This window comes from Uloborus diversus, chromosome 1 (genome assembly GCF_026930045.1).
Source record: "Uloborus diversus isolate 005 chromosome 1, Udiv.v.3.1, whole genome shotgun sequence".
NCBI classification, from domain to species: Eukaryota; Metazoa; Arthropoda; class Arachnida; order Araneae; family Uloboridae; genus Uloborus; species Uloborus diversus.
In genome coordinates this window covers 54,116,936-54,189,024 of record NC_072731.1, presented here as the reverse complement: position 1 = coordinate 54,189,024, position 72,089 = coordinate 54,116,936, and the positions used below count along the sequence as shown (strand labels likewise).

The following is a 72,089-nucleotide window of genomic DNA, read 5'->3' as shown; positions in this document are numbered from 1 at the left end:
GGTGTAAATTTTATCAATTTAAAAAGATAAATTATTCTTATTTTTACGATACATTTTTTTGCCAAAAATTATCTTAAGTGGACCATAAAAACGGTAAACTGCTATAATGAGAAAATTTTCCCATATTTGTAATAGAAAAAGATGCTTATTGGCCAGGTAGTTAATATCCCGGTTATCATCTTTAATAAACTGAATCTCTTCAGGAAAAGTAATGAGAAGCTATTAATGTTCATTAATTTTTCGACGATAGGCACAATTATGCGCCATTATTTTAAAAGCAGTATGCAGTTTTTATAATTTAAAAGCTTTCTTTTGAAAATTTTCTACCGGTAGAAAATGATATTTTAGATCATTAACTCATCTGACGGTTTTTATAGCATCAGATACTTTTTTCATGGTAACCGACTGCTAAAAATTGACATAATTGCATTTTATCTGCACGGTAGTAAAAATAATTGAAATCGTTAAAAATACAGTTATAAATGTAAAAATGCACTAAACCAAAACTATTTATGATAAAAAGAAATCGTTTCTTATGCTGAAAAAATCGAAAGAAAATATTTGCGTTTTCAATACTGAAATTGGATTATTTAGACTGCGAACAAAGTCTCTCCGCTTATCAATTAATCTGATTAGATTCGAATGCATTATTAAATAGAATTAAGGCCGAAAAAAATGTTCTATTATTGTTATATTTCGGAATGTGACTTAGCGCCAAGACTATCATTGAATTAATTACTTATGATCTTTAAGTATTAAACAATAAAAAAAATCTTGTAATGGTATTTCTCAGACTTAGTTATTTTTTACGCCTTTTCTATAGGAGGCAGTGAGGAGCGAAGTGATGTGAGTGAGAAAGTAAAAAATTTGGAGACAAGCAGTACAAATGGTAGGTGAACCTCTCCTCCCTTTTGGAGTAAGAGATGGTACCAGGTGCTGATATACAGCGTGATTTAGAAAAACGTTTTAATGAAAGTCTACCTAGAACCGCAACTTTAAACACGTTTTCATCAAAACTTGAAAATGTTCAGTTAATCCTTTTGCTTCTCTCTGCCTCATATTATGAAGACTATTGTTTTCTTTTAGTAAATAAACTCCAAATTCAAAACAACCATCTTATGTTCCGTCACATAGAATAAAGGTTTTAATTCATGATTCAAATTTTTTTGTTTGGAGAATGGGTTGTCATGACCAAATATTATTCCTCGCGCTGTTGCCATTACAAAGATGAAATTTAAAAATTTTTGTCTAAAATACAAAAGCTAAGGTCAAAAGTTAACATTTTTTTCGGATCAACAAACAAATTATATTTTTCTAATGATTCAGCAATAGTGTAATGTGTCATAATACAGGGTTAGTATAAAAGAATATCCCGATTTTAAAAATCTATGTTTCATAAACTATTACTTACCCTTATAAATGATGCATAAAAATAAAGACAAACTGTGAAAGTTTTTTTGCACGTACTTAACTACTTTACATGCACGTTCAACACTAGCGCAGTCAGAAATTCCTTCCCGAAAGGGTTTTTGGTCACAACAGTCCTTTCACCTGTACTACTGTATTGGTATTGGCAGCAATGTTAAAATCAATACCTCTGGGGTATTTTACTCCCCCCTCCCCCCGCCCATTTCGCTGCGCCACTGACGTTGCGCAACGCTGGATTGGCCATGCAGGTAGGTGGCGGGGATTTACCCTGAATGCGTTGGCCAGACAAATTCCCAAACCTAACCCCATGTGATTTTTTAATGAGGTTTCGTCAAAGACAGTGCTTACATACCACCATTGCTTTCAACATTGCAAGAATTGAAAGATTTTATATGTGTAGCATTACGAAAAATTGACAGTGGAACACTCCAAGATGTATGTTATAGATTTGTGTCGCTTCACAAAAGGTGCACACATCGAACATTTGTGAGTGAAAAAAAAACTTGGACATTTTATTTTTATGTATCATTTATAGTTCTAAGCATAATAGTTTATAAAATATAAATTTTTAAAGTCGGAATCTTCTTTTATGCTAAACCTGTATTTATTTCGCATAATCTAGTTAGAAATACACTGTGACATCAACGCCAAACAAACAAAACATTTCAAATCGACAAAACCGAAAGAAATGTCGTGTGAATGTCAACTTGCTCACAATCTTTTCCTTTCGTTTTCCTCTTTTCAATTGGGACAGCATCCAGATGACCCGAATCATCGCCATCTTTTGTACGTGATTCATCGCCCGATACACCGGATGACCATTTCTCCATCCTTGCGCATTTTCGTCCGGTCCGGCACGTCCGGCATCTCTTTCTTCCGGTTTATCTTTCGGCTCCATATATTTCTAGGGCTGCTTTAATCCTTAGTCGCGCGCTTGGTAAAATAAATACTTTTCAGGGACATCACACACAGACTCTTACGTGACTTGATTTTTGATATTCCAGACTAGGACAGTTTCTTCTTTTTTCTTGGTTAGCTTCGTGTCTTATCTTGTTTTAGTAAAGCCAAGCTTTATCACGCCAGGGACAAGATTTCTTTTTATTAAATAGTTTTTTTTTTTATCCAGCCATAGCAATAAAAGGTAACGAAATATGTTTCATATGGTAGAAAATGTCTTTATTTGTAACTAGTGGTACCCGCACGGCTTTGCCCATAATAGAAAAATTAAAAGGTCTTTTGGTTCGTCTGTATTTACAAAAAATGTATGGTGAATCTTCTCGTCAATTGGCTTGTACCCATGTTACGGTTACACACGTTATGATAATTTCGTATCTCGCCAATTGGCTTGTGCCCATGTTACGGTTCCACGTTATGATAATTTCGTAATTTACTCGTCCATCTTATGATATTTTTGTTCTTAAAATTGGAATAGAAAACGAACCACATCGAATTTTCGAAAAATCGCTTCGAGGTGCACACCCCCAGGCTACAAACGAACTTCGTGCCAAATTTCATGAAAATCGGCAAAACAGTCTAGGCGCTATGCGCGTCACAGATATCCTCCGGACAGACCTTCAGCTTTATTATTAGTAAAGATAAAGAAGTGATGTCAAAACATTTTTGTATATCGACTAAATCGCATTTTCTTTTCTTCATATTTCAATTGTATCTTGCTTTTTAGAATCTCACATGAATCTTATTTAATGTCTGTTATTATATTTATGACGAAACTGTTGTTTTTTATTTTCAACTGTATTTTTATTTTGCGTCATTTATTGCTCTAGTGATTGACTGATTGTTTGATGAACTTTGATTTTCTTCTACAGAATATCTTTTATTGCATTCCATAAAATTAAAATTGGTGTGCTGTTAAAAATTTAAACAAGAATATACATTAGGGTAAATTCAATTCAATAAATTTATCATTTGATACACTAAACATCCTACAAAAGATTCCAAAAATGTGAGATTCTTGTTTCGTTGCATGAACTTTATAAAGAATATGAACTTTTCTTTTATAAAATGGAATTAATTTTTAAATGTTACCGTAATTAATATTTAAATACGGTAGACCCTCGTTTTACGCGAGGGTTACGCTTCAAAGATTTAAAAAAAATTGCTTCATTTTAGTATTCGACAAATACATAATAAATTTAATGTGCACTTATTTGATACATGTTCAGAACGTGCATAAAAAAATAACATCAACTTAGTAATTGTCAAAAATAGCCGACTATGATAGTCTTTTGGCAGTCGTAAATTGTTTTCCCTTTAGTCTTTTCAGCGCATTAATGTATCCATGTTCACTCGCGACACTTCGATGATGAATTCTTCCTCAAGGAACAAATCAGAAAGATCATTTGCTGAACTATTGACTTGAACTTTTGAAAGACTGTCTAAGAATGGCTCAAAATTTTCAGTGTGAACAATTTTGGTCGTGTATCACGAATGTCTGTATCCTTGTTGGTTTCGTCCTCCTTTGTCACTTCTAAAAACTCTCCTTCCAGTTAGCTCTGAATTGTATGAGTTTAATAAATTCACCTCTGGAAGAAACTGATACCAATGCCAAAAAATATCTCCAGCTGCCAAAGCTCACTTATTAGCAAGCAAAATGCAGTTTTAATGCATGTTATCTGCAATCTGAGGATTTTGGATTTTGAATGAGGATGACATTTTATGTTTGCAATGCCACTTAAATGTTAAGTCAAAGCTTATCCGCGTAAAACAAAATAAGGATGTCAAATTTCTTAAACCGTGTATAATCAAAGCCGCATAAAATGATGGCCTACTGTATTTGTTTTGGTCCTAGTAACGGACGTATGTCCGTTATAGCAAAAACGAATAATTAAATACTGAAAATCTTCAAAATTTAACTGCATTTGATGGAATTAGAGTCTATGTTCTTCATAAAGTTTATGAAACAAGAATGTAACACATTTGGAGGTCATGTTTTGTGCATCATTTGATACGCTTTTTCCCAAGTTTTTGAAAACGAAGTAAATTAATTTTGTAACGTATTTTATCGAGTTTTTCAAGTTCCAGACAGTTTTAAACGCACATGGCACTATATCGAATTCTTTGATACACTGATAAGTGTCCTCAAACGAAACTTTCGTAATTGAATTACGTACTGAAATTGACGCACTATACAATTACAGCAGGGACAAATACAAAGGAATAGTCATGAGGATCATGACCCCTCCTCCTCCCCCAAACCGTCTACAATAGTATCCATCCACTTTATTTATAAAATGTAAACGATTTCAGTCTTTTCAGTTCGTTACATTGAAAGTAAATATTTGAAGTGTTACTACTCATAAATGCTTATTATGTAGTTTATTTGTAACGTTTATGCCCTACTAGAAATCTTATTCCCGGCCGATTTGGTGCTTTTATTGACACCCAAGCAGTTTTAGAATTTTGTTGTACTCGAAACTGTAGGTTCTTTCGAGGGCCGGGGGTCGCTCTTCAGCATCCCACCCCTAAAATCGTAACCTGTATCTGCCCCTGATTTCCAGTGCTGTAAAAACAAGTTACATATTAAAAAATTATATATTGTCCTCGACAATTTATGTAAACTGTTGGAATTTTAATGTGCTACGTCATTTCAAATAATAAGTAACCAACAGCCGCCTGCAGCAAATCAACTGGATCCCCTTTTAATTATTTATACATGTTTTATATCGGTCATTTTCTAACAATTTCATTTTCAACTGCCTTAAATTTAAAGGAAGTGACCTGTCTCAACCTTCCAGTGAAATTTAAAATCTTATCAAAACGAGCTGATGTGTGCATCACATGACTTCCTTTTACGCTAATTTAATGATAATGGCTTGGCAATTTTAATGTGATTTTTTGGTTAACTCTCTAAAATCATAAATAGTGGCCAAATTTAAACCAGAATTTTAAAAAAAAACCCCGCCAAATTCATCGCCAAGTTGGCGACAAAACTTGGTGTCCGAATGCTTGGCGATATATCGCCAAGTAATTATAACATCACTTAAGTTTGCATTGAAATTAACAATGGTTCCCCCCCCCATGAAGGGGGTAAAATACATCCTTTGGACCATCCGAATGCAACCAAAAGGGGAGGTGCACAACTAGACCCCCCACTAGGAGTCTACTTACCAATTTCAACATTGTAAGACATACTGTTCTTGAGTTATGCGACATACATACGTACATTAGGGTGGGGAGAAAAAAATCATTTTTTTATTTCGAAGTAATAGCGCGGAAATGTTGCGAATTATAAAGACAAACAAAGGAAAAAAGAATTATAGAAATCGATTGACATCTTCCGTTTACGCATGGGGTCTAAAGTTTGACAAAATATGAAAAACACATCATTTTTGAGATTTTTTTTTTAATTTTTTAATTAGATGTTTTCTTAATGTAATATTTTGCTACGTCTTTAGACAAAACCTCAAAACAATGTGTTTCAATTAGGTTTCGATCAACTAATATATTTTGGTCGCGCATGGGCCCCAAAATTTTCCAAAATAATGAAAAGTTACATTTTTATGGGTTTTCGGTATTTGATGAATAATCAGTATTTAAATATAATAGATAAAGTATTTTTTCGGTCAAACTGAAAATGAGATAGAAAAAAAAAAGTCAGTTTCAGTCAATGTTTTCCTGTAGCGCTAAGGCTTAGAAACTCTCCTGCGCAGACGTCAGACAGCAATCCATACAACGTCACTCTCCTGGCTTGGGGCGCTCCCCTCCACGCCATCCTAGAACCACGTTAGCTGTCTCCTAACATTGTTTTTTCAGTCTGCATCTGTTAGTAGTGATTTCAGTAAACATATATGTAATTCGATCTACCTGCTATAGTTCTGCAACTCTTGTAGTTTTCTGTCATGAATATGACTGTGCAATGAGCAGTTTGTCTCTTCCATTTCAATGAGTTGCCATTCCAACACATGTTTCTGCTCTTGAATGACAAGACAACGGGGTCTAGTACTTCTAATGGATCAATTGGGGAAAAGTTAGTTGACTGCCAGAATCTTCCGGTGATTAGCCTTCAGAGTATTGATTGCATAGTCCCAGAGATGGACCAAAAGGCGTTCAACAAAAATCAGCATCATTAGTTTGATATTTCAAAGCCAATTGAATCAGGAACTTCTAAAGAAGATCTGGCTGTACGAAATCCTCGGTGTTTATCACATTCCAGGTGGTTGACAAAGGCAAATAGAACTCTCAGATTGTGTATAAGTGAAGAAAGCCTCGCATCTGAACTTTAAGAATTAGTACAGTTTATATTGAAATCATTCATGATAATGTGGTTTTCTATCAAACCATCTTAAGACTTCCCAAAACTTGTTTACCAAGCAATACAAAATATCAGGTACTTGCCAAAACCTTTACTTTATGTTGTCAACCCTGCGATCGAACAGAATGGTTTTTTCGCTCACCCAGAAAACTTACTGTTTAGCCATGACTCAAGATGACAAAAATTACATAAACTCTCGGGGTCCGAAGAATTCTGAAGTCAAGACAGATAGATCCAAGAAGGAAAACAGTTAAAATATTCACGCAAAAGTCAACTTTTATGTGCAAGAATACTCAGAAATAGTCTACTGGATGTACTGTGAATTATCTTTTTCCCCATTGCTGGTACAAATCAGTGACGAGGACGACATTGAATCACACATCGACAGTGACTCAATCCCTGACTTTGAACACCTATTTGCTGGAGAAGTTAGGCATGGATGATCTGGACAGAAGAGTGGTTCTTATAAATCCATCTCGAGATTAAGCTCCACAAACTTTTCCTGAGACTACCGTGACGAGTTCAATAGTCTACGTGTGCACCTAGAAAGTAATGTTCCAGACTGACAACAAACTTTTCGCCAAGATCAATTATCCCTTTAGAGTTAATGGGCTCCGTTGTCTTGCCATCCAAGAGCTTAAATTTGTGGCGAAATGGCAACTTGTTGAAATGAAAGAAAAAAACTGCCCATCGCACAGGCGTATATCATGACAGAAACTTTAAGAGTTGCAGAACTAAAACAACTAGATCGCACTAAATTAATAGTTTACTGAGATGACTACTGACAAATGCAGACTGAAAAAACAATGTTGGGAGACAGCTAACGTGGTTCTAGGAAGACGGGGATGGCGTGGCGGAGAGCGCCCCCAGCCCGGCGACTGACATTGTCTGGATTGCTGTCCGACATTTGCGCACAAGAGTTGCAATGGCTTTGCACTACCGGAAAACATTGACTGAACCTGACAGTTTTTTTTTTCTTTCTGTCTCATTTTCAGTTTGACTGAAAAAATACTTCGTCTATCATATTTAAATACTACTTATTCATCAAATACCGAAAACCCATAAAAACGTAACTTTTTCATTATTTTGGAAAATTTTGGGGCTCATGCGCGACCAAAAGATATTAGCTGATCGAAACCGTACTCAAACACAGTGTTTTGGGGCTCTGTTTAAAGACGTTGCAAACTATTTCGTTAAGAAAACATCTAATTAAAAAATGTTTTAAAAAATCACAAAAATGATATTTTTTCATATTTTGTCAAATTTCAGGCCCCATGAGCAAACGGAAGATGTCAATCGATTTCCGTAATTCTTTTTTCCTTTGTTTGTCTTTATAATTCGCAACTTTTCCGCGCTATTACAACTTCGAAATAAAAAAAAAATAAGTTTTTTGGACCCACCCTAACGCATATACATACATAGTACATACAGACGATACGAGAAAACTCGCTGTAATTAACTGGAGGATCATCAAAATGGATATTTCGGGTATCTATACGTTCTTAGACACATATCCGCATGTGATCTAGTTGAAAAAAAAAAACTCAATATTCATTCGGGAGCGAGCAAAATGGAAATTAAGGTCGATTTTTGAGAGAAAATGTTTTTGCGAATGCAATACTTCCTATACTATGTAAAAGGAAGTTTAAAAAAAAAAGAAAATAATTCCAGTGATATTTAAATTTGTTTAAACAATGATAAGCAGACAGTTAGTTCAGTAATAATATCTTTATTAATTAAAAATTGCGTAGATTTCATATTACATCATTTATAAATTCGGTTATTATTTGTAGATTTTACTACAATTTCGTGATAACAAAATGAACGAACACCAATTCAATACTAAATGCTGGCTATCTATTTGATATCGCCGGAATAATCATTCAAAAAGGCAGTCTTTCGGGCATCATAACAAAAAAGTTATGAGTATATTTAAAATAATTCCCTTTCACGAAATTTCCTCATCAAAAAGAATGCAAAAGGGTAGATTTATTCTAAATATATTCATAATGATCAAGAGTAGTTTGAAGAATATTTCAAAAGTTACTATCAACTTAATGCATTTTGTGCAATACAAACTGAAAGTTTTGGATCTAATATCGGTTTTCAAATAATTCAAAAGAATATGTGCTATTAATATGTTGACTATTGAAAGCATTACTTTATGTACATATCCATTCAAAGGGTTATAATGGAAACCTTGATATTGCAATGGATTTTTAGAATTCATCGTGCTGTTAGCGTCAAGAAGACCCAAATGTTATTGAAATGTAACATATTCTGCTATATCTATTTTAAAAGAGTTAGTATTGATATAAGTGTACTAGAATTATTAATTCAGAATTTAAAATAAAATTAGAATTCGGAGAACCATGGTCAGCGTGTTTACCATAGTTTTTTTTTTTTTTTTTGTTAGCTAATATCATTCTGTTAGCTAATATCACACATTTTTTAAATTAAAAATTTAAAATAATTTAAAATAATGTAGTTTTCATAATAATATGAGTTGTTTTGCTTTCTATTATACGAAGTTTAATTTCTGAAAATGCAGAAAAACAAAATAATTTTCAATTTTCTTGCACTCTTATATTATTTTGACATCTTATTTCACAAAGATACTTATTTGAACAAAATGAACTTGCGTTGCTCAATATCTCTGTCTATGTGCACATAATGTACACAGCCACCTTCACCCATCTGTGTGTGTGTGTTTGTTTGCTGCCTTCTGAATGGTAAAATGAAGAGTTTAAGAAGGAGAAACAACGAATCACGATAATACATTAAGAAAAGCAGATGGTATAAAATTATGGAAGTAAAATTGTAAATTAAAGAAGCAGACTCGATAGTAGTGTGGGTATAATACACCAACTATACTTGAAGTCAAAACCAAACAAAAAAGAAAAAAAAGGAGGAAATTATTCTCAAAAAGCGGAAAATAAAATTATTTAATGGTGTTTATTACATACCGTCGGCAAGTAGTCGCATCAAAATTTAATATTTTTTAGTTTAGAATGAACTGTCGGAAGGCTGCATTCTTTTGTTTTGGTAAAGTTAAGATATTTATATATATATATATATATATATATATATATATATATATATATATATATATATATATATATATATATAATACTCACTTTTAATGAGTAGTTAACTTTTAGACCCAGAATTTCAGTCTTTTTTTCTCTCTTATAAATATAAAGATGACTGATAAATAAATTCCTATATTATAAAAGAAATACGAAAGGTCAAATATGCCTCAAATATCTGTGCCTACTGTGCCTACTATCCTTCCCGTCACCCAAATCGCAGTCATGTCCGGCCCATGGATTCATTGCCCAATGGGGCAGATGACCATTTCTTAGTCCGGCGCCTTTTTGACCAGTCCGGCACGTCCGGCCTAGCTGGAATGCTTCTTCTTCCTCCGTTTTATCTTTCGGACCTATATATTTAACCGCCTGCTTTAATCCTTGCCAGTTTTCCTCGTAAAAGTAAATACTTTTCGCGGACATCAGACATACGACCTACGTGACTGGATAGGAAATGTTCTCTCAGTTTTAGTTTTTCTTTCCATTCATTTGCTTTCTTAGCTGTTTGAAATGGATAAAACAGAGACGGGCCATATATTTTACACCTTGTGAAGGTAGTAAATGTGTCCAAGAGCTGGAACTGAGCCACAGTAGTGCAAGGGTAATACTGGAAAATACCTTAAAAATGGGTATTTTTTATGCTTTTATAAGAAATGATATGAAAAATCACTTATTGCATTTATACCAGACAGTTACTTTGGGTTTTTAGAATTTTTGCAAATGATTTAGTGTAATAAATTACTTTTACATAGAAAGAAGCCTAGATCATGTACTTTGTGTCATATAATAAGAGTTCAGTTGTGACAGTTGACAAATATTAAGGTAAAGTACCATCAAGCTGACCACCAAAAAAGTTTTCAAATGCTTAGTTAGTCGTTCTGAAAATTCCAATTTTCAGTTAGTCGCCATTTTCCACTGACTCTCCACTTGTGATGTCTGTATTCATGTGTGCCAGTTTTCAATACTGATTCAGCGAATGGAGATCCGTCCTTTTAAAAGGTGGTTCCAATTAAAGGTGGTGACCGAAAATGCCAGGTTTTTGCCAAATCTCGTAAAAGATGAAATTCTTTCTCCTTTACTGAAAAGTGGCACCCATGTTTATATTCTTGAAGGGTTAGTTATTTCTTGTGTCAACGGAACTTGAATATAGTAAATATGCCCCTCAGGCTAAAGAGCTTTGTCTAAATTCATTTCAAAAACTTTTTTTTAAAATCTATATCTTGTGCTATTTGTTTTTAAGGTCTATGAATATTAAATCAAAATATAAATGAATATAAATAATAGATGGACTTGGAAGCTGTGTTGTTCATGGAATACTACCCTAAACACATTAAGCAATCAAAATAATTCGCTTTTGAATCTCACAGAGGCGTTTCACTGAAAGTTCGTTGCATTTTCAGACTTGCAACATAAAAAAAACCCGTGTATGTGTTTAGTCGATGTTTGTAGTTTTTTACTATGTTTTCCTCCTCTTTTTTTTCAGAGCAAATAAATAATTGGATTGAATCTAGACGTTCAGCGAATAAATAGAGTGCAACTAAGACAACTTCTTATTCTTTTTCTGAATCACAAAAAGAACAAATAAATAAAAATCCACAACAAACGTATTTAATTCAATTTTCTAAATACTACCCTATGAATTTCGGAATTTTTCAGAAGATTTGAATAGACGTTTCAGCTAAATAAAAATCCACAGACGAAAAACAAAGAACTTTAAATTTATGCAGAAACACTGCAACAAGATTCCATGTCACACGCAAGAAAAAAAGAAAAAAAATCTTAATTAGTACTTTATGTTGCTTCCTCAGAAAACATTCCAAATCATTAGTTGAGAAGCTGTGATTTCTAATTAAGAGTGAGAGAGAAAGCTGTCTTGTATCTAGTTAGCGATACAGCAGTTTACTTACCGGCTATTTTTACACACATCATGCGGCAAGAAGCTTTAAATTAAAAAAAAAGAAAGAAATAAACTAAAAAGGGAACATGGTAAAGTAAGCTGTAACTTCATTATTAATTACTAATTATTTAGGAATTTAATTAATTGTTTTTGCAGAGCTAAAGTTAATTGCAATAGCTGGTTGAAAATAAATTTCTTTGTTGATGTAATTTTAATGATCAAATTAACAGTTACTTTGTTTGTGAGTGATACTTCTGTTTTGTGTGAGTATCTTGTAATGTAAATTTGTGTATAATCCACATATATCTTTACTAATAATAAAGTTGAAAGTCTCTCTGTCTGCATGTCCGGGGATGTCTGGATGTGCGAAGGATGTCTGGATCTCTGTGACGCGCATAGTGACTAGACCGTTTAGCCGATTTTCATGAAATTTGGCGCAAAGTTAGTTTGTGGCATGGGTGTGTTCACCTCGAAGCAATTTTTCGAAAATTCGATGTGGTTCTTTCTTTATTTCAATTTTAAGAACACAATTATCGTAAGATGAACGAATAAATTACGGAATTATTATAACGCGGAACCGTAACATGGGCACAAGTCAATTGGCGAGATACGAAATTATCATAACGTGGAACTGTAACATGGGTACAAGCCAATTGGCGAGAAAATTCACCATAGATTATTTGTAAATATACAGGCGAAACCTTTTGATTTTTCTATTACGGGCAAAGCCGTGCGGGTACCACTAATAAGAAATATAGCCCTAATTGAACGTAAGGATAAAGTAACTTCTTTTTAAAAGTTAGCATAAATTGTAACCGCTTGCCGAGTCAACTCCGGTACACATCATTTACTAAAAAACAATCCAACAAGAAATGGTAAGATACGATTACTTGTGTTGAAAAATATTGAGAAGTTTCGAAATAAAAAGGTAAAATATGGGAGCAAGCATTCGAAATAAGTATCGTTGCTTTAATGTTAACGAATTGATTGTTTTGTACAGTGAAATTTTTTTGATCGCTGTAAATGACTTGCTTGTTCCTTGTAAGTTTTTTTTTGGGAGTTATTGTGCATAATTGTTTGTGACTTATTTGTAAACTGTTGTGAAATGATTCTTTCGACGTTCTGTTGGTGATTTTGTTATTTTAATATCATCGAATACAAAAAAAATGAAAACATTTGTAACGTACTTGTTTATTGAAGGGATAACTTTTTCTTTGTCAACTTTATATGGAGTTATTCAACTTTCATATTCTATTTTGACGCGAAGTATTAAAATATTTTTTTTTTCAACGCTTCGTTTACTTTAATAGCATTTTATTTATTTACTTTTTCTTTGGTAATATGTCGATGGATACTTTTCTAGTTTCTTTGAAAATGTTTTTAAAAAATAAATACAAAATCCGTTTTTCGGAATTCTGCAGATATTTCTGTTTATAGCATTTTTCTCCTTGAAAAAAGAGCCTTTAGAAGTACTTTTTACAGAAGTTTTCGTCTTGTAAATTCCTTTTTTACTGATACTCTATTGTCAGAACTGAAAGATCCAATAAATTTTCAGCATGGAGAAATTTTCGTTTATTTTATACAATATTTGCTTAATTAATTGCTTATAAGGGACCCATTTCACAGTGTGAGTTGAATCAAAAAGTCAACAGCAATTGAAAAGTTTACAGAATCTGATAGAAGTTTATTCTACTTTACAGACACTCCTTTCCCGAGTTCAACTTATAACAGTCATACATTGCAATTTCAATACCACGATCACCTGTACGGTTCATCAAAACTTCTGTGGATGTTGAAGAGTTTAACAAATTATGATTCAAAAATTTCCCAAGTTTGCAGAAACTTCCTTTCATTTTTTCTGTTGATCTAACCTTTCTCGATAAAGAGAAATGTTAATAGAGTTTTAGTTTTATTCTGCTTCAAAATACTCACCATCATTCAGAAGCTGTACGTGTTTCAAATGTTTGTAAGAAACTAATTCTCGCGTTCATGCAATTTCCGTTTTTTTTTTTTTTTTTTGAGCAATCATGATTGCTTATTTCTAGAAACAGCTTTCATTTGACTGTCCTTGACGTTACGGTTCCTTTTTCAGCTTGGACCAGGGCTGCAGCACCACCGTCCACCGGCGGCGGCGCGGCTGGTCCTGAGCAAGGCACTCTAGTCCTGAGCACTGTCCACCGGAATCCACTTTTGCTGGGCGGTGGCGTCCATGTCCAACACACGCATGCTCATACACACTCCCCTACGCGCGCACGCCCTTACACACATACACACGCCTAGAAACAATAACTCTAATCAGTAGGGTCTTGTCGCAACTCGTGATTGCGAAAAACATAATTTGAATTCAAAGTTTCGGAATTCAAATTAGAATTAATTGGGGGAAGTAGGTCACATATTTTACTTTTTGTTTTTTCTTTTGAGCAATCACGATTGCTTATTGCTTTCATTTGACTGTCCTTGACGTTACGGTTCCTTTTTTAGCTTGGACCAGGGCTGCAGCACCACCGTCCACCGGCGGCGGCGGCGCGGCTGGTCCTGAGCACTGTCCACCGGAATCCACTTTTGCTGGGCGGTGGCGTCCATGTCCTACAGACGCATGGTCATATACAGTCCCCTACGTGCGCACGCCTTTACACACATACACACGCCTACGTGCACACACGTAAGCCTACACACACAACTATACACACGTAACCACCCAGGCGGAGGGACATGCTTGGGGGTGGGAGCCGTTTCTAGAAACAATAACTTTAATCAGTAGGGTCTTGTCGCAACTCGTGATTGCGAAAAACATAATTTGGATTCAAAGTTTCGGAATTCGAATTAGAATTAATTGGGGGAAGTAGGTCACAGATTTTACTTTTTTTTTTTTTTTTGAGCAATCACGATTGCTCATTGTCCTTACTTGACCGTCCTTGATGTCGTGGTTCCTTTTTCAGCTTGGACAAGGAACACCAGCACCACCGCCCACCGGCCTCTGCAGGCGTTCTTCGAGCACTGCCTCCTGAAATCCGTTTCTCCTGGTCGATGGCATCCATGTCCTACACACGCGCGCGCTCATACACATACACACGCTCATACACACAAGCCTTTACACACATACACACACACCTACGTGCATACACACAGGTCTACGCACACACAACCTACACATGCACGCACGCGTGCCTACACACACGCCTACACATACACACACACTTACACATGCACACGCTCATATACACAGGCCTTTACACACATACACACACACCTACGTGCATACACACAGGTCTACGAACACACAGCCTACACATGCACGCACGCGTGCCTACACATACGCCTGCACACACACACACACACACACACACACAACTATACACACGTAACCGTCTAGGAGGTGGGGTAGGCTTGGGGAGACAGGAGCTGTTTCTAGAAACAATAACCCCCAATGAGTAGGGCCCTGTCGCAACTCGTAAGTGCGAAAAACATAATTTGAATTCAAAATTTCAGAATTCAAATTAGTTTTGAAATTTCGAAAGGTTTTTTTTTCTGGAATATTGTCCCTTAATATTAAATGCGTAAAAAAAATGTTTTTACGCTTTTCTACTGTTTTGATAAAACAACTTTATCAAGATTGTGTATGGAAAAGTTCCTTTTTCTGTCACTTTTACTTGGTATGTTTAATGTTTCCACTATAAAAAAACGGCTAAATTTTTCAACCTTAGCGGTAAATAGGTTCAACGTTCTTGAATCATGTTCTTGAGAGTTCCATTCCTTCAATATCAAAAGCACTTTAATATATCTACATCTTTGAGAAGTCTTCTGCACTGAATTCTTCGAGAGGTGTTGCATATATGTATTTTTTTTGTGATTTATTCTACTCTCTCATTCTTAAAATTCGATAACTTAATTTTGAAAGATTTTTTGAGAGTTCTGTACTTTTATGCTTGTCTGTCCTTCCATATCGCTAATTTTGAAAGTTCTTCCACAACACTATTTTTGAAGATTCTGCAATAATTCCACATTCTTGAAGATTCTTCTATAATTCCATATTTTTGAAGATTCTTCTATAATTCCATATTTTTGAAGATTCTTCTATAATTCCATGTTCCTAAAGATTCTTCTATAATTTCATACTTTTGAAGATTATTCTATAATTCCATGCTCTGGAAGATTATTTTTATAATTCCATATTCTTTGAAAAGTCTTCTATAAGTCAATGTTATTGATCGCTGCTTCTGAAACATTTTGTTTCTGAATGCTATTCTCTACTTCCGTTCCAAAGAACTTTCCATACTTTCATTCCTGAAGACTCTTCTATACTTCCACATTCAAAGGTTCTTCTATATTCCATTATTTCAATAGACTATCTTTCACAAAATCTTATGTAATGGATTCATCATACCATCTGCGAAAATTGGGAAACTTGATTTAGTGCCTTATCCTTTCCATTGTTGACTCTGCCCACGCAATATGACTTTATCTGAATAGGGTTGAGGGGTAGAAAATAAATACACAAATGCCGAACGCAGAAAGGAGACGTTTTCAAGCATACAACAGCCGGCAATTAAGCGACAGGAGAAAGCATAATTTGCTCGGTATTAAAACTTTGTTAAAATATTATCACGAACTTTTAGTTCGCTCTTCCCTTGGTTAAGCATACACGCTTTTCCTAATTCAGGCGACCTGCTAGCCTGCGCTTGTTAAGTGGTTTGGATGAAATTTAAGCATTAAAGTTTGGGGCAGCCGCTGGTGTGATCCTTTGTCAAAAGAGTTCCAGTACTGTTGTACGCCATTTAAGGACCGTTCTACATGCTTGTAATTAGAAAAGGGTGACAGATAAAGAAAATTGCATTGATCTTTGTGTATAGCAAAATATAAGATAAACAAGTAGAGAACAATAAAAATAAAATTAATTTCTTAAAGCATTCAGGATTATAATCACTCAAATATTAAATTACTTCAAATGAAAAGAAAACTTACATGAAATACACCGCCAGCTCAGTCATTTCCAGCGGTGGACTGCAGTTTCGTGCTTATTAGCACTCATCAGCCCGGCATAGAAAACTGACTGAGCTGGAAATGGAAAACCTCTTAAGGAAGCCTGGAGTGCCAAACAAACTGGTAGCTGATATAGAATTAGCACAGGCCAGACGAGTGACCGAAACAACGGTTCGGTTCAACTCGAAGACTGAAGGCAAGGTATGGTATATTCAGTAAATTATCGCCCATTAGCCAGGGCTAAAGCAGAAATACATGAAATGCACCTCCAACTCAATCATTTCCAGCCGAGGACTGCAGCCTTGCTAATGGGCTAATGAGCGGTAATTTACTGAAGAAAAGAAAACTTTTTAATATTTTTTAAACTGATTGTTCTGAATGATGTTTTTTAGTTTCTTTATATATATATATATATATATATATATTCGAAAAAAAGAGCTTGAAATGAGATTGTATCGTATGGGTTCAAGGTCACTTAAAGAAGCATAAAATTTTCTTTTTAAAGTATCGTAGGCAGGGCCTGATTACTGAATACGTCGACTAGACCCTGGACTAGAGACAACACTATTTTTGGGGCCAACCCAAATGGCAAAAAATGTTTTTGTTTTCTTAGAAGTATCCCATGATGAAAACGAACTAATGGGAGCTAAAGCAATTCCTACTCCAAGATGAAGATATTTCTTTCATTCCGTTTGCAAGTATTTCTGAAGTTTTACCAAATTCAAATAAAAATAGCATGCGACTTAAGTCCAATTTTAATAGGGCTGTTAATGTGAATGAAGGACGATGGTGTTTTTTCCACAAAATGTAAGCTTGAATTTGATTTACACGTTCTACTTTTTTATTTATTTCCTTTTCGTGTAATTACAACTGTGATTGCTTGCTTATTGAAAAGTTAAGTAACTAAAGTGCTTATTGATAAATGTTTGAAAAGTTTTTTATCATTTCAAATGTCCTGTAAAATATTGAATTTACCTAATAATAGTTTCAAATAAATCACATTTTCCCTTATTTGTAAAAGTGGAAGAAAAAAAGCTTCAAACTTGCCCGAATTCAAACTACACGTGCCCCAAATTAAAGGGTAAATGTGATGACTTACAAACGTTAATAATAAAAAAAGATTTAAAATACTAAGCACTTTTCGTAATGCACTCAAATGGACAAAAAAACTTTTTTGGGGCAGAATGGACAATTAAAGTGGTCCTATAGTTTTCGATCATTCCAAGAAAATGACACCACAGAGGAAGAAAAATGCGGCTCAAGTCATTTGAAACCAAGCTTTCCAGAAAATGCATGTTTCAACACTTAAATTTATGATAAGATAATATAATGATGCGAAATTCTCTACTTGAATTGAGCCGCACTTTTCTTCGTTTGTTGTGTCATTGTCTTGGAATAATTGAAAACGACAGGAATACATAACTTATCCATTCTGCCCCAAAAAAATGTATTTTTTCCTTTTAAGTGCATTATGAAAAGTGCTTAGTATTCTTTAAAAAAAAATCTGTAATTTTATTCTTTTTAGTGTAAATGTATTTTAGAAATAGTATGGTGCTACCATCACGAAACTTCACTTTTTTTTTCGTAATGCTCCATATTAAAAAGCCTAAAAAGAGAAAAAAGCCTATATACGTGTCGAAAACTTTAAGCAATTGGGCACTAAAATTTAATCCTTGTTCCTCGCTAGGATTTATTTGTGTGCTAATTGTATTAAAACCATTTAAATATTAAAGGTTTCCCAAACTAATTTGTGTTTCACAACCTACAAGTTACTCATGATGAAGTTCATAATATGTCTCTATCGATTATTGGCAAAGATGAGGATAAAAACCGTACGAGAGCAATGGTAGTGAAAACATTTCATGTTTGCTCCAGAGAAGCCTTCATTCAAAATGTTCATTATGACTACTATTAATATTACTGTTGTAAGGCAAAACATTTTTGAAAACAATGGGCTTTATATTTAATCATTTAATGGGGAAATTATATGAAATATACTGTTTTCAATCGTAACCGAAAATAATAATTTCATTTTAAAACTTAATTTTTTAGCGTTATATTGTACCTTAAGATTAAGCAAATCATTTAGTGAAATTCTAAAATCTCTAAGTGCTCTAGTTGCTGAGATATAAGCAAAAGCTGACCTCAAATTTTTCTGTGACAGACATGAGAAGCATAATAAAAGTGCTTAAAAAGAAAGCAATGTTTTGGACTTTGATGTATTGTTTTTCAGGATAATTCAAAGATTATTTGTTAGCTATATTACGCACCAAATAGCGAAAAAATTTCGATTCTAACTCAATTTATTTGTTACTAAATTCATTTCAAGTTAAACTTTTTCATGCCACAATGGAATCACCAAAAAAGTTGAGAAAGACTGGTTTAAAGTACGATAACCGCCATAATTGTTGCGGGCTTTCACTACATATTTTTAAAATACTTTATTTTATTGATTCAGATGGCTCTGAACCCCAAGAACTGAGACTGAGATGATTGAAACTGATGAACTTGTAAATGATCATCAACAACGTTTTGACGCACAAAATTCGTAGATATACACGTGTTTCGAGGTTTCCTGGAACCTCTAATTTCAATGCAAATAGTGAGCTTTTGGATGAAGCATACACGTGTTTCGAGGTTTTAAGCAACATCTTTTTCAATGCAAATTGTGAACTTTTGGATGAAAAGACATTCAGTATCCTTTTACTGGATGTCTTTTTTCATCAGAAAACCTACAATTTGCATTGTAAAAGAGGTTCCCTGAAATCTCTGAACGCGTGTACGCAGTAATTTGCTAATTTTGTGCATCAAAACGTGTTGATCACCATTTACTTTTCCGCACAAAGGTATTTATTTATTTCTGATGAACTTGCTTTTAAGATTTACGTTTTCCCTTTTCATGTTTAAATTTTCGTCGTATTCCGTTGAATTTCAATAATTTCTTTCGAATTGATGTGTGACGAAGCATAACTGGAAATGCGAAGAATCAAGAATTTATCTTAATTTACTTTTATAAAGTTCTTTAGCTACTTATTCATTTTTGTTTTGAGACAGTTTTATCAGCATATTTATTTATTTATTTTCTTTTCCTTTTTCCTCTATTTTGGAGACACTAGAAAGTAGGACATTGTTTCTTTCAGTAACAGCTGGCTTATGATGTTTACATATCTCGCTTCTTAACTCCGGAATTACCAAGATCAATTTTTAATTAAAACCTCAGCAAAACCCATAAATATTTTGTTCTTACATGAAAATGTAATACGATTTTTATTAAATCAATTTTTATTTATGGTATGAGTTCCCTAATTACTAACGCAATATCATTATCTTCGGTGCTTGTTTGAATTCTCGTTAAAGTTTCATGCAAATATGCTTCACTGAAATGAGAAGACAGCGCCATTTTCCATTAAGTTCTCAGCAAATCTTCTCTAAGTTAGAAGACGGCGTTTGAAATGGCCTCTGCGATTCAACCTGATAACAAATGATTAGAAATTAAAATGTATGCATCATTAATAGATAAATGTTGCGAATTCTAGTTTATTTATCAGCAGAAATGGCATGGAATTAAATGCTATGAAATGAATCTTCCAGAATTCTCATTAATTCTAGAGCTGGTATATTTATTCCTCAGACTGGTTATTTCCTGTTTATGTGATTAATTATGCATGAAACTTGGTATAACGGAGATAAAAGCAGGTCCAAGTAAAGGATAGCATTTTTTGGATGAAAAGTGTACAAAGTTATGCTTCAGAAATTTCTGAAACTGTTATAAATAAATTAGAAAAACTAGCACATATTTATGAAACTTGCAAAAATATTTAATACTATCATAATAATCAGGTGAAGTACTACGATATAAGATCACTAGAAATTAGATGCTTACAACTGTTTATAGGTGGTTAGTATACTTTACAAAAATAATAAAGGTCAACCATTTTTTATGTGACCAACAGCATTCAACAGGTACATTAACTTATCCACTAGATAGTTATTCGTTAACATTGCTGCATGTTTATTTTCCGAAAGTTTTCTTTTAAACATAAAGACAATATGATAGAAGGCTTAACGTATCGTAAAAATATCCCAATCATCAAAATCAAGTAGAAAGTAAACTTTTAAATAAATACTGAAAAAAAAAGTGTAAAAGAAGGGCGTTGATGAGGGAACTCATATGAAATATCATCAATAGCACGATTGGGCATCACCAGTTGGAACACTATTGTTCAAAACCTGCAGGAAACCTTTCTTCATTGATGTACTCGTATTTGTCAAGGTGAAATGAGATAGTTACTGTATCTACCAGTTTGCTGGCGCTCTCAGCTTCAATGAGATGACATCTGCCTGCTTCTTGGTTATTCACTCTTACAGGCTGTTGAGTCCAAACAAGGACGAAACTGCAGTCTCTGGATGTTAACCGGACTGTCTGGTATATTGCATGTAGTTAGGGGCGATAACTTACTGCTAAACAACCAAGTCTTTACCTGAACGATCACCCGATATAACACCCCTATTTTCTCTCCTTTGAGGGATTGTCATAGATCGGATATACGCAACAAACGTTCGTGGAATTGGTGAACTGAAACGACTAGTCACTGAAATTGCAGGATGAATAATGACTGAGATATTCAGAACCGAATGAATTTAGACTCGAAATTTTACTTGGCCAAATCGACATCATATGAGGCAGTGAGAAGCAAAGGGATGTAAGTGGCAAAATGAAAATTTGGAGATAACCAGTTCACATGGTAGGTGAACCTCTCCTCTGTCTTGGGGCAAGAGATGGTACTAGCAGCCCTGGTAGTTGCTGCTATACAGCATGATTTAGAAAAAAATCAATGAACGCTTACCTAGGATGTTATCTTTAAACGCGTTTTACTCAAAACTTGAAAATGTCCACTTACATCCCTTTGCTTTTCACTGCCTCATATGTAACTCAATGAAATGTAGACCAGAACTGCTTCAGACATGCTTGTCAGAGAAAGATTAACAAGTATACGTTTCTTTGCTTGTAATATTGATTTAGTATACTCTGATGTAAGTTCAAACCTTCCCATGTAGAAACTTTTCTTTTTTGCTTTTTTTTTTCCATTTATAAAGAAAATAAATGTATGAACATGTGAGAGAAAAATTTCGAAACGCAAATTAAAAATATTTATGTCTGGAGACAACATTGGGAAAAGATTCATTAAAATCATATTTAAATGTATCTCTCAGAGGATAGTCTCAGAGCAATAGTGTGCACAGTGACTAGCACAGTGCTTTTCACCCAGCTAGTCAGGACTCACTGGTGACTCTCTGGCTGATGTAGGATGAGTCGTGATACTCTTACGATTTGTTTATTTTTATCGTTAGAAGAATATTTTGCCATGGATAATTTCTGGTCATGAAGCTAGATCAAGTTCCAGGTTGGCTTTTTAACTGTAATATTTCGGTTTGCTTAGAGTATGAAGGCAATTCGGAAAAAAGAAATGTGTGTGTTCATGTATTTTTTAGCTTAATATTTGATGGTAGTTCCCTTAACCCCCCCCCCCCTTTTTTTCTAGATGTTGAAGTATGTGACATTTTCCAATGCGCATAAACTGAAGTGGTTCTCTGTAGGATAAGCTTTTCAAAATTTATCTGCTTCGCACTAAAGTTTCGAATCCTTTACAATATGTGATCTATCAAGTAGTTCTCAAAAATAAATCTGTATATACCAAAAGCAATTTTTCAATGGTTGTAGACTAATATCAAATCGCTATATGAACCTATTGTTATATCTCAGAGTCAAAAAATAGTTCTTAACTCAGCAATAATGTCTCTGAAAGTTCATCTTGTTGCACAAATTTGTTAGACAGAATGGCTCTTGTGTCAAGTATTAAACTATAATTAAAAGTGAAAAAAAATCGTCAAATTTAGCGAGCTTCGTTGAGCAGTAAAATATTTTACACGCTTTGCAGGAGGATGTCCTGCTGCATACGGACGGTGAAATTGCGTCGTGTTTTCAATTTCTCGCCAAACCTTAAAATTTGGCAGTTTCCTTAAAGTTTTGGCAGTTTTTAAGACGTTAAATCTCGATAACGGGGCCACAAAGGTAAATTACTTTTGAGTCAGAAAGATAGATCAACATGCTTTTTCGATTGCTACCTATTTAATCTTTTGTCATTATTACAATATTCGTGTAGTTCTTTTTTAAGTAGTTATGACACGTATTAGTCATTACTTAGTTCAACAGGAATTTAAGCTCTTAAAAAGTAGGTGAACACCCTAATTTTCGAAAAAAAAAATCGATTTTGAGATTTTGAGAAATTTAGAGAATTCCTGTATTCTTTTTTCTAAATCCGCAATTATTTTTTAAATCGGTGAATTATTGAGAAAACTAGAAGAAATTTACTGAACTCAAATGCACTGCTTATACCTGAAATTTACTTTTTCTTTCTTGATTTTCTCAGATTTGAAACTTTACATACATGCATGGTAATTGGACACATTACTGTGATATAAACCTCAAAAAGTTATATGTGGTTTTGAAATAATGATCAATTAAACTGAGGAGGCAAAAACACGTTTTTTGCGGGAAATACCTATAAAACCTGTTTTTAGTTAATAATTTCCAAATTGGAGGGTCATATCACTCTTGTATCTAACAAAGAGATAGACACAAAAAGTTTTCAAAATTATGAAAAAGTGAATGAACTAGAAGTGCTAAGGAAATGGTAGTTTTTTGCTAGAAATGCGACTTTTTTTATTAAAAAAAACTCTCAAAAATTTCTTTTCAACAAATAAGTAGTCAAAATGTGTTATTTATGCCATATTTTATAATCGTATAAAGTTTTTAAAAAGTGCATTGAATATTGAAGAAAAATCATTTAGGGTGTTCGCCTACCTTAACTATTTTGACATATGCTACGAAGATAGTAACAAGAGTGACAGAACCTAAGTGGTTGAGCATATAAACCGATACTGTCTTCGCTCAAAAAGCTCACTCCAAACTCATTGGGCAGGAAAATTGCTACACCAGTTTTTATGGGGAAGTGATCTGGTTCTAAGCTTGTGCTTGTCTACTGTTACAGTCACAATTATGCCATGGCGAATAAATTTCAACGTATCAGTTCTAATGATATTTCATAATATACTCTAAACTATCTAAATTATTTCCGTTTCCCGAAATCGTCCTAGATTATAATATCGAACTCAGTGATAAAATCTGACCAAATTGTTACAATATTCGATGCAGTCTCCATGCCTATCGTTGATGTTACATTGATGCAAACGAAACTATAGTCACTACATTAATGCATCCATCCTGCAAAATCTACAACAGGCTAATTGCTGTTAATATTACTCCATCAATATTCATTAGTCCATCACACAATTATAAATGAATAGCTTTCTGGACAAAGCTGGTGTTAATAGTTCGAATATGCCATTGTCGACACAGATGATGAGCAACCCGCTTCTTGATTTATAGGACACTTCATAATTTACTTCGACTTTCAACTTAATTACTAGTGATAGTACATTTAAATTTATGCATCTTTAAACAGATAAGTATGAGTAATTGTAGTTTATTTATATCTTTGAAAGGCATTCCGTCAGTTGGGGAAAGCTGAGATATCGAGGAACTTTTCATCTTCTTAATGTGTTGGTAATAAATCCGAATGACAGATATCTTTGTTGGTTGTTGTGATGTCGGATTTCTGAAAATGAATGAGACAGCAAGAATCATGCATCATTATTTCCAATCTTCAAAGCATGAAAATTTCTTACATGACAAATGATATTAATCTTAGTCGAATATTTAAAAAAAAAATAAAAATAAAATTTGCAGCTCTTACATTCGAAATCAACTAAATAAAAGGCACAAGGTTTGACAAAAAATAACTTCGTGTTACCCCTGTTCATCATTTTAGTTAGTTTCCTCTTTTCTTTTTATCAATGAGATGATTTTAGACCCAATTCAGAATAAAATAATAGTCTAAAAAATGTTTTGGAGTATCACACACTTTTTTAGAAAAAGAAATACATTAATCAATATAAAATGATTAATATTGTACACCTTTTCTTGCATGAAATGGAAGTGCATTGAAACTACAGCTTTCGCACTTCCAACTAGCGAAAGCCACAGTCAGGGCCGCCCGAGGTTAGTGAACATGACTTAATTCGTCAAATTTTGTCAGACGATTCCGCAAATTCGGGAAAAATGTTGCTTTTATAAAATGATCCTCATAAAATATAGGTACGTGTAGGTTAGTATTTTATTGTTTGGGTAAAACTTGGAGGATCATTCTGTAAAATTAGAATTTCCCCCTTTACTAAAAAGTTTTAAGTTCAAGGCGTACCTGAATAATGTACAGATATGAACTTCAGCCTAGTTTCAGCATTTAACTATTTCAACTCGAATTTTGAAGGCAAAGGCAGGTATATTCATTGAATATACCTGCCTTTGCCTTCAAAATTCGAGTTGAACCGAACCAGTGTTTCGGTCACTCGTCTGGTCAGTGGTATTAGCTACCAGTTTGTTTGGCACTCTTGGCTTCCTTAAGAGGTTTTCCACCTCCAGCTCAGTCACTCCTATGCCGGGCTGATGAGTGCTAATAAGCACGAAACTGCAGTCCTCGGCTGGAATTGACTGAGCTGGCGGTGTATTTCATGTATTTCTGCCTTAGCCCTGGCTATAGGGCGGTAACTTACTGAATTTAACTACAATTATTCAATGTTATAATGAAACGAGAAACTGCTTACTATCTGATTAAGTATCAGTTATTCAATATCATAGTGTAACGAGTAACTGTTTATTATTCGATTAAATAACAATAATTCAATGTTATTGCATATAGTTCAATGTGCAACGAGTAGCAGTTAATTAGTCGATTAAATAATAATTATTCAATGCTATATATTGCAACGAGTAACTTTACTAGCTGATTCAATAACAATTATTCAATGTTATATTGCAACGAGTAACTGCTTACTAGCCGATTGAATAACAATTATTCGATGTTATAATGCAACGGGTAACTGCTTAATAGCCGATTAAATAACAATAATTCAATGTTATATTGCAACGAGTAGCAATTAACTAGCCGATTAAATAACAATTATTCAATGCTATATATTGCAACGAGTTACTGTTTACTAGCCAATTAAATAATAATTATTCAATGTTATATTGCAGGGAATAACTGTTTTCTAGCCATTCAATTAGCATCGTTTTAGATTGCACCGCCAGGATTTAAGAATATTGTATGAAACACTAAAAAATTGGGCTTTTCTGATAAAAAGGAGAATCTACTGAAATAGACTATTTTTATATGTATTGCAAAATTACAGACATCGGTTTTTCATCACCTTCGTTTTGTGCTGGGGTAAAATACATAGAAAAGGAAAAAAAAATACTTTAGATTTGTTTTAAAGCGATGTAATTTTTATTTTAGGTTATTTTAATGTTTTTACTGTATCACTTTTTATTCCCGAAATATTTCGCAACCTCATGAAAACATATTTTACAACTTCAGTAATATACTTTTCTTTTTGTTCCAGGTAAGGCAGCTCTTCCTACAAATGCATTGAAGACCTCTAAAGTGAGTAGTAAAATTTATAATTGCAAGTGCCACAATACATTTTTAAAAACAAGTTGTTACTTTCTTTGGTATCAGATAACTTTACAAGTTAATTTTCAATTGGATAAGTCGAAATTTTGAACGTATGTTACTGACATTTAAAACTTTCACACAAGTGACTTACAAGACATGTGACAAGGGCAATGGTAGAGGTATGGTAAAATGTGAAATTTTGTTACAAAGTGTGGAGGACAGAGAGGACATTTTAAAAAAATTATAACATCAGATTCGTAGCCCTTGTGTCGAAATCATCCTCTTACGTCAAATTTTTATTTTTTCAGTCGTTATGATTTTTTTTAATTCTTGGGAAATTACTTCCTAAATGCATTTTTAAAAAGTTACATTATGTAGTCTTTCTACCTCAGCCCCTATTGTTGTTGTGATATATGCAAATTAGAGCTTCTAGGGGAAGCATATTCACGTCCTCCACGTAAGTTAATGTTTTCAAAAAATTGCATGTGCAATGCTCTACAAAACCTGACAAACAAATGATGATGGTGTTTGACACGCAGTCTACTAAGTTAACTTTAATCCACAATTTCTCCATTTTTACTTGCTCCACTCTTGTTTCAATAGCGTTATTGCATATATTGGCATACAATTAACGAAAAACTCAAAGTATTGTATCCAAAAATAATTCTATAGTTATCCAATGTGACGGAATGATAATTAGGGATGAAAGCTCCAGAGCTGCTGTGGTACTGCGGTTATTTTTCTCTCGAGCACTCCCAAAATATTTGTTGGAGTATTTGACACCCGCACAAAAAACTGAACCTTGATAATACCGTAGCAAATATTCTCATCACACCATGGATTATTTGTAGAAACAATATTTTATTGACTCAGAGTTAAAGACTTTAAACCTATTTTGTTTTTCATAAATGTTCAACTTGGTTGTTTAAAAAATTTATTTTTCTCGCATAGTATTTTGTTTTGTGAACTGATTTACTTCACTATTTTTTCTGTTCAGCACTACTCAAAGACCAAACTAGGCTATTTTGATACTTTAACTCAAGTCGCACTTATTGTTTCTCCATAAAAATATAGTTTCTTTTTATCATTATGTTGGTTTTTTTATTTGCCCTCATTGTAAAGAAACGTTCCTGTGGAGTTAAAATATGAATAACCAACCAGTATTTGATGTTTACTACTAGGTTTTTCTCGTTTTGAGAAAAAAACCATAAAACACCTTTTTTCAAAAATTAGATTTTGAAATTTCACTCCTTATCGCAGACTTTTAAAACTTTTTCTCTTGTAGTTTTGGTTTTGCGAACTGATTTACTTCACTATTTATTCTGTGTAACACTAATCAAAGAACAAAATAGGCTATTATGATCCTTTGACTCAACAGTCGCACTAATAGTTTCTCCATAAAGAATGATTAACCTACCAGTAGACCAATTTTAGATTCAATGATTCAGCATCCCCACTGAGTTTTAAAACCCGGCGCTACTGATAATAATTATGAAATCTGTTTAAAATGAATTGTTAACCTGCTTCAAAGTAATGCTCCCACTTGGGGTAACTTCAAACCATGTGAGAAACGTTACGTTAAACAAATTTTTCACTAAAGTAATGCCCCTATGAACCATAAAGTTAGTGCATCTATCCATTCAAAAACATTTCATTTTTGTTTTATAATGTAATAAAAGGTTCATAAATTGTTATAGAGTATAAAATATTACATTGTAGGGGCGAGAGATTTCAGTAACTTCAAATTACCATTTGAGACTACTTCCAAACAGAAAGTTCAGAATTATCATATTATAAAATGATATGGTTACAGCGTGGCCAACTTATTTTATGCAATGAAAATGAGAAAACTTATATTATAACCTTGCCAGCAGTGTCCAACAATCCTATTGGTTGATCCATTTGGTATATATACCGATATCCACGTGATGACGTTCAGTTCTCACTTTCTTGTTGTGTGGTTAAGTTTTTTGCACTGAATGAAAAAGCTCTATTGTAGGCTTGAAATAGCTATGTACTGCATTTTCTTCAGAATTGTGAGTTATTTGCGTTGATTTTTCACTTTAATCAAACTTGAATCAAGCCTTCTGAAATTCTTTTTCAAGTGAAATAAATTGCAAAAGTATAAAGCATCAAAAAATTAACCTACGTGGTTCAAAGCAGTACATAATCTCATCTGTCAACTGCACTCTGTAGAATTTCATAAACCAACTCATGAGTCGTCTCGTTCAGAACTGGACACAGATATGGGCAACGAACAAGCTAATTTACTAATATTGGGTTGGGCTAGTTTGCAGAAGCCAATTTAATGAGAGGTGTTTGGGAAGGTGATATGAGTTCTGATAATGAAATCTGGTCTGGAGAATGATTTGCTGTAATGATACGACCTCTAATTCTGTAGATTTTGGGGTTCATAATAGGGATCGGGGTCATGTTAGATTGAAGTTGGTATGTTTTTCGATCGGTTTTGCGTTTTTAGCTAACTTGTACATATCTGCAGCTTCTACAGATTTTACGTTAATGTGGATTTGTGAAGTATTTTTTTTCCAAATGTAATACAGTATAGCTTCGATTTAACGATACTCGATTTAACGATTTCCTCGATTTAATGACGCATTTAACTAGTCCAAATTTAACTGTATTTAATGTATTTTCTCTTCGATTTCACGATAATTTTCCCGTCCTTTGACAATCGTTATATCGGGGTTACACTGTATTATTTTTTGTTTATGTTTTTCCTTGTTTAATTCTTTTGCCACACAATTATTTTTACCCAGAAAAAAATGCAACGTATCAATTATAATTTCATCGAATGTCAAAAAAAAAAATAAATAAATCACACTATTTTATTTCAAAAATAATTTAATTTTTTCCTTAAAAACGTTAAAAATATTTCCTTTTCATGCGAATAAATCTCCTTCTAATATATTTTTTTCTGAATCCGAAACTGTAGTGTTTTCATAAAAAAATTAATACTCTTTTTACTGCAAAAATAAATTGTTTAAACTAATATTATTTCAGAAGAAATTGCGAAACTTTTCAAAACATTTTATCACACACACTAGCCTCTATTCCTTATTTTAGAATTTATATCAAGAGCAACTCGAACAGCTGCAGAAATAGCATTCGGGAAATGACGCATGGATTCAGAAAATGTTTGAAAGCTTCACATTATATTTCTCCGTCCGAAAACTTGGGTAAGAATAAGGAGTGGTATTTTTATCGGAATTTATACGATATTCCGTTTGAAATGTGCTACAGAGTATTCCGTGATCGCCATTCGAAAACTTCGGATAATCTACCGAATATCACGTGACTGTGACGAAGTCGTAAAGGAGGTTAGATCGTAAAATGGAAGATGAAAAGGAAAAAAAAAAAACTTTTACTCACAAAGTTGCCCAGATACAATCGAGGTGTTAAATTCGCCTACATGGATTTTCATTTGAGTCTGAGTTGTGGGATATAGTTTTTCTTCACTATTTTTTTTTCTCCTTGAATTCCTTTTCGATGACCAGTATTTTTACGATTATTTCCATTGCTTCATCACCAAAAATGTGTGGTTCTTCAGTAGAATGAGGCCGAAGAAAATAGAATGCTTTTTTTGTTCTTATCCGTGTGCGCTAGCTAATACTCCATAAATAAAGATTAAAACATCAGAAATTTTCTTCGTCTTTTGTTTCCGTCTTTTCAACAGATTTTTTTTTCTTTTTCTTATTTTTTATGCTCCAAACTAAAGCAATGCATTTTCTTCTTTTGTCCATTTCAAATATTGGGAAAATAGGCAGCATATATATATATATATATATATATATATATATATATATATATATATATATATATATATATATATATACTGCCTATTTTCCCAATATTTTTTTTAACTATTATTTTTTCAGCATTTGGATTCGACTGCATAAGCCTCGACAGCTAAGCTTTCTTGTCAGTCAAGGGTCCAAACAAAGCGCTGAAATTGGGGAAAGAAATATCTATTTGAAAAAGTAAACGGTTTAAACTGAAAAGAGATTTGCGTTGGAATTTCCTTTATCCGTTTTCTTTTACGGTGAAAGAATTTTGTTGTGATAAATTGTATTAACTTTTTAGGGCTGTTTGTTTTTTGCGCACTCTGAAACTAAACTGGAACGAATAACTTCGTTATTTTTTCCTCTGGAAAACCTGTAAACTAATGCAACTAATTCTAATTATCAGAGACTGACTATATCTTTTTAAGAGACTGGGCACAAACTGTATATGGTGCACCGTTCCGCTTATAATTATAACGTAATAAAGCACTTTGATGCTTATAAAATGACACAATCAGGCCAAATTTGTTGATGAAGGGAAATGTGGGGCACAGTGTAATAGTTAAGATAAAACTTTTTTCGAAACGAATAAGGTGTAAATTTGTTCTGAAAATTACGGTACAATAAGAAAGAGTATTATATTTTACAATAAACTTGTATTGAAACATTAATATTTATTTTTTTGCAGTAAATATGTACCTCCAAAAAAAGGGATGGATTTTTTCCGGTTTTTTAATGAGGCAAAGTAAAAGAAGATAAATATTTTTATAATGTAATATTTCCTATTCACTTATAAAATATATTTTTGAGCAATAAATGAGAGAATAAAAAATGAATGTCTAAATGAAAAGAAAATGAAACAACAAACGAATAAATAAATAAATAAATAAATTGATGGATGAGAAAACAGAAATCATTTGATAAAATATCGAAATAACAAGAAAAATATGCGAATGAATGAATAAATATAGAATTTATTAAATGAAGGAATGTAAATGAAATAATAAGTGAGTGTGTAAGTAATTTGATAAAAGATTGAATAAGAAAATGAAATAAGGTATTTCACTTTGCCTCGCATGCACTTGAGTGTACAAAGCATTTAAAACATAAATAAACCTAATATTAAACAAATAAATACTGCACTGAATATTAGTGGATCTCAACTAATATATACAATGTTAATAACATGGACGTTATCATTTAATAAAAACAAAAATAATCTTTGACTTACAATAAACTATTGCAATACGAGTATCAAGTTTTGGAAATTCCATTTTTTCCCCATGATCTTTGATTTTTAGAGGTAATTTTTTCCTTACCAAAGTAGACTACATGTGTTGCTACATAGTTAAAATATTACTAGATAAGTGGTGCTAAAAGCAGAGTAAATATTTCACTATTTCACTTTGCCCCACATTCCCCTACATCTTCAGAATTCGACAAATCGAGGGGTACTTAAAAAAATTTTTGGTGACGTGGTTTTTTTAGGAAGAGAATCTTTCAAAAGTCCTATTCCACTAAATTTCCCTATAAACTCTGAGAAACAGTTCGTTTGACGCCATAAGTGCTTTTTTTTTTTTTTTTTTTGGCTTCTAATATCCTGCATTTTTTGTCTGTCTCTGTACATCTTATTATTTTATCTCTGTGTTAGTATTACAATTTATAATTTTTAGGACAACTTTAAATTTTTCCAGGTTGCTATAAGGTATTAATGCTAAAAATGTCTGTCACTATTTTTAGAAGGTAATAATGATACAATTGGACTAGCATTAAAATTTGTGAAAAATATTAAAATTTTATGGATTTTTTTTTTCTAGACCTAGTGATCCCATGTTAATTTTGTGTGACATGAAACTAATTATTTTTTAGAAACTTCGGCTACAAATTTGCTGCTATTGACCCGTGCTCAATGTGGCCATGATTTAATCTGGTACTCCTAATTATAAAAAGAAGTTTCGTCCAGAACTAAACGAGCCTACTTTTCCATATACACTGTAACAAATTTCGGAAACGTTTCTGGATATATCAGAAACGTTTCCGAAATAGTAGGAATCCTTCATCCAGTAGCGAACTCCTCAATATTCAGAAAGCTTTTTGTTATTTCAAGAGATCTAGAAGCGGAAGTGATGACGCAACGCTTCGAAACCTATTTCATCCTTCCAACACAGGCGCCAATGAGTCGGAAATAACGAGAACTTCTTTTTTTCTTATCTATGGTTGCTGCAGTCAGCAACTGTTTTGCATTAGATTGCTTGTTATTTCATGTCTAGAGAGTAGTAAAATGTGTCGAAACTAATTTTACGCCTTTGCATTTTGGACTGCCCTTTAGACGATGTACGCAGCTATTAAGTTAGTTAATAACCTTTTGCTTCTTTACAATTTCCAATGCGACCATAATTAGATATATATTGTGTGTTCAAGCGTGAATAGTTTCAATACCCGTGTTTATACTTAATGAAACGAAACCCTTTGGATTACTTATTCAGTTGTAATGGAGGTACTTATATTTTCTTCCGCTCATGTTCACTTGTAAGTATTAATGAATATTTTAAAACATGTTGTTATATACATTTATATTTTTGTTGATTTGCATTTGATGAGGCTCCAATTGTAACTGTTTTTGGATTTATCGAATTAATTTAAAGTTATCCTACATACCTATGTGCGCGGTGTACTATTTGTTGTAACCAACTGAAACTGATTAATTACACAAAAGAAATAAGATTTATATTTGAGAAGCAATCACAGAAAAGTTATTTCAAAATACTTGGATGTACATACATTTTGGTTCAAAAAGAAAAAAAAATCAATTGTTTAATTCATTAGAAATATGGTAATGCAAATATTTTCTAGTATTGTAATATGCTCCACAAAAAATGTGCCGGTATAATTTATCTTTTTTTATTATAATTTATTCATTCATTTAAAAATATTTATACCATTAGAAAATGACCATGTTATCTATTAGTAAGAACATAGTTATGAAATTAATTCATCTGCTTATTCATTTTGTTTAATGTGGTTAACAATAAAAAAATTCCTTGACATTAGTTCCGAAAATAACATTTCCTTCGTGGATATACTAGTTTAATGTAGGACAGTCAGGAGGAATGAGTCAGTGGCAAAAATGGAACAGCTGCATTTACATGCCGAAATAAAAAGTAATATTATTTCATGTCATCGTTTTAAAAGTGATCAGTTTTTAAATATACTATGTTATTAATATGCAATGCACATATGGTGAGAAGACGAGGGGCGTTCATCACGCAGACTGTGCCATTGACATTTTCAAGGGGTTGCTTTTTTTTAAGGGGGGGCTTTATATCATTTTATGGGTGCACCATCACTCTTATGGTGTGGGGGGGACTCTCGTATATATGAAATGGAATAATCATGTAATAGAGTTCAATGTTTTAATAAATAAAATATATAATGCATTTTGCGCACACTCTAAAAATAAAATCAGTAACCTATTTTGATTAAGTATCTATATTTGTGATAAACTGGAAAAGGGCAAGAACAGAAGAATAAACCCGAATGGTTCCAGCAGGGGGACTTTGGTGTCATATTTAAATTCATCAATTTCTCTGTTGGTACTTTTCGGTACACTTTGTTCGTCAAAGAAATTGACTTAACGTGAACGAATTTCGGAACGCAAAGTGTAAGTAAGTTCTGTCAAATTTTATCCGAAAATAAAAGCTATCAAGTTTGATACAAGATATGTTTTTAAGTTCCGCATTAAAAATACAATATGTTGATAATTTTGTCTTGAAAATATGGAGAGAAAAACTGAAGTTTAATATTGTTTAACAAACAATCCCACTTTTGAGAAAGTACTCCCCTTCCCTCCCCCGACGATTTTGTGATTATGAATGAAACTACTATATTATTTCATAAATTTTCAAAAATTTATAACTGTGCATATGTTATGCTGTTAACCTTGCTATTTGTCATTAGAAATTCAGAAAAAAAAATCCACGAATGATTCTAAAATTGCTTGTTTCATTGCTCTTAGATATGAAAGAATTGAAACTGATATGGCATGCAATACTATAGTAAAGAATTATTTTTTAGAAAAAATCACGGTAAAAGGATTCCGAAATTCTCAGAAACGTTTTTGAAAAATGTTTGGAGAATTCCGAAATACTCGGAAACGTTTTCGAAACTTTCATGAACCACAGCTGCACAGAATACTCAGAAACATTTCTGGAAATTACGGAAAGAGGATTCCGAAATACTCAGAAACGTTTCTGAAAATTACAGAAAGAGGATTCCAAAATACTCAGAAACATTTCTGGAAATTATAGAAAGAGGATTCCGAAATACTCAGACACGTTTCTGGACATTACAGAAAGAGGATTCCGAAATACTCAGACACGTTTCCGGACATTACAGAAAGAGAATTCCAAAATACTCAGAAACGTTTTTGAAAATTTCATGAACCGCAGCTGCACGATATACTCAGAAATGTTTCCGAATTTTTTTTACAGTGTACCAATATCGACTTTCTAGTTTTTCTGATCAATACTCTCAAAAATAGCTAAAATCGCGAATTATTTCTAACATAATATTTTAATATTTTAAGCTGATTTCTAGGAATAAAATATGCCTTACTCATCTAAAGAATTTGATGGGTAAAAAAATAGTAAACGAACATATAAATTAGCCGCATCTTTTAAACAAAGCAGCTAATGCTCATTTTTCCGTTAAAAAAAATCTTAAACCGCTTTCAAAAAAAAAAAAAATTAAAATTAATAAGCTCATTAAAATAAATACATCATATCAACAAAAAAATGTTTGCATTTCCCCTGTAGCCAAAAAACAATTAACGTACTTTCAAAATAAATAAAAAAGGACAAAATGTCAACTAAAAGAAATAATTTTCATCATCAAAAAATAAATAAATAAAATTCGTCTGCGCATATCTTTACATAGAAACATAAAGGACTCCGGATTTCTCACCAAACACTGAATACATAAATTAAAACTTTAGCGTGAAAATAAAAACAATTCATATCAACAATAATTATTTCAATGTAAAAAACATGGCGTTGGAGTCGGAGTCGATCTCGTTTTGGGACAAAAGATTCAGATTCGGGAGGCTGAAGGTTTTTAATTCAAAGACTCGGAGTTGGAATCGGTCATTTTCCCTTAAAGCCTGTAACTCTGCCAATGTTTGTGGAGTCGGAGTCAAATTTTCGAGGGTCAGAATCAGTCGTTTTTCCTACGTGTATGCATTTTTACCAAAGCTACGAAGTCAGAGTCGGAGTTCGATTAATTTTCGGGCATAGGAGTCGGAGACAGAGTCAGGTGTCCCAAAACTCTTAGAGTCGGAGTCAACAGTTGTTCGTCGAGAACTATTTCCAACAAAATTTGTTTGAAGTAGGGTAAGGCAGGCCTAGTTGAGCAATTTTTCACTTGAACGGATATAGCTTCTCAACGATAAGTCTCAATCGATTGTTATGAACCTGATGGCTTAGTAATGTATACTTTTTAAAAGTGTCCATAGTTACTTGTTGCTAAAAGCACATGTTTAAGATCTGCAGCTGTCGGAATGCAAAAAAGTCAAACTTGCTCAACGTAGCCCATAGATGGGGAACGTTGAGCAAGGTCATGGGGCAAGTTGAACAATTATAATGTCTAGCCAAACCATAGGATAAATGATAACTAGAGATGAAATAAAATTTCTGTTTGACACACAATCAACTCTTTATTTATAATCTTTTAGTGACAAATTTAAAAAACTTAAAGGTTTTTTTTTTTTTTCGAATTAACTGAAATGGTTCTAGTTTTTGGATGGATAGCTCCGGATTTCGTTTTTTAAAAGTTTGTAAACCAATCTTTTCCGGACGTCTGATTTGGATTCCAGGCGGATGGAATTTTAACGCTAAATTTAACAGCACACTCGTAAGCAAGGCAACGAACGTCTTTTGGAGAATATTCATGATGAATTGATGCCATTTGCAGCAAGTATTTTTTTTTATAGAGCCCGCTTGTTGGGAAGAAAAAACTTGCCTCAGTTTTGCATAACCCATTGATGAATCACCATCTTTTAATTTCTTTAAAAATCTTTTCAAAGTCATCTGCTTGATACCGAATTATTTTGCGGCGGCATTCACAATTTTCCCCTCATCATTGACAGCCTTCGCAGCATTATTCAAGTCGTCAGTAGTGTAAGAACATCGTGTAGTTTTCCTTTTATAAGTCCGCATCCTAATAGAAGCAAAAAAATATATTACTACTTTTATTTCAATCGCGAGGGTCAGTTGAGCAATACTTGCTCAACTATTCCCAAACCAAGTCTGAAAATATTTTTTTGTTTGTTTAAGCTTTTGTGATTTTACTTACTTTTGTAACCCTCCTGTTATACTTTGTGGTGCATGAGGAGTTCTGAATAGCTCTTAAATAAAAAAAAAAGTCTTAAAATAAAGTGATATTGCGAAATAAAGGTACGAATTATACCCAGAATCTCTATACATATAAAAAGTGCAGTAAATTTATGAAAGAATAAAACTTGCCTGACGGAAAATATATAACATTGGACTAATACAGACGAATCCTTGCAGCAAATGAGTTTTTCACTTTTTTGTCACAAAAAAAAATTATATGCACAAACAGTTCACTCATTTGTCGAGCTGATTGAAGAACGTTCAATGAGTTCCCCTCCCATAACTCTTTCTTTCTGCCATTTGATGCATACACGTATGGTAAATAGTTTTCGAGATATATCGATGCTCAACTAGCCCCACCCTACCCTAAATTCGCCTTAAAGTTCGGAATCTATATTGACTTCCAATTTTCCCGTAGGCGCTAATGTTAAGATATTTGAACTGTTCAAAAGTGAACGGAAAATTGTTCAAATTGAAAAGATATTTTCTATATATCAGAAAGTGAAATATGGGAATGAGGTGTCCTCGCCGAGATCTTTCGAACGAAAAAAGGTTTGTCCGAATCGGACTGTTCACTCAAAAGTTATTTGCGGGGGGAGTGGACATAGGGAAAGACCGACAGACATTTTCCCCAATCTCAAAAACCTACTTCGCATTTTTTAATATTTCGTGTTTATTTAATTAATTTATTTATTTTTGATTTTTTTTTCTGGTTTTCGCGATATTTTTAAAACCTTCTTTCATGTTTTTTTCTTCTTTCTCTGACTTTTACTTGGAAAGTAGGCTGAAAAGAGTAACCATAGGGGGGGGGGGAGCATCATTATGTACAAATCTGTAACTAGGCATAAATACTTTTTTGAATTTTACTGTAGAGCGCGTAAAGGCAATCACGTGAGAAAAATACAGAACCGTATCTTCAGGAGGGGAAAAAAAGTAAAAGTTTTTTTAGCGTGTAAAAGAGATAAGTCATGTGAAAAGCATAAACAAGCCCTTCTTCGGTGAATAATGAGGAATGGAACCGTGTGACAGAAATGAGGAACACCTTTTCAGTAATGGAAATGTAGTTATGCACTGCTAGGAGCACGCAATGAAGAGGTACCTTGTAGCCCCGAAGTATTTGAATGAGTCAGAAACATGTGAATGGGTTGTGGATCTATGTCTTTATTACCTTACTTTGCCCCAACCCACAGTTCGCGTGAAAGCAATCATTTACAGACTGCAGAATATTCCGTGTAGGCGATCTAAATACTAGTAGCATTGATAAGAAACTGCTTCTCGGCGGTTTTATTGCTACCAGTGTTAAACTGGTTAATAGAAAATTCTATTACAGCAGAAGACCGAAAAACAAGTAGTGTTATATTATGAAATGCTATTTAATTTTTGTGTTTTTAAAATTAAAATATTTTGAATTGTACTTTTAAATTGAAAAGCATTATTTTCATCAATTAAGGATCGTACTGAGAGTGAAATTTCGACGTTTTATTTATTTATTTCTTTCCTTCTCTCCATGGGTATTCGAAGTACCACTATTTTGTTGCCATCGCCAGCCAAATTTTTTAAAAATGGTCTTTGAACTCCTGTCCGTACGTTAGAAGTTTTTACTGCTTTAATTGTTTTATAAATTTTTAATCATGATGAGAGTGAAATTTTAACTTGGGAAAAAAAAGAAGTTTTGTGCCCAATATACAAAATATAGTTTTAACCCACGTTTCCAGCTTAGGAATAACATAGAACGTTTAGAAAAATGTATCTAGAAAGGTAGTTCAGGGTACAGTGAACAATTTTCACTTATTATTTATATTATTACATATTTATTTATTTTTTTTCATTCATTTTTTATTTTTTATTTTATTTATTTATTTATTTATTTGTTTTTTGAAAAAAGGAAAAAAAAAACAATGTTCTTGCAAAAATTACCAAATATTATTATTATTATTATTATTATTGTCTATTCTATTACATGCAACGCTATTTCCAACGGATTTTGAAAAAAAATAATAATAATTCACATGCAGTCACCGTGCCCCATCCCCGATGTACAGTCTTTATTATTTTTATTAAATTATAAAAAATTACTTATCTTTTTTATTTCACTTTCTCATATTATTATAGTCTCAAAAACATAATGAAACCATTTGCATGAAATAAAATTATGAAAATGTAAAAAAAAATTCATTAAGTGAAAATTAATCAGCGAATTCATATCTGTATCACATCTAGCAGTTTCATATCTGCTACTGAAACAATGAATGACATTGACATATTTAGTTTCGTTCTGGAAGTTCTTGAACACGTACAGTAAAACTTGTAAAGTTGACCACCCTTGTAAGTTGACAACCTAACGAAGTTGACCGCTATTTTCAGGCACATAATTACGTCTGCATCATATAAATCAGCCTCAAAAAGTTGACCACTTGTTTAAATTGACCACTGAAGTAGTGCACCCCAAGTGGTCCACTTACACAGGTTTCATTGTATTTGAATTAGATAAGATCATGAAAATATCTTTTACATCAGTAATAGATTCATCTGTAGTTTCTAGAACGATGAAGATAATAATAAATTGGTTAATTATATTGTGTTTATTTGCATATTTTACATATTCAAAGGAACCAAATATTTTTTAAAAATCATTTATTAATATCATACTATTTAAGTATTGTAAAACTGTTGATTATTATTAGTTTTAAATGGGGGAAGTTCCTCAAAATCCAACTGGGATCCACTCTCCCCTATAAGCAATCGATTTGAAAAGTAGAAAAACTTAAGAGGTGAAACATCACAGGTTGCTCTACAATGAAAATATTTACTTATGGTCCTGTTTCCTTAAAAATATACAAACGATTTGTGACATAGCACATCAGGTTAAAGTATGTCCGCTAAAAAAATAACCACAGTAAAAGATGACTAACATTAAAATATTTTCAGTTATACAAACAAATGTTCAGTAATATCGTCTACTTTTGCGTACATTTTTGATTCGCAGCTCTAGAGCTTAATTACAGCACTTTGCATTGATTTAAGAACTTAGACAAAGAAACAAAGCATTTTAATTTTGAGTGAACAAGCCATACGTATCGTTGGATATGTCATATCCTACTTAAGTACATCGGTTTTACTGACTGAACACTTCCTGTAATAAATTTGAACTCTAAAAAAATACAAAAAAAAATACTGTGCAGCTATTAAAAAGCTATTGAAAAGTTTAGTCTAATAAACTTTTTGAAAAAATGTATTCTTAGGTGTGTTCTTTTATCTTTAATTGGATAGAAGATAATTTTCAAAAAATTGTATTTTTATCGTCTGTGGCTCCTTTTTCCGAGTAACGATTTTTGTACCTTATTAGATTGAAATTCTCGTCTCAAGTGGTTTTTCTTAACATTTAGTTTTGATATTTCCGGTAACTATATCCTTTAAATGGAGGGTTTTTTTTTTTTTTTTCAAGTTTACTAAAGGTGTTACTTTTTACTCGTGTACACTGCATTACTATATAAAAACTTATGAACGACAAAAAAAAAGAAGACTTGCTAATGCTAATTTTACTCTTAGAATGCACTTAATAATATTATTATTTTCGCCCGATTTAAAAATGCGTTCGAAACTTAAGAAACTGATGTGAAACATTTTCTTACTAATAAATGATCAAAGAGTAAACACAAGATAACAGAGAATTTTTCAAACAAGAAGAATGCAGTAATACTTTGAATAACTATTTGATAGAATAACAAAAAAAATACTCCAATTTCGGGAATAGTAATCACAGGTCAATCGTTTAGGCCTAAGACTTGAAAAACTACTTCATTGCATTTCTTTACATTAATTCTTCAGGTTTTGAATATATGTAATAACAGTTTACAAAAATAAAAATACTTTTACTAACCTGCAATCCCTTGGAAGATAAATGGGAGGATAACTATTATAATTCAGTTCGCGACTTAATGATGCCATGCAATGAATTTTAAAAATAAAGTTTATTCCCAGACGTTAGAAAAACCGATGGAGCAATTAAGACTTGCTATAATGTCAGAGAGGTGTTTTTTAAGACCTTGGAATTTATTTTTACAGTCGTCACAGCCCTCTATACTTTTATTTGCACTTTTTATATCTAGGGTTGTAATTTAAAAAAATAATAATAATAAACAAAAGATTCACTCAATTTGATATTATTAAATAATGTGTAGAGATACTTTTGAACAGCGTTTTTTGCAATAAAATTGAAACAAAATATCCTATCATATTACAATAGAGTTGTATTCATCTGTGTTGCACTTTCGTGATGCAGTCAATGTGTTAAAAATTTAAGAAATGTTTGTCAGGGACAGGGTACAATTCACGTAGATTATCTTTTTTACACTTTATGCCAGAAATTGCACCCAGTATGGTCACATACAGTACTTATATAATACAGTATGTGACTATGCATATTTCTATCATTTCTTGTAAATATTTTATGTAAAAGATATCAATGAATAATCAAAGTGAACACTTTTATGATATGCATAGGACTTAAAAAACAAAAATTTATAAAATGACTCTTATAAAATTGTAAAACTGACTACCAAACGGCACGACCTTGAGGGTTACGGATTTGGACGAAATTCCAGATATAGGTCTCTTCTCTCTAGATATGAGCCCAGGTAAAGCGGTTTGACTGCACAGGTCTTAGTTTGACTGCAAAGAGGTAAAACTTAAATGAATTATTCCCGAAGAGTTACTAAACGAAATGAAAGTTTGATATGTTAAATTTAAAATGCTACAATTGCGAAATGGTATATGATTAAATAATACGAACAAAAATTACTTTCTGCCAGCTGATGCAGGATAATAACGGTATTTTGTCATTGTTTGTCTCTTCGGACAAGATTACTCATACTGGTTTCATTCATTTATATCTGTAATTTTGTTTTTCCAATAAGTTTGAAAATTGTGATCGATTGTAAAAATCTTCTGTCATATAACTCACAGTGCGTTATAGAACGAGAACTCGAAAAAGAAAATTAAGTAATCTGCAAACGGATAAATTAAATGATGATGACATGAATTGCTAGGATAAAATTTCGTCTTTACTTCGCTTACGGGGAAAATGGTTAATTTTTTCAAGTTATAATAGCTGTGCCTCTTCTATTGATATTAGCGCAATACTATTTAATCTTTTTTTCCGAAGTAAAATTTTCTTGCAACTAAACAAATAATTTTCCGGATAAAAAATATTTTATTTGCAATATACAGGGTGAGCACAAATGATAGACCTGATTTCAAAAAATCATATTTTCGAAACTACTGAACATATTACAAAAAGTTATTCGTGAATTTAACAAGAAATATTCCAAGTGCTTTTCCCAATAAAGTTCAATTGCATAAAAGTTCAATGTCTGAGCTCATTGTGGGAAATATTCAATTTTCAGTGCTCAATATTGGTGCATTTTGCTTCACATCTAATCTTTACTAATAATAAAGCTCAAAGTCTCCCTGTCTGGTTGTGTGTAGGATGTCTGGATTTCTGTGACGCACATAGTGCCTAGGCCGTTCGGCCGATTTTCATGAAATTTGGCACAAAGTTAGTTTGTAGCATGGGGGGGGGGGGGGTGCAACTAGAAGCGATTTTCCAAAAATTCGATTTTGTTCTTCCTCTATTTCAATTTTAAGAACATTTTCCGGAGCAAAATTATCATAAGATGGACGAGTAAATTACGAAATTATCATGACGTGGAATGGAAGAGCGGAATGAACATAGCCAATTGGCGAGAAATTCGTCATCCATTATTTGTAAATATACAGGCGAACCGAATGACCTTTTCAACTACGGGCAAAGCCCTGCGGGTACCACTAGTATTTAATACAACTCGTGCCACACATTTTAGACATGGTAGAAAGAAGCTCTGGTTACTATTCAGATCAGGATCGTCTGCGGAATAATTTTCAAATACTTGAGTTATATGAGAAATAAGACAAAATAACAGATCCAGAACACTATACAGGCACAATAAGCAGTTTATTTGAATACCTTTTCACCTTTTTTTTAAGTAAACTTTTCTTTTTTTGTAGCCTTATATCTCTATTCTTCAAACGTGGCAGTTCTATTGGAAATACTGATAGGAAATGCTTGCGTAACCATTTTACTTTTTCTGGCTGAGTTTATATTTGCATTTATATTACACTCAGTGCGAAGATTATGGAAAAAGGAAAAAATTGGGCGGGATTTTTTACTATTACTATTTTTGTTCCCTTCAAAACTCCTTAAAAGATTTCGATTTCCGCTACTGCGGGAAAAAAGTTTTTGAATTTTTTAAAAATACGATTGTATAAACTGAATAAGAACTATATTATATTCATAAGGTTCGCAAATATGTTTCTGTTTTGTAAACTGTACTGTAGAGACATTTTTGGCTATACACACATTTGCAATTAAAACAAAGGTAGAGGAGACCGGGGCAAGGTTTTGCAACATTTTATAAATTACTATTTTGAGTGTTTTCTCAAACATACCTAAATGTTTACTTTTACTATTGTAGATAAATATATTTTTCAAAAGGATTTCATTGCATTAATTCCATCTGTGGAAAGTTATACATATCCGTAAGTTTTGTAGCAGCTAACCGATATGGCTTTATCCCAAATAGTGTGTGCTGTTACACTGAAAAGTGTAAATTGTTATGTTAAGTATTTTAACGAACAATAATAATTCTAGTATTTTTACAGTTACAAAGTATATTTGTTATTATTTTGTAATTTTTTTGGACTGTCAATATTTGGTTTCCTTGTCTTCAGATGTATTTTCGCTAAATAAGTATATAGTTTTCTTCTTCAGTGTTAGTCATTTAATCAATTACAATTTCAAAGCATTTCTTGCTGGCGAATCTGCTAAAATAGCAATTGTCATAAATTTCCGTATACGAATCACTTTTCTTTCGCCAGATTTGGGGAATGTCTTTATTTTCACGGTCTGTTACACAAAAACGACTTACTCCAACGCAATCACCAACAAGTTATCCTATATAGCGTCATTTTATATCTTATTCTAAGTAAATGGTAGAATGAAGTTGCGCAAACCTTTTAAATACGTAATCACTTATTTGAGATGAAAGGTTTTACGTGGCATAGAAAGTATGGAAATATTTCCTTGTGGTTTAATCACAAACCGTTAATAGTTCCATTGAAGAAACCACACAATGAAAGCTGTCAGTTAACATGTGAAAAAGGAGTTTCCCTACCCGTACTTCAGTTGACGTATCTTTCAGTTGACTATGTAACAGGGCCATTCCACGGAAAACAGTCATTTTGTGCCGCATGTGACGCTTCGTACATTTCATTAAGAATAACATAATTTTAAAGGGTAAAGACAGATTTTTGTTGCTTACGAAATCACAAACGTATGTGTAACTTCCTAAGAAAACAATTTCGTCATTACCTTTTAAAATTACTCGCCTTTTACCAAATACAAGAACCGTCACATGCAGTACAAAACGACTGTTTTCAATGCAGTTAATATATACGTAATTTTTTTCCAATAGTTTAAATTATGTTTTCTCAACAAATGAGATATGTTTCCTTTGTGTTGAAACCTTAGCTTTTAAAATCTACAATTTGTTACGTCACTGTTATATTAATAGAGCACAAATTATAAGTATTGCATACCGCAAACTACAAGGGGTTGACTTTGGATGTCCCGCACGTGACGCACGCAAATAAATTAAATTTCAACTAACAAAGTTATTTAATAAAAATGATAATGTGCCAGGAGTGTCTTCGTATCAAATGCGAAGATTAAAAAATATTCTTTCACCTGTTATATTAAAATATTAAGATCTATAAGAAATTTTAGTGAAACTATCGAGTCGGATTGCCCGCACGCGACAGGGGGATGGCCTAATAACTCTATCTGGTGTTACCCCTACTTATTTATGAGATAAAGCCTAATTTATTATTATCATCCAACAAACGAACATCGCATTCCGTCAGCCGGTTTTTTCCCCCAACGGTTGGAGTAGTACATCAAACAGAGTAACACATGAAACAAATAAGAGGGAACTAAAAAAGCATCAAAGGGGTAAAGTCATCAAAGTTTCAGATGATAATCAGATATTACCCCCCCCCCCCATAATGCTTCTTGTCTCCCAATATCTATATGCCTCTGTCTCTCCTTGGAACGGCACTGCAGGAATCAGGTAGACTAGATTCAAATTTTCATTTCTGTTACACATTGAGCACGTAGCTACATCGAGAATACCGAGGCAGTTAAAATGATAGGCGAGGCAGTCGTGTCCTGTTTACCAGTTAAAATATTATCTACGGAGTTTCTGTGGTTGATGAGAAGTCAACATAAACTCGAAATTTGGCTAGTTCAGCGTTTTGCTGGTAGCAGATAGCGGTTTTTATTACAAAATCAAAGAAAAATTATTTATAACTGCTTCATTTCGTAGAAAATAGCAATAGGTTAAACAAATGTCTTGTTACATTACCCTTTGAATTTGACTTCGGGGTCATTCCATGTCAAGAGATTCAAAATTTGATAAATGTTTCCCTCACCTTTTTGTATTTCTTTGAAATTTAGCTCATCGACTATTTTTAGTCCAAATTTTTAGATTTTTATCTCTTGTTTTTTTTTCTTTTTAATTTATGAAACAGATTTTTAGAAAAAAAAACCCTTTTTTATGGATGCTTGGACATAAAATGGATAACTCAACACCAAATATAGATAGATTTTGTGAAAAGCATTTCATTAAAGTACATTAATTGCTGTTTAATATGATGTGCAACATGACTGGTTTTAAAAAAAAATTCATTTTTAAAAAGTAAAATTTCAATTTCTCACAAAACGTATAATGATTTAAAAAAAAAAAAAAAAAACTCAAACATTTGTGTGTATTTTATCTTCGTTTGTGCGAAATTTCAAGTTGGGATCTCAAAGGAATCATATTTTTATGAATTTTTAGATACAATTTGCCTTAAGAAATAATGATATTTTTCAGATTCTAATTAGTTAAATATGGGGTTCTCTTACTAGTGATGGTCTAGTAAGTTGTAAGCATGTAAGTAAACATGACTATGCTTGAAGTGACCTGGGCTGAACTTGTAGTTTGGTAAAGCCCCCCACCTCGCCCCCAACACCACTTTAAATCTTTTTTTTTTTTCTAAACTGTTTCAAAAATGTAAAATAAATAAATAACATAAAACAGAATGATTAAACTTAATGAAACCTGGTAAATCTTCTTATTTAAAGCAAGACGAAGTACATTCCCCCCCCCCCTCCCAACCACGCTGACGTACGATTAACACTATACTAGTATCACGCCTCACTTGAGATTGAGTTGAGGATTATTTTTTACCCCATATGCTTTTTTTTTTCAGACCAAGTGTTTCTTTTTCGATCTTAACTTCACAAAGTGTACTACATTAATTCAGTATCTGACAAGGAAAATTATGATTCATTTCATCCCCTAACCCTTCACCAACCTTTAATTTTGGAGGGAGGAAAGAAATAGTTTGCCCCAAGCAAAATAGTAACGTTCCCCCCGTGTTGTTTCAGTGTTTTTCCATTCTTTTCACACAAAACTAAAAATAAATCAAGGTATCAGATCATATGTCGGTCCACATAATAACTGTCTTTCAACAACATCTGGAGTGCAGCTGTTTTTTCTTTCCTTTATTCCTAGTTTTTGTTTTAATTTCTGTTGTAAAGGAGAGTAACGCAACGAGATCTATCCATACATATATTGAAAACAGTTATGGATCAAACAAATTTTGCTCTTTTAAGCATAACGTTTCATGTTGTTAAGCTTTATTCCAGATTGCCCCCATCCACACTCACTCTACCTTCCCACTTTCCGAAAAGAAAAAAAAGCTGCAAATGAGTGTGGTTCCATTTGTCTGTTTCAGATTTCCTGACTTTTAGTTTCTATGATTCCCCCCCCCCCCCCCCCATATTTGTAAGCCATAGTCACTTCTGATGCTTGGCAGCGTCTCAGTTTGTTGTAACTATTACTCTTACGTAGCAGCTTTTTCTTTTTTAATTTAAATACAGTTTTGAAAAAAAAAGAGATAAAGTGGTGGTGTGGCGGGGAGGGGGAGGGGAATCACCAATCTACAAATTCATGTCAACTCATTTCAAGCATTGTCATAATTAATCACAACTTACTAGACCATCACTACAAAGAAAACCCCATATTTAACTAAAAAGAATCTGAAAAATATCACTATTTCTTAAGTTAAATTTTATTCAAAAATTCAAGAAAATATGATCCTTTCGAGATTCCAAATTAAAATTTTGCAAAAACAAAGATAAAACACACAAAAAAAAATTGAGATTTTTTTTTTCAAATATTCATTATACGTTTTCTGCGAAATTTAAATTTTAAACTTAAATTACATTTTTTTTAAAAATATTTTGATAAAATTAGTCATGTTGAATATCTTATTAAACAGCAACTAATGTACTGTAAAATGCTTTTTACCAAATCTTTCTATCTATATTTGGTACTGAGTTATCGTCCATTTGATGTTCAAGCATCCATGAAAAAAAAGAAGGTTTTTTCTAAAAATCAAAGTCTCATAAATAAAAAAATGAAAGAGATAAAAATCTAAGAATTTGGACTTTTGATTACCTCGAAGTTTACAGTTTATGAGACAAATTTCAAAGAAATACAAAAAGGTGAGGGAAGAAACTTTGGATCACTTGACACGGACTTACCCTTCATTCATATACAACTGGAAAATCGCCCGTGTAGGTATGACGGGTGAAACTTGCTTCTACAATTGAACGAAGCAATTGCCTGTGATATTTTGATAGTTGAAATTTGAGCCCCAACTTTTGTGGATTAACCCAAAACACTAGTAGATAGCGTTCATTGTTAACCCCTTCTTCGTTTTTTCATTCTCCAAAAATGACAATTTTAACCAGTGAAACAGTTAAGTTACCGGATCTAGTTCAGCCTCTACAAAATAAAGCATTTTCTACGATGTCAAACATTAACAAAAAATATTATGAAATTGTCATGCCGTGGAGCGGGTTTCATTGTTGGTGACGTTAAGAACGTTACTCGAAATTCGCTATTATATAGATGAGGATGCAGAAAATATTCCATCTGAAATCGAAACCCATTTGTTTAATTTTTTCTGCTTCAGATGTAGAATCATGGCCCAGAATATACTAAACCTTTTGTCGACAGCCACTACCGTATAATAAACCTATACAAAGAGATTGGTGGCAGAAATAGAAAAAAAATTTCGAATTTTGTGTATTTGTACTTATTTTTTTGGGAATACAATCTCTGAAGTTGTTTCTTTCAGTACCTGTATCAATCTTTCCCTGTATTTAAATATTTTGTGTAAAAAATGATGGATCTGGGATTTAAATTCTTTGAATAAAACCTGCAAATGAAATCCTAGTCACCGAAGTTTATCCGTATTAAAACATTGCCTGAATTCAAAAATGTAAACAATCCGCTATTGATTTAAAAATCTTGTAGAATACTGTATTTATTTATTTATTTTATTTATGTCTTCCCATGCTTGCTGTAACTGACAGTTAGGTAACATAAAAAATGCGTATTTTTCTCTTGCTTTCAGTTGAAATGGATAAATGCATTGTATCATATTATTCGAAAATATCATTTTCAACGGATTTTGTTTTTCAAACGGACTTTAAAGCTTTTATACTCCAGGCCACTTTTGCAATTTCGGAAAAGTGACAGGAGAAAAATAACTGCTTGATTCAATTTTCTATTCTTTTTTTGTTTGTTTGTTTTGTTATTTACATACTTTGGTACTTAGTTTCCCGTGAAAATGTCAGAAACGTTAGTGTTTTTGCTAAACATCTTACTTTCAAAAGATGTTGTTTTTCGAATTTAGAAGATTTAACAATGAGCCCTTCAAATCCTTAATCAAATAAAGCCTTGCATTTGCATATATATATATATATATATATAGAGAGAGAGAGAGAGAGAGTTTGTTTGTTTCAACGCGCTAATCTCAGGAACTACTGGTCCGAATTGGGAAATTCTTTTTGTGTTGAATAGTTCATTCATTGAGGAAGGCTATAGGCTATATAACATCACGCTATGACTAACAGGAGTGGAGCGTGCTTTGCGATCCAGTGGACGTACGTTCGAGTCAGCCATGAGGCAAATCTTGAGGGTACTTTGCAGAGAAAATCCTAAACGATGCTAAAAATGATTTGTAATATATATATATATATATATATATATATATATATATATATATATATATATATATATATATATATATATATATATATATATATATATACGTATAATTGTCTTATTTTTTTGCATTAATCATTAACTAATAATATAAAGATGAAGAGTTTGTTTGTTTGAACGCGCTAATCTCAGGAACTGCTGGCTCGAATTGAAAAAATCTTCTTGTGTTGAATAGTTCATTCATTGAGGAAGGTTATAGGCTATATAACATCACGCTATGACTAATAGGAGTGCAGCTGCAATAAAAAATGTTATGAAACCGGGAAAATTTATATCTATACTAATATTATAAAGCTGAAGAGTTTGTTTGCTTGAACGCGCTAAGCTCAGGAACTACTGTTTTCAATTGAAGAATTATTTTTGTGTTGAATAGTCCATTTTTTTTTGAGGAAGATTATATGCTATTTTTTAATCAGATTGACTGAAATATTTTTAATTGCAAATTAAATTTTTAATTAATTGTTTAGTTCTTTGAATTCCTAATAGATGGCAGAGTAAGTTAACTCTTCGAGAGGGCGCTGGCCGATAGTGTCGATAGTTGTGAGAACCATGCCCATGCTACGCTGTTGTGATCAGCAAACAAATTTTCGAATGCGTTTTTTTTTTTTTTTTTTTTCGATGTTCAGGTACATAATTTGATTTTGTGTTATATTTCTATTGGGTTTTGTTTTCCTTATTTCTTCAGCGTTTGTTTTTGTTCTTATAGTTGAAAATAGATACTTATGTAAGTAAATAATTTGATTTGTCGTGTTATTCAATTGCGTTTTTTCTTAAAATATTTTTATTGTAGCATTGTTTATTTGGCGAAACACTTTAAATTGCAGGGGGGAAAATCGCTTCACTCGCTAAAGGGCAGGGTTACGGTAACGTGGTTTCTTGGCGCGTTAAGCGATGAACTACGTAGTTGAAGGATTATTTTGAGTTTTAAAGCTACTGTTAATATTTTTATGCGTTTTGGCGAATAGTTTTAAATTTCAAAGAGACCTTACGCTTTATTTTGCTGCATTTTTGTCACTTTATTGCACAAGCTTGCGTATTTGGTTTCCACTGAAAAAAAAAAACCCCCGTCTAATTCCAATATTTTCCTATTGTTAATATTGAATCCAAAACGCGTTTCTTCGAATATCTCGGAAACTCATTTCTAAACGACTTAATATACAATCGTAAGGCCTATTTGATGGGAATTAAACAAAGTCGGCGGAATGTTTTAAAATGCTTTTCAATATATGTCATGTGTTTAACGGCTTTGCAAGTATGTATTATATTTATAAAAACAATAATTGTGAATATACACTATATCACCCAGCATCTGCCGGCATGGCACAAAATTGGGTGTTCACCAGGTTTACAAAAACCCTTGCATGGTCCTATCCGGCACGCTGAAAAAAAACGAGGTTGGCAAATGTATTTATTTTTTTATAGTTAAAATGTATTTAACTTAAGCAATAATATGGGTTTTCCAAATTATCTTAGCATTTATAAACAATTTAATTTTATTGAAATGTCGATTAACAATACTATTTTCAGTATACTGATAAGAAAAATCTAACAAAATTAAAATTAACTTAAAGCGAAGCAATCATATCTAGCTCTAAAACTAAAATATTCTACAATTTCATAAAGAATAGAACGTAACTAATTAATTATATTACAAGCGTAAAACTAAATCCGATATTCACTCGAAGTGAAAATGAATGGAAAATGAATTTTAAGTTCTAGGATATTAGGGGAAAACCTTGTGCTAAAATAATCAGTTCCTTCGGTGCCGAAGGACTGGTAATTTTCAAACAGGAAAACTAAAAAACAACAAGAAAAAACAACTTAAAAATTTTGCCTCTGGGTTTTTCAAGATTTTTTTGCCTGTTAGGTGAACTTAAAAAATTTTCGTTGCTTGTTGTGAATTAATTTCCTTATATATATATATATACTAGTGGTACCCGCACGGCTTTGCCCGTAATAGAAATATTAATAGATCTTTTGGTTCGCCTGTATATTTACAAATAATGTATGGTGAATTTTCTCGCCATTCGGCTTGTACCCATGTTACGGTTCCACATTATGATAAGTTCGTATCTCGTCAATTGACTTGTGTCCATGTTACGGTTCCACGTTATGATAATTTCATAATTTACTCGTCCACCTTATGATAATTTTGTTCAAACATTGGAATAAAAAAAGAACCACATCGAATTTTTGAAAAATCGCTTCGAGGTGCACACCCCCTTGCTACAAACTAACTTTGTGCCAAATTTCATGAAAATTGGCCGAACAATCTAGGCGTTATGCGCGTCACAGAGATCCTGACAGACAGAGAGACTTTCAGCTTTATTATTAGTAAAGATATATATATATATATATATATATATATATATATATATATATATATATATAATTAGTACAGTAAAACCTGTGAAGTTGACCACCTTTGTAAGTTGACCACCTGTCTTTGTTGACCGCTTTTGTCAGGAACGGAATTAGTCCTATCTTATATAATGAAGGAAAACCTCTGTAACTTGACCACCTCTCTATCTTGACCACCTGTCTATCTTGACCACTAATGAACAACAAGTTTGGATTGGAGTATTGTAAAAAACCCTTTGTAAGTTGACCACTTGGTTTATTTTTTAAAATTTTATTTAGCAAAATATTTTTTTATTATTATTTTTTTTTTTAAGCTTTCCAAGAATATTTCTGATGCCAGACCAGCATTTTACCAACTAAATGAAACAGCAGCATAACTAAACCTCCTTTTGAGTTTAACCACATGGGAAAACTACTAAGAACCCTTTTATTCTCCAAACTTGTTTTTCTTCTATTGTTAAGCGAAAAATTTGTAATTTTTGATTAGCTACAAATTTTTAGGAACTATTAATATAAAATGAGTAACTCTTCATAAACAATAAGGCTTTTTTTTTTTTGATCAATTTACTGAAATTTTAAATTTGTACGACACATTATACGTCATTCTGGGAAAATAATCTCTAAAAATATTTGAATAACATCTTAAATTATTGTTTCAAAGTAATGCTAAACAATGAAAGTGAGTTAAACAGAAAGAGTAGGTGTCAATTGCAAGAATTACAAAAGGTGTCAAGGTGCAAGAATTCCAAAAAAAAAAATCATTACCCCCTTTATAAGTTGACCACCTGTCTAAGTTGACCACCAAAGTACTGCACCGCAAGTGGTCAACATACACAGGTTTCACTGTATTATTATTATTATTGAACTATAAATGAGCATGTCACCAAAGCAAGGGTTACGGAAGGCTTGTAATTAAGCAATTGCCTTAAATTCCTAGTTATTTGCAACAGTAATGTTACATTAAAAATACGAAGCTCAAGAGAGTACCATTAACAACACCTGTCAAGTTCGAATCTATGGTTGACTATTTACTGTAAATGATCAGGGAACCTTTCGTTAATTGGAGGGAAAAACTCACCAATCAGGAGTGTCACAAAGCGTTTCATTAAGGTACGTTGCAAGCACAAGCTATTTTTATCGCTTCAAGATCTTGCTAATGTCCACTTGTGCTCTTGGAACAACCACCTAGTAGTTCCATTTCACTCTCAAGGTTTTCTTTCCTCTTAATTAGTAGTTTCTGCAGCTTTTCAAACATCGTCGTATGTCAACGACAGCTGCTCTTTCAACGGAATCCTTGAAAGAGCAGGTTGTCTTAGAAAAATAAGACAAAGAAAAACGTCTCCGAAGAAAACACGTCTGTCGTAACTGTGACATCTTCTGGAAACAGAATCTGGTCCACCGGGACAGGTGTTCAACGTGCGCAAGCAAGATCCACGTGCGCACTTTTTATTAATTAAGTCTTTTTCTCCTTGTTGTTTTCATTTAAAATAAGTGTTCGAAATATTTCGTACTATAATGGATGATGAATTTCTCGCCAATTTGCTATGTTCATTTGCTTGCCCATGTTACGGCTCCACGTTATGATAACTCAGTAGTTTACTCTTCCACGTTGTGATAATTTGCTCGGAAAATTTTCTTGAAATTGGAATAGAAAAAGAGTAAAATCGAATTTTCGAAAATCGCTTCGAGGTGCACACTTTCATGCTATAAACTAATTCTAAGCCAAATTTCGTGAAAATCGGTCAAACGGTCTTGGCGCTATGCGTGTCACAGAGATCCTGACAGACAGACAGAGATCCGGACACAGAGAGATCTGGACAGAGAGACTTTCATCTTTATTATTAGTAAAGATACGCATACCACTGCAGACAGCTTGCAGTTAAAAAGAAATTCTGAGCGACACAAGCCTGAAAGGATAGTTTTTACAAGGCACATGAAAAAAAAATTGTATTGTTTTTGGGAGAGTTAATTTTTTTTAATTAATGAGTAATGATGATCAGTTAAAGTTTACCTAGAAAATATTTCATTTTGATGTAAAAATCTAATTTTGTTGAAAAAGTTATTTTGCTATTTTCCTACTTAAGTTAGAAGAATTTTTCGTTATTTTCAGATTACAATCACAAATTTAAAAAAAAAGGTGAGAGGTACGAAATCAGAATTACAACTTTCTTGTTTTACATTTTGTGGAATAGACCAGAAAATAATTACTCGACACCTTTTGACTCAAGATAAAGTACTGAAGCGGCACCTTTTTAAAAAAAACCTACCGGCCACAGTTAAATATTGCTTCATTGAATTTCTTGCTTCTCTTCTTTTTATTTCGTCGCTTTTGTTTTGTGATATAAAAACGAAACAGAGTCGTTCAAATGGTATTTCATATTGCCAAAGGATAAGAAAATCTTATGTACACTTTAAATGTTTTAAGAAAATCGTTGGTTGAAGCAATATTCATTCTTATATTTTTTTTTTTTTTTTTTTGAATGAATATTAATACGTATAACGTTGTAGTAAGGTCTCATATGCTACAGTTTTCACGGAAAGAATTGCACTGAATTAAGTGTCTATTAATGACAAAAAAATGGCCACCAAAAAAAAAAAAGAATGTTATCTGCTGCTGCCGATAATAATAAACGCTTTAAAAAATGCCCAGACACTACTGATGGCATAAATTGTTCTTAAAGAATTCTTCCTCTTTAGATATTTAATATCATATCATTGCAAGACGATGTAAAAATCCAGGAACTTCCGCCTTTTTATAGTTCCCACCGAGATTAAATCGCTAATCAACTCGGAATTTCCACCAAAATGATGCTGTATTTCCACTCGAGAATTAGGACACAAATAACGGTGAAGATAGCAGGTACATGGCATCTAACAAATGCAGGTCCCTTACCAATAAACAGTTTTTATGTGTTCAAATCGTCTTTAATTTCGACTTCATGAATTAAAACATATCGATTTCGCAAAATAATTATTCACACACAGTATAATAATAAATGCTTAATTCATGCCAAGATCACAGACTGCAATAATGACGTAATCCGCAGGTTTTCGGTCGGTGCAGCTCGCGAGAGGAGGGAGCCGTAATGTAAAAATACCAAAATTTGTTAAATGAAACAAAATTTAATGTATTCCTGAAAATTTTCACATTCTAGTACCTCTGTATCTTTTTTTAAAATAAATCTCATTTCATCATCTAAAAGTTTTTATTTTTGTTTATTTATTTCCTTTTTAAACTTTTTAGAACAAACTTTGCAACTCCATTTTACAGCTACCAACTTTTACTGACCAATCAAGATTGCTTATTGTCATCGCTTTGCACAAAATCTGACTCTTATCTCAAATTGCCAAAATCTTTTTTATTGACAGATACGAAAGTTACGTGATCCATTAGAATTTCATTGAGTAATTCCAACAAAAGTAACTACACAATGTCGATTTAAATGTTAAAATTTATTGGAAATTCAACTTTATATTTTGCTATGAAAATGTTAAATTGCGTCAAGAACTTCTAAAATTTTGAAAATTAACCATCTTCCAAGCTTTGACGTAAGAAAATACGCACTATCTATAACGCTACTAGAGCAGTCTTAAACATTCGGCAATAAAATTATTTCACTATAAAACCTTTAAGAATGTATGATAACTCAAAATATTTCCAAAATGTTGATCTATCGACTTATCCAAGTGCTATGAAAAAATCTAAATATGTTCTGCACTTATTAAGAAAATGAAGATAATTTAAAAAGTGTCCCATTTGATATAACGATTAACACGAAGATGCCATAAATAAAAATAAGGCGGACTTACAGTAGCGTGCTTACATTTAAAAGTTCAGTGTTTCCGAACATCGATGCTTTTTCATCTGTTTCGGATCTCTACCATATAGCCAATTTTTTTTTTTTTTTTTTTTTTAATTTTTTTTGCTACAGACTGACAACACAGACAATATAGATTCAGTGATCCATAACGATGAGTATGAATCTTTGGGTCTAGAATAATTGCTTACTAGAATATTGGCTATAGAGTCAGAGGTTGCTTCAGTATTTTATAAGCCTACTAAAGTTACTGCAACAATGTCTTTTAAGTTAATGAAAATGTATACGAAACTGGTATTCATGTTGCCAGTAAATTTTACCGTAAAATCCTACTTTACGGTAGAACAAACGAGGTAAAAAAAATTAAGAATGCGAGCTGCAGGTTCGACTTTGATTTATACGAGGTGGGACATGACAAATATGGTGTTATCTTCTTCGCCCTGTAAGTCGCGTGGTGTATCAATTGGCACAGTAATCGTTTATTTTCTTCGGTGCAATTCACTGTAATTTTTTTTGTACTGTAAACATTCCCTTTTACAGTAATATTTACCATAAAATTTTCCTGAATTTTTAACATTGTAGGAAAGATTTTTGTAGCGCTTTGAAAGACTATGAACATTGTTACAGTATCTTTAAGAACCTGTAAAAAAATTGCTTTGAAAACTAAACCCGGTAATCAATAAATTAGGAGTATTTGCTACTAACTCAGGCTCGTCATTTAATATTTTTCCGTTGGAGGGGCGGGGGAGGGGGGGTACATACAAACAATGCAGAATGTATCGAAAAGCAACAAAAACTGCGTTCACTTGTTTGTTAAAATAAACTTCTCAAATCCGGGGAGGGGGTAATTGCCCCCTCACAGCCCCCCCCCCCTTCTAAAGGACGGGCCTGACAAGATTTTCTCCTAACAATGTACATGAAGTTAATCGGCTCCATTTATGACAGTTAAAGTCATTCACTTATTAATGGAAACATTAAACGCTACACTCACAGTCCTAAATAAAACAGGTCATTCCGAACGAAACAAAACTCCACACATTTGCATGCGAATCGCAACGGTGAGCACACTTGCGAGCACAGCTAAATCAACAGACCTCCGTCATAAAATTCGCTGATAGTTGCAGTCTGGTCTTCAGCACGGAATGGCGAACTATTCGTTATCAGTCGTTTCATCAACCTTCGCGTTTCGAGGAGAGAAGAACCTCCACCTCGCTAGTCGTAAAGTCCGTGCCTCCGGTAATGTGGTCGTCATAATAAACGAACTCCGGTTCCTAATTTCCGTTTTCTACGTCTTCGGCGAGGTACCTAAAAATACGAGCTTCGGGGGCGGCCATTTTTATGCACCATGCGCTATCAGTTGGCTCGTGCTTACAGACACGATGAGGCGAACGAGCAACTATTAAAAAGGCGGGAAAGTAACGTGATACGTATAATTCGACTTCGAGGACAAAGAAAGCATAGAATTAGAACCAGGGCAACCGAGTGTTAAGGTCCCCTTGTCAGTTTGGTTGCCAGCCCCCCCCCCCCCCCCCCACCATAAAACGTACACTATTTTTCTACTACAAATCCGAGCCGTGTCCTAGTTTCCGTCTAGGCTCACTTGGCCTCTCGTCGGCTCTAGTTAGAACTAAATAGGTAAAGCTGCTGTGGGTGTATACATTTGTATATTTAAAAATAATTAAAAGAAATTCGTAAAATTCGCAGGATTAGTAATAGGTTTGAAAGTCTAACTCTTCAAACACCCAGGAGTTTAGTGAGTTTGATAAGTAGGAGTTATACCCGCTGCCTTTTAATTATGTCCCTGAAGTCCTATTTTCCGGCGAACTCCTCCAACATCTAAAACAGATGAACCATAAAAATGGTAGGTGCGGGGGACTTCAGAGTGTCATGTCATGCTTTTAATTATATTCCCTTAATTTGTGTGTGTGTGTGTGTGTGCGTGTGTGTGTGTGTGCGTGTGTGTGTGTGTGTGTGTGTGTGTGTGTGTGTGTTTTTGCTCAATATTGCAACATGAAAAACACGTTCTTTGCTACTCAGGACTAGATATTACCGCTAGACAGGGTAACTTTGAGTCAAAATTTCTCTGTTCTAAATTGTCTATTTTAATATTTTTGCCATATTTGCTCGAATATAAGGGAGGAAAAACTCTTGAAATGTTAAATAGCTATCCAAAATTAAGAAATAATATTTATTTAATCCATTCAAAATAAATTATTAGCCTAGTTCAAAGTTACCCTGCCATTTAGGGTAACTTTAAACTAAGTCAGAAATGAGTTTGAAAAAAAAAATCTATTAAAAATATTCAAAGTAGAAAAACAAAATATAAAAATGTTTTAAGATTATCCTTTTGTATTCATTCCTGCAGAAAAATCATACGCGGGCTGTAAATTTTTTCTTCCTAAAGTTGCAAATTTTAATTCAAAAATTTTCCAGCAAATATCGCTGCAGAAAGTAAGCCTTTCAATCAAAGAAAGATAGAACAATTCATCATACTCATTCGACAAAGATTGCTTATAAACAAAATAACATAACAATATTTTCAGTATTTCTACGGTCGGCAACAATCCGCAATCGGAGTAAAAAAATCGGTGAATTTCAATTTTTCCTTTTTGATTTATGGGCTAACTATCTGGAGCACCATCTGTTGAAAAAAAATTGAACTAAAATTTTTGAAACTCATGGGGAAAACATTTATAGCCCATCACATGAGTTTTCTACAATTTTTTTTTTTTTCAAACTGTTTTTCTGTGAAATTTTTTTGAAAACAATCAGTCTATTTCAGTCTCGCATAACTCGAAAACGGCACGCCGTAGAAAGTTGAAAGTTAATATGTAGACTCCTAGTGGGGTCTATTGTGCACTTCTCTTTTTGTTTGCATTCGGTTGTTCAAAAAGAGGTCTTTTAAAACTTTTTGTGGAATATCAGTGTTAATTTCAATGTAAACTCAAATAATATTATTCGCGAACACTTGGCGATATATCGCCAAATTGGCAACAAATATGCGGATTTTTTTTTTTTTTTTTTTTTTTTTTTCGAATTTTGTCTCTTAATTTTGTGCCATTCGCGAAAAATATTCAAGTGTTATTTAATTGAATCACACGAAAATTCGCGATGTTCGGAAACGTAATCTCTGTAAAACGTCTTTTTGCATTGGTTTGTGTAAAACTAGTTAATACTTGAAATGTTTTTAGAGACCTTATTGTGAATGACGTGCATGAATCTCGTAAGGTTATGGTGTTGGTGTTTGACTGAAAGTGTTGGCTAGAAACCATTAAATTGGAGTTTAAAAAAAAGGTCATATCTTGCACACATTAGCTCGTTTCCTTCCTTTTACATGGTAAGTGAAGTATTGCATTCACGAAAATATTTTCATTCAAATATCGGCCAAAAGTTTTGCGAATGTATTTCGCATAACTCGAAAACGGTATGCCGTAAAAAGTTAAAATTTGGTATGAAGACTTTTTGTTAGGTCTAGTTGAGGGGGCAAATTGAGGGGGCGCCGCAAGAGACCCCTCATTTCATGTAACATAGTATTTCCCTCCGTATAATCCACGGATTATCTGCTAAAAAAGTGCAAAGTTAATGAGGTGCGAGTTATACGCTGCGGATTATCTGTGATTGTTTTTTTCCCAACACCAACGCATTGAACCTCAATATTTACAGTTGGATTCACTGATAGAAACCGTACGCTGGCAGAATTTTGTTTATTTTACATAGCTGAAGTGTTCTTTCGCCGCCTGTGTGTTGCTTATTTTGCATTGCTTGAATGTTCCTCTTCCGCGATTCAGGCCATGTAAAATAAACAACAATACAGTGAAGGAGAAAGCCTTCATTTGCACAAGATTAGACCATTTGTTCCTTTGTCTTGACTCTTTGTTTTTCTAGTAATTAGCGTACTATAATCATGATTTCATGGAGAAATCATTATTTTTTAGATTATATTTCAGATTAATTTTGAATTTGAGCAGATCTGTATCTGCCCAGTGGCTATCGAGTGGAACAGTGAGTAGGCAATGGGTGCCGCTGGAGACAGGTCTGTACCTGGGCCCACGGTGCCTAGAGTCTAAGTGGTTGGATTTTCGTTACCGTCAGGGTTTAAGGGCCCCCGGCCGAAAGGTCAGTTCTCTGAAAGCCCAAGATGGCAGTAGCAGAGCGGGGTTTCCTTTTGTGTACCTTCAAAGTAATTACTTTTTAGGTTTTTGTTTAGTTGCTCAATTAATATGTTAAATCCAACTTTTTTTTTACATCGTATTATCCGCGGATTGTACACCGCCTCGAACTATACGAAGCTTTTTTTCTTAGGCCGATTTTAGGATCTGCGGATTATTGGCTGACATTGGATAATATGCTGGAAAATACGTGGATTCACAGTCATAGACACTCAAAATAAAGGATCATTGCAACGATTCTCAACTTTTTTCTACTGCACGAAAATATTTCTGTCTCCCAGTCTCCAAAACATTCGTTTCTTTTGCATCATTGAAGCAGATACAAATTCTGAGAATATAACTGTTTAGAATCAAACAAAAGACACTTCTCCTTTGCTTAGTTGGCACCAAATTTCTTGGAATTCTTCCCCTGCTTGCAGTGAAGTAAGCAAAAAAAAGTTTAGGGGAAAAGGGGGCACATTGAAAAAAAAAAGAAAAAAAGAAAATTTTTGATCTGATAGGAAAGGGGTCAGGTTAAAATTTTAAAACTTTTAGTTTTAAAAGCGCAATTTTAGACTTCCTTTGCAGATACTACGCCAAAAAAAGGTATAGGGGTCTCAGTAGAAATTTTTAGAAATTGAAGCCTGAAAAACGTGATTATAGACCATATTTATTGACTTTAGAGCAAAAGAAGGAACTCAGGGACTGTCCCTGATCAATTTTGTTTAAAAAACAGATTGAAATCAATTCCTCCTCCCCCCTGCAAGGTTTTGAAATTGAAGTTTCAAAAACGTCATTTTGGACGAACTTTGAAGATTAATGGGAAGGAGGATCTATAGCCCTTTCCTGGAAACTTTTACAAAATTATAGCCCAAAGAACTTAAGAAACGTTTCATATTCTGTGGCTATTCCACTTAAATGTTTTCTAAGTCGTTTAAAAAAACATTGCTTGTGATGTTAAAGAAAGACGGTATGGGGATCGGTATACGTCCAAAATGTCGCCGGTCCAAAATGTCGCCGGTCCAAAATGTCGCCGGTCCAAAATGTCGCCGGTCCAAAATGTCGCCGGCCCAAAATGTCGCCGTCCGAAAATGTCGCCGGTCCAAAATGTCGCGGCCAAAATGTCGCGGGATAAAATGTCGCGGCCAAATTGTCGCCGGTCCAAAATGTCGCCAGCTCAAAATGTCGCCGTCCCAAAATGTCGCTGTCCCAAAATGTCGCCGGTCCAAAATGTCGCCGGTCCAAAATGTCGCCTGCCCAAAATGTCGCCAGTCCAAAATGTCGCCGGTCCACAATGTCACCCGCCTAAAATTCGCTAGTTCAATTTGTACGAAAAAGTTAAATGTACGTCGATGCTTTCCAGCATAAAAGTTGCGAAAGAATATTAATTGCCTTTCAGAGTAAATTCCTTCAAAAATTCCAAACGTTTTCTCCTGTCTTGATTCGTAAACATCAGATTAATTCCAGAAAACTAATAGTTTTCAGAAAAACATAAGTTTTTCTGTATACTATTACAAACGTAAACATGTAAGAGGCTGTTGCAACGGAATTCTCTTCCTCGTTTAACCTGATTAATAATAATACTCAAGATGTAAAGTAAAGGATCAAGATGTAACGCAAGGATTCAGACAAAAAATTGGTATGGAAGTAAAACTAAACTGTTCTAAACGCGAATGAAAGAATAGTGAGGCGCAATGTGAATATGGAAAGAGAATAGGCGGTTTGTATTTTTTATCGTAATGAAGTAAAAACAAATAACTCCTTCACTCTAGCATATTATTACGGTAGCGACAGGTCAGTCATTTAGGGGATCAGGCGGAATGGCCCTCGACTTCGATTTTTTTTTGTATACAAGTGGAAGTGGTTTTGATAGCAATCCTATAAAATTTGCATTGGTTATACATACGCCCGTTATCCTTCCTCTCCCCTTTCACTGGAAAAAATCGAAATCACTGGCCAGGGTGGAAATAAAGTAGAAAAGTATCTTAATGAAATTTAATTTTCTCATAGATTTATTAACATTACCCTAAGAACTGTAAAAAAAAAAAAAAAAAAAACTACGTTTTCAGTGAGATATACGTTGGTTAAAGTAAGATCAAAACTGTTCTGAGACTTTTTCTGGAAATGAAACTGAAGAAGTTAAACAAGACTGCTCGAGACCTTCCTCTGAGAGGACATTTGCATGTCTTTTGCGACCGGGATTTTGGGACAGTAAAACAAATGTTTAACAGAGATGACAGATTATTGCCATGGGAACCCCCATCTCTTATGAGTAAAATTCTGAAATTACGTCGAAATGTTCACCGTCAAATCTTTTGAAATCAATGAAACCCTTAACTGCAAAAACAGGTGTCTTTCACTCAGATTTTTGAAAAACGACTCTACGCGATGACAAATATTTTCAATTTTCATGAAATTTATATATTCGATAGAACATCAAGGGACAATTTCAGAACAGTTATTTTATTGAAGGTTTTCAAGAGGATACTTTCATGCATGCGAAGTAGCGCTTGTCAGCTAATCACATTTTCCAATTTCAAATAGAAAAGAAAAAATTTCATAATGTAGGGTGAAATAACTGATATCAATGAGATTATTCAGATCAATTTTGACCTAGACTTATTTTTAAAATGAGTTTCAAAAAGTAATAGTTCCAGCTCAATATAGCTTGGTAATTCAGAAAGAAAAGAATATTGATAATAATAATAATAAACAAATAAGTTTTTCTCTCTCAGAAAAAATTGCTGTTTTAATTAGTGAATTTTTACTACGCAAATTATATAAGAACGCAAACTCAGTTTTTATTTAACACTCACGCTAGTTAAAGTGCTACAAAAATGAGAGGAATACACGACTAATTCAGATTTTATTGATATCATGCTCAACCTCTCATATTCAGTATATTTTTCATTGTTTATTTAATTACACTGACTCACGTAAACGATTACGAAACTCAACTTAGAACGAAAATAAGGCTTGTTTTCGTTTAATTTCACTTGTATACTACATTTTTGTATGAATCCTCGCATTACTTCTTGAGATATAGCAGTCACATAAAATGATAAAAATTATTCGGTGATCCATCCTTTTGGGATGACTGAAGCCAAAAATAAATGAGCAACTCGCCCTTTAAGATATACCTGTAGACCAAATTTTGTCTTAACCCTTGTACAGTAGACCCTCGTTTTGGCGGGGGTTATGTTAAACGGAAATGCTGCGTAAATCGAAACCGCGTAAATTGAGACCTAATATTAGTGTCAAAATAGGGATTAGGTTCCGTAGATTAAAAAAAAAACTTCATTCTAGTGATGACTAATTGTATAATAAGTTTAATGTGTACTTATATCAATTTTTATGCATAATATGCATAAAGAAAACAAACTAATTTCGTGTTCTGTTTATGAAGAAGAGCTGGCTATGATAGTCTTTTGGTAGTCATTAAGAATTTTTCCTCTAATTCTTTGCGGAGCATTAACGCATCCATGATCACTTGCGTCATTTCCATGATAGAATCTTCTCTCACTAACAAATCAGAAAGATCATTTCTATTGTCTACGGATGGTTCGAAAATTTTCAATGTAAGCGTTTTTGGTTGTGTGTCACCGGAGTCGGTATCCCCGTTGGTTTTGACCTCCTTTGTCACTCCTAAAAGCTCTTCTTCCAGTGAGTTCTGAACTGTGTGAGTTTAATCACTTTACTTCTGATGGAAAAAGCTCTGGAACCAATCGCATAAAATATCTCCAAGAAGTTCGATTATTAGCACGCCAATATGCAGTTATTTACGTGTAATCTGCAATCTTTAGGAGCTTCGGTTTTGAAAGAGAGGAAAATGTTACCTGTTTGCATTGCCGCATCTGCGTAAAACCGAAACTCATCTGCGTAAATAAAATAAAGGTGTCAAATCTTCAACCGCGTATAATCGAAACCGCGTAAAATAAACTCGCTGGAAACGAGGGTGTACTGTATTACTTTTTGAGATATATCAGTCACAGATAATAAAAAAGAAAGGAAAAAAAACATTCGATTGCTCCACCCTCTGGTGTTATTGACCCCAAAATCTGTCCCCCTGCTGCTTCCTAACATTTTATCTGATTCCGTTCATCATTTTTTGAGCAATGACAGTCACGCATATCGATGAAAACGTTCAGTTACTCCACTATCTTGAACGAATTGACGCAAAAAACCTCGCAGCCCTAAATCATATATGGGTACTTGCGGGTATCGTTCGAATTCTTACTACAGGTTTTGACGTAGAATGGCCCCAAAAAATCGGTCACATACAAACGCACACTATTCTTGAAGAAAAGTTTAAAATAATTTAGCGAACGTCAGAACTGAACGCCGTCAGAACGTTTTACAGTTGGTAGATAGCGAGTCACAAGAAATAAGATAACGTAACGCTTGTATTCTATTTGTTTGCTGAAAAACAGCCGAGAGTTGCGAATCGAAACGGAATAATCTTTTTAGAATTTATCAAGAAACTCAGTCCAGTCCTATTTTTAACGGAGACATTCATTAAAGGCAGTAATCATTTATTCTGCAAATTTGGTGTTAAACAGCATTTTTGTACATTTGCATTTTTCTTACCGACTGAATGAGCGAATTTTGGATCTACGACATTTTGGACAGGCGACATTTTGGCCCGACGACATTTTGGATCGGCGACATTTTGGCCCGACGACATTTTGGACAGGCGACGTTTTAGCCCGGCGACATTTTGGACCGGCGACATTTTGGACAGGCGACATTTTGTCCCGGCGACATTTTGGACCGGCGACATTTCGTCCCGGCGGCATTTTGGCCCGGCGACATTTTGGCCCGGCGACATTTTGGCCGCGACATTTTGTCCCGCGACATTTCGGTGGCGACATTTTGACCCCAAACCATGGGGACCCTTGATCGAATATTTTCTGAAACTAAACTCTTAAAAATACAATTTTAAGGCCATATTTTGTAACATAAGGGAAAGTAATTTTTCGAAATTAAAGCTCCAAAAACGCAAACCTAAGTGATTTTCGACCACTTATCCCTGAACTCAATAAAGATATTGTAACACAAAGTAAGGCTTGCTGTCACAAAGTTGGTATACTTGACTGCATGCGAAGCTGAAATCCTTACATTTCTTGCTCTAATTTTTGTTTCTTTAAAATACTTTATTCTTTAAGTAGTTTATTCTTAAGAGTATTATCTTTTTTCTCCCTCTGAAAGGCCCAAAGATGGTGGCTAGTGTGGACTTGGCTTGCCATCTTCAACGCTTCTGCCTTTGGGGTTGTAATATGTGGTTGTTTATAAAGATGTTAACAGTTTATATACGCAGTATGGTACATTGATAATGAGACTATAGAAAAAAAAATTGAAATTTTACGATTATTGCCTACATTTTCCACTGGAGCTTCTTGAACACGCTCTTTCTATTTCTCTCAATAAAAAATGACCTTTTCATTCCAGATGCATTTAATGGCTTCTTGAGGGTTTTTTTTTTTTTTTACACTTGCAATTTTGCATCTGATTGTACGCATTTCCCTCTCTGAAATTTAAATTCTGAACTGCATCAATGAGGTTTTAATTCATTTCTCGATACATTAAAAACTATTTTAGGTTTTGTCTTATTTTGATGAATAAGAAAAAAAGGGGGATTTTTATTTCAAATTCATAATTTCAACTCTTTTTCATTCTCCTCCTGAATATATTATCATACAGTCACTCTTACGTTAAAAAAAATTTGCTTGGGACGTAATTTCGTTAAAGACGAGAAAACTACCTGTCCTAGTAAGAATATTTTTTTCATGAAATGTAGAAAACATTTATATATAAAGAAAAATTTGAAAAAAAAAAAAAAAAAAAAAAAACGAAATCGATGACAATAACGAAAAATATGAAGAATTTTATGCTAAACCGCTATCATTATATTCTGGCTTTTAAATGCAGAAAAACTCGCAACTGTTTGGGAAGCCAAGGCTACAAATGAGGATAATATAATATAGTTCTAATAACTACTATTTTTATATTTACCAATAATAAAGCTGAAAGTTTGTATGTCTGGATCTCTGGATATCCAGATCTGTCTGTTACGCGCATGGTGTCTAGACCGTTAGGCCGGTTTTCATGAAATTTGGCACAAAATTAGTTCGTAGCATAGGGGTAAGCACACCTCGAAGCGATTTTTCGAAAATTCGATTTTGTTCTTTCCCTGTTCCAATTTCAAGAACATTTTATCGAGCGAATTATCATAACATGGACGAGAAAATTACCATAACATGAACAAGCAAATTACCATAACGTAGAAGAGCAAATTAGCATAGTAAATTGGCGAGAAATTCATCATTCATAATTTGTAAATATACCGGCAAACCAAATGACCTTTTTTTTCTACTACGGGCAAAGCCGTGGGGGTACCATTAGTATGTAATAACGGCTATAATATAGTTCAAAGCAAAGAACTTCTGTAGTGCAGTACAGAAGTAACAATTTAACAAAGTATGAATGTGTTTTTATGATTTTTTTTCCCACGAACCTATTTTTACGCGCACTCGGTTATAACGAACAAACATCGTGGCGCCTCTGTTATACACGACTTACTTTGGACCGCATGTTTCAGCAAAAAAAGATGCTAGTTGTATGACCTGGTTTTATGAAAGCTCTGAGACTTAGAGAATATGTTTTATTATATTTTTAACTGTAAAACAGTGGAATAACATTACGTACAATATTTCTGATATAACTATGAATCACAGATCCATTCTTATTTAACAATTAACCTTCTATAGTATAATTCTGTCTTCTATATGTTTTCTTCCTAAAATGACTCTTAGGAATTCTTCATGTTATAAAGACAATCAAAATCATGAATTTAATTTAACATCTAATCGCATTAAAACGCATAAAATTTCTCCATAAATATTCCTCAGATGTTTAACGAAGAACTCGTAAATTTCGAGCATTTAATTTGTATACTTTGTGCTTAATATTTACTGACAGCACTATAAATGCAAAATTTTGGATAAAGAATTCTTCCATAATAATTTAATAAGTAACTTAACATGCCCTAAATTAATATCGCGGAATAAAGGTGTCTTTATGACTCAGGCCGAACAACGTGGTTTATTCTCGTCTCAGCTGAAGAATAATTGAATTATTTCGTACCTCAGCTTCGCAGTCCCCTCTCTTAGTATAATTCAATTTCTCAAGATGCGATAAATAGCGAAGTATGGGGTAAATGGACTTCGGCTGGGTTGCAATCTCTGTAATAATTTATTTTAGTTGTGAATATAATTTTAGTAAAAGTCTTACAGAAAATGTGAATTTTTGCTTATTTTTCCAAGATTTAAATAAGGTTTTTTAATTCCTGGTCATTTATTAATGGCTTGTCTCGTAGGATTCAGGGCTTAGTTTGCATAGGAACTCAGTTCCAGAATTCCTTTTTAATTTTATGGAATATTTTACATATTAGAAGGAATTAAGAACATTTCGGGTCAAGAAATAAATCCTAATGACTATGGGCCTTCCTCATTTATTTTAATAGAAATTGAGCCTTGACAGAATATGAGTCACGGGATGAGAGAAGGGGTCAGGGTGTTCATTATGTGCTATGTTGCAAAAGTAATATAACCAGCCATTCAGTGTTTTTTTTTTTTTTTTTTTTTTTGTTTTTTTTTCAGATATATATTGCAATTGCAAGTTCGATGTCTTTTACACATTAAGTGGTGCCGTTTTGTTTAATTTAGTTTTTTTTTCTTTTCACAAATCTAGTTATTGATTAAAATGCTGAAACAGATAAAAACCATTACATCTTATAAGCTAATTGCAACTATCAAATAAAACACAATGCACACTGGGTTAATTTTCTAACATTCATGTATAAACTATAGAACAACTTCTTTTCTTTAATTTTCTCTTAATTGGTTATACTACTAACTACTCTATAATGTAAACTGCAAGTGACTAACTCGGCAGTGAAATAGGAAAAATTTAACAATTTTATAGTAAAAATTACAAAAAGGATTTCGGATTTACAAAGCGTTTCTTCCTCAGATACCCAAACGATCCGTCCGAGGCATACTTCTCATTTGCTCCGTTTATACTGACTAGGGCTGACTATTCCTTGAACGATCGAAATAAAGTATCTGAATTTTTAATGCTATTTTTGACACAGAAATATTGCCACAGTATTTTTCCTCGATTTATAGTTCGTGAATTTTTACAAGACTGATAATTTTTAAATTAGTAGATGTATTTTATTTTAAATGTGCTTTACAAAACGAACTGCACTAAGACTACAATATCATTGTTCGCTCATGTTTTAATGATAATTTCGACTCATTATATGTATTTTGTCTTAGCCATCTTACAATTTTGCAAAGCTTATTTAAACGAGCAAAAAAAGATAAAACTGAAACATTTATCTTTAGCCTTAGTACTGTAAACGAACTACTGCACAATGCACACTGATGGGAATTAGTGGTAATTAATGAATTAACTAATCTACCACAAAACTTAATCTCAAACCACAATTCCCACATCGTATAAGCTTCACAGTTAAGTATCACATTGCTGTTGGTTGGACCATTGATTATCGGAGTAAGCTGATATGTGGCGTTAACTTCATTCCTGAAATTTCATTGGCTATAATTTACACACGCTTATACTATTTCAGGGGCATTGTGAGATTTTGTGAATGTAAGCGAAATTAGCACGGTTAGACTCACCTGTTGTTAAGATATGGTTACATGGTTAGAAAAAAAGAGATTCCTCTTGCATTGCATTTTCACATGTAGCTTTCCTATGATCTTTACTAATAATAAAGCTCAAAGCATCTCTGTCTGGATCTCAGTGACGCGCACAGCGTCTAAACCGTTTGTCCGATTTTCATGAAATTTGGTTGTAAGTTAGCTTGTAGCATGGGGGTGTGCACTTCGAAGCGATTTTTCAAAAATTCGATTTTGTTCTTTTTATATTCTAATTTTAAGAACATTTTACCGAGCAAATTATCACGACGTCGGAGATAAAATTACGGAATTATCATCACGTGAAACCGTAAAATGGGCGAACAAATGAACATAGCCAATTGATGAGAAATTCATCATCCATTATTTGTAAATATACAGGCGAATCAAATGACCTTTTAATTTTCTACTAAGGGCAAAGCCGTGTGGGTACCAGGGCCGTCGCCAGGTACATTCGTTTGGGGGGGGGGGGTGTTGAAACTGATTTTGCCGACTGACTCGTAACATTTTGCCGACCCGACAGATACATATGTACACACATTATATATATATATATATATATATATATATATATATATATATATATATATATATATATATATATATATATATAAATTCAGGGCCTTTGACCAGAAATCGTTACATATTGCAGTTTGGAACATGCAATTGTAGACAAGCTTAAGTGCTTCAGTGATACTAAGGGGATGCATTAATTTCGATTAAAGTCAAGATAGACTGCTGTCCTCCGGAAAATTTCCGAAATTGGCATACTAAAAACATGATTTTAGGCTTTGGTTTATATTAGAAACAAGAGGATCGTGGATTGATTTTCATCTTTTTCGCTCGAGTCAATATGGGGCTTTTTTCTAGAAAAGGTGGTTTTCGGGAGTTCTTCTCTAGAAATTTCTAAAAACAAATTTTATGCCATCGTTATTGACGCGAAAGAAAGGGATAGGGGGTTCGGGGGCCCTCCCCCGAAGGTTTTTCGAAATTAAAGTTTTAAAAACACAGTTTTAGGCTATTTAAGGATACTTTAGGGGAGAGGGTAGGCAGTGACGGATCTACATTTTTTCTGAGGCGGAGTAAATATCGAAACTGCCTCCCCTATCCATCTTTCAAGTTTTAAAATTGAGTTTCAACGAAAAAAACATAAAAATAGTGTGAATTTGCCGCCTCCTAGAAGTCGCCGCCCTTGGCAACCCCCGTCTCCTCCTCCCCTTAAATCCGGCAATGAGGGTAGGTATTTACAGATGTCCAGTGGACAGTGGCAGATTAGCTAGAAAAAATGGCAATGAAGAATTACAAGGAATTTTGGAGGAGACATTCTGAGGAAATTCGAAAAAAAGAAAAAGAAAACGTATTTTATCCATATAAGAATTTAACAAATAAGAATATTTTCTACTCAAAAATTTTTGTAATATAATGGTAAATTAATTATGTTGTACATAATTTTTTTTTTTTTTTTTTTTTTTTTTTGGGGGGGGGGACCTTCATGGTTATCATTTGTTTTGGTATCTTCGAGTACCTTGATTCTGATTGAACGTTTCCAGGGCGCACAAATAAGGATTTCAAGTATACAAATCAGAAGAATTGCTCTGTATGGGAGAGATATTTGCAAAATGAGTTATATCATGCTAGTAATGTTAGGCTAGAAAAGGTGGTGTTCGGAGGTTTCTGCCCTAAAGATTCTAAAAATGAAACTTTAGACAGTCTTTGACGATGTTAGGGAGAGAGCAGGCTCAAGAAATTTTTCGAAACTGAAGACTTAAACGGGTGATAGTAAGAAATGTTTGGTTCCGCTTGGGCTCAGGGGCGCTCCCTAGGCGATTTCGTGAAATTTAAGTTCCAAAAAAAAGCAATCATAGACCACCATTGGTGATATTAAGGAAAGGAGAGGGGAATGGCGTATTTTTAGTGTTGTGGGAAAAAGTGAGGTTCATAGACTCTCCCCGGAAATTTTCTGCGAATAATGTTCGAAAAATGTATTTTTACGCGATCTGCGATGATGTTCGGGGGCTGCCCCCCGGAAAATTTTTAAGAACGTATGTCTTGAAAAAAAAAAAATTCTCTAGACAACTTTGATGGATTTGGCTACCGGCGTAGCCAGGAGAGGGGCCCAGCGCCAAGGGAGAGGGTCTGAGGGCATAACCCTTCTTGGAGACTTGAAGATCAAAGAGAGCCTAAAACCTTGTTTTTCGGCTTTTAATTTCGGAAGATTTTCGGGGGCGAGCCCCCGATTCCCAAGCAATTACGTGATGTTTTCAAAAATGCGGTTTTCGGGTCTTTAGTTTTAAACAATTTTAGGTAAGACCTTTCACTCCTCTCCCTCATCCAACTCAGCAAAACATAGCCTTTACAATGTTCTTATCAGGGTCAGCTCCCAAACACCATATTCAGAAATACTGAAGAAGAAAACATGTCAGCATTTCTGTCCATAACTCATGCATAAATTTTGAGGTTATTTATCACTTTTTAAAATACCCAAACTTAATAAATAGGAGTGTATTGGTGTTTTAAACTACTATTACTTAATAATTAGCAGATATAAAAAATTAGCATTATCTATAATGAAACCAATTAGTAATTCAATGAAAAATAATTAATGTCTTAATCTCCTTGAGGTAAGAACCTAAGAATCTGGGCCTCTTCCGAAACAGAATCTTTATTGCTACACCACAGGATTTAAGAAAGGAGGATCGGAGTGTTTCCTCAAGCGTTTTTTGAATTGTAGTTCTAAACATATAGTTTTAAACGTTAAATGACTATTGGTAATGTTAGGAGAAGGTGATACAAAGTGATTTCGCTCGAAATTTTTTTGAAAATTGAGGTCTTAAAAGTGCTATTGTAGGCGATTGTGGTAAACGAGGTTCAGATGCTCTCTCTCTCTCTCGACAACTTTCTGAAATTGAATGCCAAAAAACGAAGTTTCAGACGATCTTTGTTGATGTCATAGGGCCCTCCTGCAGTAAGTTTCTAAAAACGCAACTTAGATTACATTTCATTACCATAAGATAAAAGGAAATGGTTAGGTTCTGCGATTCCTCCGTCCCTTCTTCCTAAGTTACTTCCCTAAATCATTTTATTTATTAAAAGAAAAAAAGGTAGGAGATCGTCCTCCAGATTTTCTTTTTAAAAAACATTTTAGCTGCTTTAGTTTTTCACGACGAAATTTTCAATTTTCACTCTAATGTTTTTAATTGTTTAAAGTACAAAATTATGCAACCTTAAAACTATCTGTTAACATTTTGAACTTACAGACTAAGATAATTTAAAGCTTTTATATTTTAGATTGAGGTAGGGTTAAACGTTTAACGTTTTGAATACAGGTGGTATTTTTTAGTGACACCTAATAAGATAACTTTTTTAACTTTATTTAAATATTAGAAATCCTGAATCTCTTAATAACTTTCATGTTATGATAATTTTTCATAACTCATTTTTTAAACACTCATTAGAGTTACTGGTGTGACTTTTCTAGACAAGATTTTGAATCTTTTCCTCTATTTGAAACATATTTTCTTTATTTTTGTACGGGTGTGCCCTAGGAAGCTATCATGTTTATTTACCTATCGTTTTTTTTTTTTAATTGAAACTTTTTATGTAATTCTATAACGCTCTGGCTATTTTTTTTTTCCTCTATTGGTTAAAAAAATGTTTGAAACGTATTTCAGAGTTCTTTGTTTTGGTAAATGGTAAATTTAATGATATACATGTTTGAATGTTCCTAAATAATATTTTAAGATTGTATTTTCTTCTGAAATTCTACAGCAAAAAAAAAAAAAAAAAACATTCATTTGCCCCCCCCCCCTCTTTTTCTTTTCTTTTTTGAAACTTTTAACACCGATTTTTCATTCCAGCAACTTACTTAGAACTCTTATTTTTCAATATTTAACGGAAGATATATATATATATATATATATATATATATATATATATAAAATTAAGCAAACAGAATTACAAATATTAAACAAATTATAAATAACAAATGATGATAAAAAGGAAAAATGCAAACAGTTATTAAGTAGGAATAGAAAAAGAGTGAATCCAGAGCTCATCAGCCGTGGGGGATTCATTAATTATGGTCAAAAGACCAAAATTTTAACTATAAACTAGAAGAGAATGCTTAAGCTCCAGTACATGTAATATAGAGTAACAATGGGCAAACGCACCACTTGCTAAGCTAAAAACAATAAACTAGAGCTCAAACCTAAAACTAAAAGCAGGGGGTTTCGCCTCGACTAATTAGGAAAACAAGTTCCGATAATTAGTCTTCCACGGGACAGTACCTGCCAATAACAAAATTGTCTTACCTTGAAATCCAAGTAAACATATCCTGTCCGTTGTTCAGCCTGATAAAAAAGCCTATCCATTCGTCAACAAAACATTAAAAA

At 33.3% G+C, this 72,089-nt stretch overlaps 1 long non-coding RNA gene across 1 annotated transcript; it reads right to left on the bottom strand.

Annotated features, from left to right (window-relative positions):
• Window positions 1-36,030: 36,030 nt before the first annotated feature.
• On the bottom strand, window positions 36,031-52,179 carry LOC129229672 (uncharacterized). Its single transcript, XR_008581112.1, has 2 exons — window positions 52,088-52,179; window positions 36,031-36,254 (listed from the first exon to the last, which is right to left on the bottom strand). It is a non-coding gene; the product is annotated as an uncharacterized LOC129229672 (long non-coding RNA).
• Window positions 52,180-72,089: the final 19,910 nt, after the last annotated feature.